Here is a 72089-nt window from a genome sequence, read left to right on the forward strand (position 1 = left end):
GATAATATAAAATTACCAATTAATAAAATTTAAATATAACCAAATTTTGGTATATTTACCAAAATACAAAATTACCAATAATATAAAATTTATATAAATATATAAAACAATATAAAATTTCCATTTCATTATATAAAATTTCCAAATCATATAAATACTAACATATAAATTCAACCTATTTAAATAAACTTAACATCAAAACTTCACCACAATTAAAAAGCGAAGAACCTGCCCTATTTCAAGCTTTCTTTTTTTGGAAAATATTCGACTAGACAAAAAAAAAAAAAAATTAAATTCAACTGCAAAATAATATTGCCGTTTGGTAACTGTTAAATTAGTGTTTACCTCGCTTAATATTTTGATATTCTTTTCTTCCGAAGATTTCTATTTGTTTTATTTTTTTATCTTTTTTTTTGAGGTTTTTTTTTTGTGGTTAGCGTTTTTTTTTTTGTGGTTATTAAGGTGCTCCATGAAGTCTTTACGTTCTTATCCCAGAGCACCGCTAAAGAACATTTAACTAGAAAGTTTAGAACATTTAACTTCTTATTAACAATGTTGCTTATCAGGCCAGAGCCAGTATTGGTTCTCAGACGTTTTGGTTCTTAGCCATAACTCTTCCCACTGCGCCAAGGCTACTTAAACCATTCGTGCTTTATAAACTCTTATGCACAGGTATTTTTCCGTTTTAGATTTGGCATCTAAAAAATTGGAGTTAAAACTTAAAGAAAGTATGTTCATAGAATGACTAAAAAATTGGAGTTAAAACTTAAAGAAAGTATGTTCATAGAATGATTAAAACCTGGTTTTAATAAAAAGGTTAACCTTGCCCATGTGACTCTCTCTGTATAACTATCACTTTCTATATATACTTTTTTTTTAACCTATTTTTTTGTAACTTCCTATTTGTTTTATGTTGTTCTTTTTAAACAGATTTAATTTTACTTTTGTATTATTTCTAATTTAAAATTATATTATTTTTAATTTGCTGAAGGATAATTTCTTTTTGTTTTGGTTTTTCATGACCTCTATATATAAACAAATTTTAAATGTTAATTTTAACTGAGGATGATTAGTAAAATAATTTAGTCAAAAAATAATTTTTTTCATAAATTATAAAATTATTTGTTAATTAAAAAATTTGTCTTATTTATTAAAGTATTAAAATTTTCGTCCTCAAAAGAAATTTTGAACATTTACGTTTGCACTGTTTTCATGCTAAATTATGTTAGGTCAGTTTATGTCAACGTATCAACCATATCTAATTACATAATGTACCAACCATATATAAATTACATCACGTAACATCATTTGGTAATCAATTGTTTATATCTTTTAGAAAATGTCTGAGCACTTAGCTAGAATCTTTTAACATTATATTTCCCAAGATTTGTATCTTCACTGAACTTGTAATAAATATAAAAAAATAGCAAGACATTAAAAAAAAAAAAAAAGGCAAGTAAAGAATTATGTCTTATAATAAGTAATATATTAAAGTATAATATTTTAATATTATGATAAAGTCTCAAGATGCAAAATCTTATACCTTGCCAATCTTTTTAAAAACAGTAATAAATAATAAGTCATTACGAAAAATAATATTATATTATATATATATATATATATATATATATATATATATATATATATATATATATATATATATATATATATATATATATATATATATATATATGTGTGTGTGTGTGTGTGTGTGTGTGTGTGTATGTATATATATGGGTTAAAAAGCTTAGTGATCCAAACTTTGACATTACAATGGGAAGTTTTTTGTGGGCCGAGTTGTTCGAGCTTGTTTAGTAATTATATTCTGGATACTTTAAGCAGCATATATGGATTGCAATCCTATTGATTATATAGAGATGATGGTCTTTTCTGTTTTTGTAAAGTTAGTAGACCAGAACTCAAAAAAAAAAAAATTTTATTAAAAATTAACGGTTAAAACAAACTTTATTATTGTAAACATTTTAGATGTTACAATTAACTGTTTAAATTTTTTTGATGTTTACGTTTTTCTGTATGACTGAATAGTTTCTTCCAACCATACAAAAAATTAGGTGACATCCTCTGTATATTAACGTTAATTCTAACCGCACTCCTAATTTTATCAAATCCATATCAACAATGTTATCAAAACGCATAAGCAATATTTAATATTGCTTATACGTTTTGATAACATATACGTTTGCATAACCTTAGATGTGATTTTAAAACATTAAATGCTAATGCATTATTATAAAAAATAGCAGCTTTGTCAAAAACGTCAAAAGCTGCAATTTTTTATAATAATGTCTTGGTATCTTATGGGCATTAAGAAACAATCTATTTTAAGTCTATCTAAATTTATGAGGGAAAATAAGAAAAAAGGGTTTACAAACCCATAAGAGATAAAACCGTTAAAACCCTGAGCAAAATTAAGCAATCTTTGCTATACTAAAAAGTACCACATGGTAACATCAAAGTAAAAATTATTGAACAAAAGAAATGAGCTGGTATCAAAATGTCACCATGAAAACAAATTTTTTATACACTACCTTAACTTCATCAAAGCGGACACTGCATAGTAATTTTGTAATTACTTTTTTTTTTGTCGCTAAAATTGTTTGTAACTTCTGATAATTGGTGCAAAACTCGAAATCAGGTTTCTTTAATTACCAGGTGTTATTATCTAATTGCTGTTTTGGCCAAACTATTACAATAATTGATAAAAAACTTGTTTTTACACTCAACGCTGGTTTTTATTCTTCATGCTTAATATGTAGACCCAAATTTAGCAAACACACATGTACTGTGTAGAACTTACTCATTGTGTATATGTTTTCAGTATTTAGTTGCACCACCCTTGGCTTTTATAAGTGCTACAATTCTATTTGGTATATTTGCATAGTACTTGGTAATTTACTGTGCGATATCCGGATTGTGAATCCACACATTGTTAATATGTTCAAATAGATCTCATTTGTAAGTGGTGGTAACCTCGTTTATTCTCTCTTTCAGATTGTAAAATATCCCTTCGATAGGGTTTATATTAGAACTACTTCCCGGCCAGGGCAATACCTACATATCAATGTCAACAAAGCTATCCTTGATTATGTTTGCCGTATAGCTTTCTTTCTTGGTCGGTATGCCCTCAAACCAGCTTCAATTAATTTTCATTGCACAAATCTGAATACCTAAAATATTCATTTCAACAATAAATCTGCGTGACGTCATCTTGCGATTAGATTTAGAGAATCTCACCAAAGCTTGATTATCTTTTTGTGAAGATATCCACTTTCTTTCGCATTTTTCTTTACGTTTTGGATTATCGGTTGAGCAGAAGGCTCTTTATACATGACGCAATGCTCTAAGCCACCCCATTTACACTAAAAGGATGTATACACTTTGACGGAAAATAAATATATACGATATAAACTATTATAGTATAAACTTTTGTTTTATATTTTGTTAAAAAGCTGACTAATATATTTGAATATTTATTACCCGGAGGTAATCTACTGTTTTAGGGTTTTAGCACTTCTAGTAAAAAGTCTGTGCAAAGATTAATAAAAATAAAAAAAAGATATTTAGTTTATCAAAATAAATACAGGTTTTCAGAGAAAAAATGGTCAAAGCTAGACGGTAGAGCGAGTGAATCAAGTAAGCAGTTGCATGAGTGGTGTGAAATATGTATTTTAGGTTCTTCTGACTCTTTTGGATCAATATAGAAAATAAACTTGATGAATTTAAAGTATTAATAAACACTGTCAATAAATCATAGCTGTCGGCGAAATATGGTTCAAAAGTATCTCAGTTACGAATCTTAATGGATATCTATATAGAAGAGATAGAAATGATGGGCGCAGTGGTGGTGGTAGTGGTGGTGTGTCTCTCTACTTTAATGAAAATATTAAATTATTATAGCTTGAAAACTATCATTTTAACTTAAGTAAATTTGAGCAAATTTGGGCTACAGTTTAACTTAATAATTGTTACTTTCAAAATTATTTTGGAAGTGACAAGTACTTAGTTGGTTGGTATTTAGCATAGTTTTAATGTAACTTTTAGTGAAACATATCTGCATCAGCATGTAAATGTACCAACTTTTGAAATTTTAAATGATTCTGCCATCAACACCATTTTATGTAATTTTCACAACCCAATTGCTATAATCCAAGATTTTAAATTGCTAACATTCCAAAGGTCATTTGGTCTTTTTTTGATTTCAACATTAAAAGTGAGGTTAGTAATTTATCTAACAGCCGTTTAAAATTTAATTACAAAAAAGCTGACACAGTTAAGGTTTCTGACTTTATTACAAATGCTGATTGGATACTGCTGTTCAAAACTCTATCGGTTCAGCAAATAAATTAATTCACTTTTTGAATGTGGCATTTAATCAATTTATTTAAGTACTTGATAAATTTAGAATAAAAAAACTAATTGTTCTATGGATCAAAAACGATCTTAAAAATCTAATTAAAAAAAAAAAAATCTTAGATACATTAACTGTGCATGTAAATAGAAAGATATTAACCTGTGCAAAGAGTGAAAACTGACTCCAAAAAAGAAAAAGAAGACCAACTGGCTCGCAAGTCTGTTAAAAAAGTATTAAAGTAGTCAGCTTGTCTTGCATATGAAAACGATTTATATATGTTGAAAACTTATATTATACTCAACATATTTACATATGTTGAAAAATCCAAACAGAATACAAATTTTCTATATAAATAATTGAGCAGCTAATAGTTCATCAAAAAATCAATCTGAGTCTTTAAAACTGTCAATGGTGACTTAGCCCAAGAACCTAAAAAAATGGCTAATCTACTTAACAAATATTTCCAAAATGTTTTTGTTATTCAAGAAGAAGGTAAACTTCCGTATTTCACAGTTGAATTAAATAAGAATTGCTCAAAGTGTGTCTAATTAGAAATAAGTGACCTAAGTTACAAAATGGTAATTGACAAGCTAAATCTTAATCAAAACAAAGCATTTGGTCCTGATACATTTCATCAAAATTAGATGTCGGCATTTCATTTGATTTAATTTTGTTAGAATTTGCTAAAGCCTTTGACACTATTCAACACAAAAGATTGATAGTCAAACCGAAAGCATACAACTTTAATGGTCTTATTTTTAAATGCATTGAAGCTTTCCCAGGAAGCAGAAGATAAATAGTTGTTTAAGACAAAATCATTTTTGCCTTTTGGTTTAAAAATTTCAGTGGTGTACCACAAGGTACACCACTGAAAATTTTTTTTTCTCTTTTACATTAATGAACTTCTTAAAAATTTGCTGAATGTCATCAAACTTTGTACAGATCATACAAAAATGCTCTCAAAAGTATCCACAAAACTATATACTATTACACTTCAAACTAATCTAAAGAATGCCTACAAATGATCTTAAACTTGGCTTCTTCTATTTGACATTTTAAAATGTGTAGTTATGCATTATAGCCACAACACGAGAAACATTTCATATTATATAAACGGTATTCAATTGACTGAGTCTAACAAAGAAAGAGATTATGGATTAATTTTCAGTACAAATCTAAAGTGGAAAAATCAAGTCATTGCTTACCTGATAAAAATGTGTTAAATTCTGCATAATATTGACAAGCTTGAAAAATGTATTTGCTGAAAGGTCGCTTTGAAAGGTTTCAAATGGTTTTAGGAAATGACAAGACTTAAAGCACCAAAAAACTTCTTTAATAGACAGCAAACTTATGAAGTTCTCTGCCAAAAGAAGTAGTTCAATTACCTTCAGTCAACAGTTTTAAAACAGCAATTGATAGCTGGATAAGCAGCATCACAGCTGGATAAGCAGCACATAACACACTTATTAACTATATTAGCTACAGCTTTTACTACCACCTACTGCTACTTACTAAATTCTGTTTGTTAGTGCCTGTTTCTATATCTTAATGAAATTCATCAAAAAACCGTTTTGATACATGTTCGCTACCCAATTATCAAAATGTTCTCAGTGTTCTTGAACACTGAGAACTTTCTGATAATTAATGAAGTTAATGGGTTTAACTGTTCTCAGCGTAAAATATCAAACAAATAAATAAAAAATATTTAGAAAATCAACTTTTCAAGAATCTATGAAAATCATGATAAGGAATCAATATTTCTTCTTTTTTTTAAAAAACTTCCTTTTTTTTCAGTTTGATTACTTAAATAATTGCATTTAAATAACATTAACGTAAAAGATAATACTGATGAATAATTAATGTTACATTAACGTAAAAGATAATACTGATGAATAATTAAATGTATTAACAAAAAGTTAAAACCATAATAAGGTTTTAACTTTTTGTTAATACATTTCATACTTCTTGTTAATGGATGAAGCAAACTCCATAACTTTGTATTTTTGATTTTAAACTTTACCTGGTTATATAATTTAAACGCAAAAAAATTTTAATAAAAATTGGAAACTTGTTGATGAATTTGAACTTATCAATGGTGGCAAGTTTTTTTTCTTTTGTCTAAAATCTATATCTCGCTTTTATCAAAAACAAAAATTGAAAACTGAAATTGAAAATTGAAGTTGAAAAAAAAGGAGGGGGTTAATTAAAGGGTGGGGTGATTTTCAGATGACCCAACCACCGCACAGTGGAGCAGAATTGCTTGAAAAGTGGACATTTGAAAAAAAAAAAGGCTTTATAAAACATTTTTTGTTGGTAATGTATAAAAGAGTCCCTAGTCCATCTTATCCTCGTGTTTTTTTTTGGTTAGGACTGACCTTTAACCCTGTAGAACACATAATTTAGCTCAATTATTTTCTTTAAAAAATAGCTTGTTTGCGCGAGTTAAAAGTACTACTTTGTTTTTATAGTGTTAAAGCTGAAGTTAGCTAAAAGTTCCTATTTTTAAGGGCTTCTTTAATTTTTAGGTATGCAACTCTCTTTTACTAACAAAAAAATAATTTTTTGTGTGTATCAGTGGGAATGTGTTAACTACTCAAGTACAAACCAGGTAACGAAACCAGGTCATGAGCGCATCAAACTAATGACGTGAGCACGCTTCGCTGTTTTGAAAGAGATGTTTCGGTTAGATAATTCTATTTGTTTAAATAAGTATACACGGAGGGAAAGATGCAGCAACGGAAAGTAGTCTAAGATTTCATATTTTTGTGAACACACAATCCGAAGGACATCAAAAGCTTCAAGTGGAACCAATTCTCTATCTGTTTTGACTTGTGCCACCCAAATAAGTTTGAGAACTGAAGGACTGCTGCACGCATCAAAGCTGTTGAAAGAACTTACAAAAAGTAAAAAACGCGCTAATAAATATAGAGAAGCATTTAAGAAAACACTTGAACCACAACAACAAATGTCAAGTGAAGATGCTTTAAATGTTTTGGTGAAAGCAAAACTATCCAGATATTAATATGATTTTTTGAGAAAAAGTGTCCCTGAAAATTTTCCCTCATACAAAAAAGTTCAAGCAGCTAAGAAATAATGTTATCCTACTGATATTCATTTAGCAGAAATCTATGCTTTGGTTTCTTTGCAAGCTGTATTGAACCACGCAATACAGAGCTTGCATCTAGCTGTGGAGCCTGTTATTAGAACTCTTCAGAATGAATAATTAGACGATCTTCAACTAATTTCAAATTGGGGGTTTGATGGTTCTTTAGGTTATAGCTCATATAAACAGGCGTTTTATGATTTCAAAGCCAGCAATTCGCTGTTTTTCTAACATGCATTGTCCCTCTTCAACTTGTTTCTGGTGGAAAAATCATTTGGTCAAATCCACGTCCTTGCATCAACAAGGTATTGTAGACTTCAAAAAATTGAATTTCTAAAAGATTCTAAGATGGAATTAATTGCAGCGAAGAATAGAGTAGATAAGACGTCCATTTTAATCATAATGTTGATGATGATAGTGATGATGATGATGATGATGATGATGATGATGATGATGATGATGATGATGATGATGATGATGATGATGATGATGATGATGATGATGATGATGATGATGATGATGATGATGATGATGATGATGATGATGATGATGATGACGATGACGGCAAAAAAGATCACGCATAAGATGACAATGATGATGATGATGAATTTTTTTGTTAACTTTTATTCATTGATTTTTTTATTTATGGAAGTTTACATTGTAAAAATGGTTATTTCTTCAAGAAATAGCAAATTTAAATGAATAAAATTAAAAAAAGTTTTTCGAAATTTCGAGTAATTTTTTTCGAATGACTTTTACATTAAATTTAAATTACTGCAATTTATTTTAGTGAAACGATTAGAATACGTTTTAATATTATTTGTTCGTGCTTTTCTTCTTTTTACTATTATTATTTATTGGTTTTTAAAAAAACTTTACTTGAAATTAAAAAATAAAATTTGAAATAAAAAAACTGTTTAATAAAGGGTCGTCCATAAAGTACGTACGCTTTTTTTCGTCGACCCCCTCCCCCTCCTGCCCCGTATTTTGCAAAACGCTTTTTTGAGTACCATCCACCTCTTTGTAGTACCTACGCTTTTAACCAATTTATCTAACATTTTATGATATTTTTTTTTATTTAGAGTTTCTTTTCATATCTAATCAAACCACTGCCCTCCCATCTCATAAACGCCATCTGCAGACCACCTCTTCCCCTCCGAACGTACGTACTTTATAGACGATCCCTAAACAAAAGCATGCAATCAGAATCATTTCCAATGTGGGCCGTTATACACACTCCCAAGCATTATTTGTTAATTCAAATGAATGTTTATTAATTAAATGTCTATTAAATTCTTATACTTATCTTCAAAATTAATAAAAATATATCTCCAAAAATATTTTACCCACTATTCAAAATAAATTAAAATAGATATCTAACCAGATTTTCAAATAACAGGTATATTCACCCTAAAAGTTATTTTTGCGGCGACTGAATATTAAATTTCTACTAGAGATTTCCTTTAAAAGTGAAAGTAATAAACTCAAAGTCGGTTGTATCCCCATGGATGACCAAAGGCCTCCTAAAATCATCAAGGAAAAAACAAAAATTGTATGATAAATATTTAAAAAATAAAACTTATAAAAATGAAACTAATTACAAAAATTATAAAAGTTTATTTGAAAAAACTAAAAAACGATCAAAAGTAAATTACTATGCTAAACTGCTTGAAAAAAACAAAGGAAACCCTCAAAAAACATGGAGTGTTATTAAAGACTTAATTGGGAAAAATAAAATTGAAAAAAATAACTTACCGCAAAAACTTATTATTGAGGGAAAAATGATTTATCATAAAGAAGTTATTATTGAGAAATTAAACAATTTTTTTCTTGATGTTGGCCCAAAACTAGCAGCGAAAATTCCACTTGGTCAAAAAAAATTTGATTCATATCTTGCAACAACTGATTTAATTATGGAAGAACCGATTTTAACCAAAAGTGAACTACATACTGCTTTTAATAGTCTGAAAAAAAATAAAAGTGCAGGTATAGATCAAATTAATGTTAATGTAATTAAATCTGTTTTTGATATTATCGAACCATCATTATTCCATATTTTTAATCTCTCCCTTAAATCAGGTCATATTCCAGATAAACTAAAAATTGAAAAAATAACACCTATTTTCAAATCTGGCGATGAGACCAATATTTCAAACTACAGACTTATCTCAGTCTTACCCTGCTTTTCTAAACTAATTGAACGCATTATGTACAACAGACTTTATAAATATCTATCTGAAAATAAGATTTTATATAAAAATCAATACGGTTTTAAAAAAAATCATTCTACTAACCATGCAATAATTGAATTGGTTAAGCATATATCAAATGGATTTAATAGTGATTGCTATACAATAGGGGTTTTTATTGATTTATCCAAAGCTTTCGACACAGTAAATCATGAAATTCTTTTGAAAAAATTAGAAAACTATGGTGTTAAAAATCAAAGTTTACTTTGGTTTAAATCATACTTAACTAACAGAAAGCAATTTGTACTTAAAGAAACAAAAGACTCAAAAAACAACTTAATAACTTGTGGAGTACCCCAAGGTTCTATTTTGAGACCATTATTGTTCTTACTTTACATAAATGACTTATATTTATGATCAAAAGTATTAAATACTATCTTATTTGCAGATGACACTAATTTGTTTTATTCTCACAAAGATATTACTGTTCTTTTTAAAATATTTAACGAAGAATTAGATAAGATCAACGAGTGGTTATAAGTAACCGACTATCATTAAATGTAGAAAAAACAAAATTTATCCTATTCCATAAACCTAGTAAAGCCGAAAATATTCCTCTTAAACTACTCAATCTTTTAATCAATAATAAAATAATTAAAAGGGAATTGACTACAAACTTTCTGGGAGTGCTCTTAAATGAAAAATTGTCATGGAAATTTCATATTAAATATATTGAAGGTAAGATCTCATAAAATATTGACATTTTATACCGAACAAAACCTTTTCTTAATAACGAGTCTTTAAAAAATTTACATTTTTCGTTTATACACAGTTATCTTTCATACTGTAACATTTCCTGGGGTAGCACTATTCACACTAAACTCAAAAAAATTTATAGTAAACAAAAACATGCTTGCAGGATAGTATTTGGGGCAAATAGAAAAACACAATGCGAACCTCTCTTACGTCAGCTTGGAGCTTTAAATATTTATAAGCTTAATATTCATCAAGTAATGTTATTTATGTTTAAAGCAAAACTTGGGTTTTCTCCAGTAACATTTCAATCCTACTTTAATGAAATCTCCCATAAATATTCAACCAAATTTTCAGTGAATAACTTTGTGGTTCCCATAAACCTTCTTAAATTAAGTTCGTACCAAATTCAATATCGGGGACCTTTAGTTCGGAAAAAATTTCTTTCAATCTTTAGTAAAAAACAAAACTTCGTTTTAAACTGCACTTTGCAAAGTTTTAAGGATGATTCAAAACGGTATTTACTGAACATGGAATTCGATATATTAGATTTCAAATACCTTATTTGAAAACAATTTAAAGGTTTGGACTAAATCGCTTGAAAATAAATTAAATCTTTATCACTTTCTTTAGCTTTTATTAAAATGGTTTCTAACCATTAATATAAAAGATAACGAAAATAAAATTGTCTTTTTCGTTCATATTTTTGATGATATTAAATAATCAGCTTTTACTTTTTTATTTTTAAAATTATTCTGCTGGAAGATTGTTAGCAACAAATTATTTTATTGCTGAAGTATTTGATTTGTTTTTGTTTTTGTATTTATACTGTCCTTTTGTCTTTTATCATTTATTGTGCATGTAAATTTTTGTGTGACGGAGCTCGGTGATAAGACAACCTGTCTTCTTCTTGCTCCGGCCAGGATTTTCTTTTATTGTAATTTCTTTTTTAAAATATTTATCAACGGCAAAATAAATAAATAATAAAAAAAAATAAAAAATTATGATTTTTAAGAATTATTCAGATATATTGAATAATCATGCAAGCAAATACGCATAATCTTCAGGATTATGCGTATTTGCTATATGCATGCTTTTTAGTAATATAGTTTTTTTGTACTTGTTTTTTTTTTTTTTTTTTTTTAATTTTTCTTAACCAATACAAAAACAAAAAGTTAAAGTAGGACTTTAGGACCTATAATTTTTATTTTATAAAGTCTTTAAAAAAACGTTTTATATTATATAGTGTTACGTTTTTTAAGTTATGTTGTTTTATATTTACGGTATAGACTAAGAGGCTTGGTGATAAAACAATTTATTTATATTATGTTTTACGACTTGAATAAATTTATATGGCAAAAAAAAAAAAAAAGTTTTAAAGTCTAACTCGAGTTATAATGTCTAACAATTACCCTTAAAATAATTATTTCACTTAAAAATCTAAAACAAAAAAAATTACTTTTATCCTGTTTTGAAGCTATTCTGCCCCACATTTTGCATCCACATTTGAAAAAAATATTAAAATAAAACTTTACAAAAAAGTGGTATTAGGGTATCAGAATAGAAAATTTATTAAATTAAGGATAAATTAAAGCTTTTTTGATTGGGAGAATGTAAAAACTAAAATTCCGTGAGTTTTGCGACATTTTTATCTACATTTCAAAATGCTGTTAAGGATATCAAAACTGTTTTCAATGAAACTATTGCTGTTTGAGCATCTTTTAATATCTAATATAAGAAAAAATTTATTAAAAAAAATGAAAACTAATTTTTTTATTTGTAAAAATAAAAGCACAATAAAAGCACAATTAGCGACAGGTAAAATTTGATTTTTTATTTCATGATCTCGGTCTTTTGAACGTTAAATTTTTTATTTCATGATCTCGGTCTTTTGAACGTTAAATTTTTTATTTCATGATTTCAGGCTTTTATACTTCAGTTTTTTATTTCTTGATCTCTGCTTTTTAAAGTTAATTTTTTTTTTTTATGATTTCGGTCTTTTAAAGTTAAATCAATTTAGAGTTGAAGACCCACAATACTTTACAGTGTTTCCAACTTAATTTTACTCTCTACACTAATCAAAAGAAATAAATATATAAAAAAAACACCTACACAAAATTGCAGGATTTTGTTTAACTCACGTGTTAATTTGAAAAATTTAGGTATGTTCATATATCAAATAAAAATGCTTTGCAAAAAACAACACTATTCTATAATGTTTGCTGTTCCTACCCTTAATGTGAGGACAATGAGTTAATCGAATATTTTTACTATATTTTTCTTTCTGTTGTTGAAGTTTAACTTCAACAACAGGTTATAAGCTATTTTATTGGTTGCTATTTATTAATGTGTTATAACACTAAATGGTTATAAAAGAAATAAGCAACTTTGTTTTTTCACTATTTCTGTTCCCTCCTATTTGCGATTTTTTTCAAAACATTCTCATTTGTCATATGTATGATCACATTTTAAAGTTTGAGTTTGCACAATGAAAGTACCGTGTCATGAAAAATCTCCTTTTATTTTCGAGCTGCTGGTAATTTTGATCAATAACTCAGTGACATAGTTGTGAGGAAACTTTTTATAGCAATAATAAAAATCAATATCACTTGTGCTTTAGCTAATAGGTTTTGTAAACTAGCATATTTGTTCTTTAAACTTAATATTATTACTTTTTTTTTCAAAAGAAGAATCTTTTTTTTGTCTTTTTTTAAAAACAATTTTCAAAAAAACTCATGTCTGCAAAAACTTATTTAACATTTTTTTTTTTTTTAAATATATACTTAAAGCCGAGTGTTAAAAAAGCTAAAAAGTAAATTAAATCTTTTACAAAAACATATTTTAATGTTTATGTTTGCTTTGTTACGAAAAATTGTTCTGCCAACTTTCTCCTATCTGTCTGTAAACGAGCACTATAGAATGCTGCCGATTCTGGAGATTTCATAAGAAGAGTTTTTTCAGCTTTTTCAAAACATGCTCCTCGGTCATCATCGACAGAGAAACAGGATGTTTGTTTTTTATCTTTGGAATTTTGCTCTGCAATTCCAAAACTTTCTTTATACCAAAACTCAAACTCGTTTAAAAGTTTTTGACGGCATCTTTTTATAACGTTTTCCAAATTAATTTTATCTACTCGAAGATTTTGAAGGTGCTTGTAATTTGAGCGGTATTCTTTTTTTAAAGAATGAAGTTTGTTAAGTGTGTCGAATTGCACTTCACTTAAAACAACAATGCCGTTTTGAAAGATTTCTTCGTTGACATCTTTTAAAACTTTAAGACTACTGTTTAGCAGCTCTATTTCTTGTAAACTTTTATTCATTACTGTAGAAATATCCCTTTCTTTGTAAACTATTTTCGATAAGCAATCTAGAAAATAATTTATATATATATATATATATATATATATATATATATATATATATATATATATATATATATATATATATATATATATATATATATATATATATATTCTTCTTATCCACATTTAAGACTGTTTTTTTTTTTTACCTTTGTTTTCAATAAGTGCTTTGTAAAGCGCATCACCAGCTTTACGTTTAAATGTCTCATAAGCTTCGTTTTTAGAAGGAGGAATATCTTGTATAAAGTTATGGATACTAGGTTCCATCTTTACAGAAATAGATGATAATAAAGGATTCGGGGTTAAGTGATGCTCTCCTTCAGCATTTTCTTTTGTCTTTTTATTTTTCTATTTAAAAGGTGAAATATTTTACATAACATAACATTACATAACAATTAAATAAACTGGCTACAAATTATTTTAACTAGTATAATAAATGGTGTTTTTAAATTTTTTTAACAAATTCAGAATAAATGTCTAACTGCTTATCTAAGTTTTTGTTATACGTTATATATTATATATATTATGATATATATTATAGTATATTTATTATATATTGTTTGCTATAATCTATTGATCAAAAGTCAGTTTTTCTAAAAAACATTCCCACAGTCAACACCAAACTTAAGCTTTGAAACTAAATTTGTTTTATTGTCTTTAAACTTTAAATTATGGGTACCTTTTTGAGATTTACAATAGCTGGCGACATTGCAGGCTTTACAAAAGTACCTGGACGACCTATGCTAAAGCTGTTTGCTTCTTTTTCTCCAACCAAACTTCCTTTTTCTGGTGTATTTATTGGTTCGATATCTAAATAGTTATTTACTTAAATGTGGATGAAGTGAAGAAAAAATGGTTGTATATTTGATGTAAAGATGATTGTCATTTTGCCAAGTTTATCTTTAATGTTAAAATTAAAAATTAATTAAAAAGTGCGTTTCTTACTCTTTTCACAATTCTCTTTCTTTTCCTTAGGAGCATACTTTTCTTGTAAACGCTTTTCAACTCGTGCTTCAGTTTGATTTACAATATCTCTGAATTGAACTAATATTTCATTGATTTGTTTTAAATTTAAAAAATTGATTTTTTCTACGTCAAAACTGATGTATTTTAAAACTTGCTGATGGATGTCATTGATTTCACTATCAGTAAACGACAAATAATTGATATCACTTTTATCAGCTAGTGTGTCATACGCAGCTAATTCTTTCTTTAACAAAGAAATATCTTTCTTATACTGGTTACAAAGATAAGTGGGATCAAGAGAAAAATTAATTACAGGTTGTGTTGGAACTTTCATAACGCGACAAGCAAACCGTAATGTTGACAGCTAAAAGAAAATTGAGCATAACCTTTCATCCATTGAAATAAAAATAGTTATAACTTTTTTTTAACAAACTATAAAGGATTTGTTATAAGGTTGCTCACCGATTCTTCAATATTCTCACGCTCTCCCTTAATATTTCCGATCATTACAATTTCACATTTTCCTCCCAAAGAATCTTGTAATAAGTGTGTTAACTTTGTTTGACGAAACGGAATGTGTAATCTTGACTTTTCGGACAAAGCTCTCACTGTCTGCTCAAAGAATGAAAGCGATTTATTAACTTTTATTGTTTGGTTTTGTGTTTCAAAAGGATATTTTTTAATGCGTTCAGATCCTGCCAAATCAACAAAATTAAATTTCGATATTAGAAACTTAGAATTCGTTTGAATTTGCCTCGTTTTGATTAAAATTGTAAAAATATAATGCGACTTATTTTCATTTTTGTCAATCTGGCAAGTCCTTCGATTCAGCTCTCCCTAAATAATAATAAAAAGTTATATAAATTTATATAAATTTAAAATGTATTATCAATTAGACAATAATTTATGCTGTTTAGCTCAATTAAACGATTGTTGAACTCTTTAAAATTCTCAATTGAAAAGAATTATATAAAATTTAATCAAGTAACATTATTAACTATAGCGCCATTTTAAACAGCTATTTCAGTTTCAACTAAAGTTTGGAAAACATATTTATAAAGGTAACCTTCCGAATATAATTGAATAAAAAAAGATATACATCTCTAATACTTCCAAAAATAACATTTTGTGTAATTGTGTTTTAATGAAAATAAAACAATTCAGTTAGAGCTAAGAATTGCTTTTAAAGTTTCAGATAATTATTTAAATAAAGTAGTTTATGTCCCATATTAATGATTAAAAATAAAACTTGTTTAGAATATAAAAGTATGAAAGTATGAAAGTATATAAAAGTATGAAAGTATTGGTTTGATTAAAAATAAAACTTGTTTAGTATATAAAAGTATGAAAGTATTGGTTTGATTAAAAATAAAACTTGATTAGTAGTATATAAAAGTATGAAAGTATTGGTTTGATTAAAAATAAAACTTGTTTAGTATATAAAAGTATGAAAGTATAGAAGTTTGAAAGTATTGGTTTGATTAAAAAAAAAACTTGTTTAGTATATAAAAGTATGAAAGTATTGGTTTGATTAAAAAAAAACTTGTTTAGTATATAAAAGTATGAAAGTATTGGTTTGATTAAAAAAAAAACTTGTTTAGTATATAAAAGTATGAAAGTATTGGTTTGATTAAAAATAAAACTTGTTTAGTATATAAAAGTATGAAAGTATGAAAGTATGAAAGTATTGGTTTGAATTTAAAAAATTATTTTACTTTAAAATGTTGCTCAAAATAAACACTGAACAAATACTTTTATATAAGGGAGAGTGGGAAGAAGTGGGACACCCCTATAATTTTGTTTAAGTGCGGCGCCAAATTACTGTTATTTAATGTAGACGTATAGATAAACGTATATTTTGTTATATTAATTTAAACGTATATTTTATCTGCCTTACATAGGGGTGAAGCGGGACTGAGAAAAAAGCCGCTGTTCCACTTTTCCTTAACAGAGTTGCGTTATTTTATTGTGGAAAGTTCTAGAATATTTTGGGTACGATTTTTTATAGTTTTTAAAATGAAAATATTGATGAATTTAAGCGGTTTTTAACTTTAGTTTCAGTTCTTCTACAGTGGATTTGGAAACAAAATTTGGAAAGAGAGACCTTTATTGAAGATAAATTTGATTCGATTCTTTTTACATCAATAGTTCGAAAGCATTAGGAAAGCAAAAGTCATGCATAGAAGTTTTTTTAACTTTGAATAAAATCATAATTTCATTAATAGTCTGAAATAAGATATAGTAATAACAGTAACTTTAATACCATTACGAATAAATATTTTTTTATCAAATCCAATTTCCTTTATAATTCATGTAATGCCTAGAGCTTATAAAAGAAAAAGTGAAACTCTACATGTTTTAAAAAACATTTTGGAAGTTGCTGCAGCCAAAGTGAAAAATGGAATTAACCTTAGAGAAGCAGCATACTTAGCTGGTATTTTTAAATTTGCGCTTCATCGGTGTAAACAAAAATTGTCAATACCCAGATACTAATCTTCAACCAAATTATCAGCATTCTATGATTTTCTCTGTTGCGCAATAGAAAACACTAAGCACTTATGTAAAATTCTGTTCCGATATGTTATATTACCTTACAACAGTTCAAGTAAGAGCTCTAGCTTTTGAATTGGCTCAAGCAAACAAAATAAAATGTCTTTTGCGTTGGATAGATAAACCTGATGGATGGATAGATTGGATAAGAGTTAAATAATAGTTACTTCTAAAAAGAAACCCAGAACTTTAACTGAAACTATTAGAAAACCAAACTTCAGAAACTTCACTTGCCAGAGCATCTGTATTCAATCGCTATACTATTGGTATTTTCTTTAACAAATTAGAAGAAGGTATCTCAGAGTCTAAAGCAACATTATTTAAAATTTTTAATACTGATGAGACAGGTTTTACTACTCTGCAAAAAACTCCTCGAGTCATTGTATCAAAGGGAAAAAGTCAGGCAAATAACATCTAGAGAAAGAGGTGAACTAGTAACAGTGTGTTGCATTGTTGCAGCAGCTGGTATAGCAATACCCGCTAATGAGAGGAAACCCGCTAATGAGAGGAGTACCAGACGGTTCTATCTGATAAGCCAATCAATCTGGATGGGTGAATGCTGAAATATTTATAGATGTGTTAAGGCATTTTGTTAAGTTTTCCCGCATAACAGCCGATCACAAAGTTTTATTGATTATTAATAACCATGAAAGCCACCTTTTGCTACAGCCACTTAAATATGCAACAGAGAACCATGTTTGTATGTTGACTTTGCGACTATATACTTCACATAAGAAACAACCTTTATATAGGTCTATTTTTGGTCCAATAAAAAGCATACCTTAATTCACCTGCCAATAGCTGGATGCTTAGCAATCTAGGTCAAGCCATTACAATTTATAAGATAACTAGTCTCATTCGACAAGCATAGGAAAAATTTTCTTCACCAACAAATATTACGTCAGAATTTTGCGCGACAAAAATTTGACCTTATATTAGACATAATGTTGATATTTTTTTACCATCAGGTTTACAGATGCCTTAAAAACCATGCAATGAAGACTCATGCAAGAAGTGTTATTCTTTCAGATATCTCATATTTAGGTGTGCAACATGAAGCAGTAAAAGAAAACTCCTCCGTATTTTCTTCTGATATTGTATGAGGTTATCCAAAGGTAATTTAAACAAAATATCCTTATTTCAGGTTTTTTTTAAATTCTATAACTAATCCATAAACTTTATTAAATAATGCATGTGATGAAAATATGTTTCTTGTGCAACAGTTCAAAAAGATTATTATATATTTTGCCGGCTCCTTTTTGTAAGATTGTAAGACGTGGACGTAAATAGGGAGAGTGAAAAACCTAGTAAACCTAGAATTAATGACAATTGTAGTGTGAATATTTATTACATAAAAACATTTCTGCCTCAACCGCATGCAAACATCAAGAACAAAAGATAAAATCATTTTTCAAGTGAACTTTAAAATTTCATTCTTAATATGTAATCTTAATTTGATGGAAAAATACATTGATGCATTGGCTATTTTGTTTAATTTAAATCAAACTTGGCTTTAAAATCAAAATTTTCTCAAACTAATATTTAACTCGTTAAAGTCGTCCCGATGTCCCGCTTCTCCGGCTCACATGTCCCACTTTACCACACTAGTCACACTTTATCCCAGTAGTAGGTTTTCTCTTAAACTATAAAAATACATGCTTTATTAAAACATGAAAATAAAAATCGTTTTTTTATGTTCTCGTTATTTTTTATAACAGCTTTACAAGAGGTAAAAAGCTTTTCCATAAACTAGATACTCATAAGTTGATAGGTATAGTATAACCAGTCAGGGATTCAAAAAGATGATATAATCGGGGGGTTATAAAGATAACTTGACTAGCCAAAGAGTCACAGTTGGTAAGGATGAAAGTAACCTCAGACTCTTTTTTATTATTAACAGATGCAAATTTTTATGGATGGTAAGGCACTAAAAAATTACTAAAGGCACTAATAAATTATTAAACTGAAACACTGCAACTATGCTGGGATTTAATAAAAAAAAAGGTACACTCAGTCTATGTAAAACTAAAAATCATTTTAATATACATTGAAAAACATTAATTAGCTAAAGCAAAATCATTTGATGAGATAAGGTAAGATTCTGATCCGGAAAACTTCATTCTCATTTGGAGTTACTTTATATAGAACTGGATCTAAATAGTCTGGTCCTAGTTGATCTTCAAAATCTAATAGACTGTTTAAGAAAAAACTTCAAAAACCTCTTGATGGTTCTAACAAAATAGAACCTGCTAAGCTTCTTGTTAACTAATTATAATAGTAACCATAATAGTTTTATGGTCAGTTGAAACCAGTTAATAAACAGATTGATCCTTTTTTTATTCTAAAAAATTGTAAAAATGATTATTTACCTGGAATCATAAAGACGAAATGTAGCAACGTAAGTGTCATGGTAAAATCTTTGAATACTTTTAAATGCCTTCTGATATAAAAAGAAAAAATTTCTTACAAGTGGCATAAAACAGTTAAAGGAATAAATTCCCCTAAAATAATGAGCAAAAAAGGAATCTTCTTAGTATAAAGGGATCTGTTCAGTATTCTCAGAATTGTAAATGGTGCGGAATACGCGCAAACAATGATATACAACATTGAAGTTTGTTTATTAATAACATGAAAATTTGTTTGAATTTTTTATTTTGTTTTTAATGTTTGTTTATTTAAAATAAAAAACTTTATTTATTTAAAGTTTTGAAATTTCTGAACTATACTTTATACTTAGATCAAACTTCGGCTTTTTTTCTTTTGTTTTAATTTTGCATATTTTTAGCTACATAAAATATTATATTTACTAAAAGTAATATTTTGCGAAAATCCTAAACTAAACTTTATAATGAAAAAAACTTTTAAGCAAGATATTTTTTGTTTTTAACTTTAAAAACATATTTTTATGATGTGGTCCAAAGTAATCTTTTTATAGGGGATACTCTGCACCAATTTTAAAGCTTCAATTGAATCATATCAAATCTTTTTTCTTTCATAAAGCAGTCATAACAACGAGGGACGGATCCAGCACTTTTTTGTCTTTGAGATAGCTAACTTTCGGACATAGAGCAAAGTCCAAACATTTGTATGTTTATACTTATGTAAAATAGGATGCTTTGCAAAAAATTGCGAGGATTAGAACCTGGGAACAAAAAAGCCCCAACATTTTTGAGCCCTCCCTCGCCCCAAACGTGAGTACAACAAGTTGATAAAAAATTTTTTGTACTATTCTTAACTAGACTCCTATTCATCAATAAACTTTAGGTTTTGTAGTATAATCTCTTAAAGTTCAAAAATAATGGCCATATAAAATTCATAACCCCCTTAAATTAAAGGGGGTTTAAACTTTAAATGATCATAATTTTTGAACACTTAGATATTATACTATAAAATTTTAAATTTATTGATGAGTATAAATCTAGTTGAGAATAGTAAAAAAAATATTTTATCAACTTGTTGCTCTTACATTTGGGGCAGGGAGGGCAAAAATTTTGGGTTTTTTGTACCCAGGCTTCTGTATCGCAATATTTTGCAGTCAGGAACTCAAAGTAAATAAATATGAATATACAACCTTTTCATAAAAGATCTTTCTACATATATGGGTATCTTTCCAAATTTTTCTAGAGACCAGTTTTTTGTGTCTAATTAAGATCATTATTTCTACTACAAAAAATTTTTATTTTTGATTTTATGTTAAACTGACTTTTATTTTTTAAATTTCTAAAAATGCGTTTGTTTTATAGGATTATTTGTTTATTAAAAAAAAATTTATTTATTTATTTTTTGTTTCATTTATTTTTATTTATTTTTGTATATGGTTTTGTTTAGCAACTTTATTTATTAAGTTTTTCAAATTTTATCCATACAAGCATGTTATGTTTTCACTATGGGTATAGTATTTTTTAATATAATCAACCATATATTACAAAAGGCATCATGGTTAGATCTTTATGATCTTCATGACGTTGCTTCTTTCCAATGTGAAAATGTAAAATATATTCAATATTGTTTTTGTGGTCTTCTTTTACAAATGACAGGACCAAGTAAAGCTTTTTTCTGTTCAGTGTTTGATGTAGTAAAAAACAGAATGGAATTTTGGGGTGGTGCTGCAGTTTGGCAATGCCAAATAGAAGTTTTTGAATGCAAAATCTTTTCTGCGATGTCTTCCTTCAGTGTCATGCCAAAGGAAGAAATAATAACAGCATGAAACTTGTTCAAAAATACATGCTAGCAGGAGACTAAAGTCCCAATAAAATGTTGACCGATTTTATGTCACAAGAAGCGACAAAGTTCAAAGCATCAACTTGAAATCAAAAACATGCAATGAGAATAATATCTAATGTAGGCCGTTTTACTCACTCCAAAGAACTATTTATAAAGCTGAATATACTCAATGTCTACCAAATAAATATTTTTCATCTTTTAATTTTCATGTATAAAGTTAATAAAAGAACAACACTAAACATTTTAATTCGTTATTCAAAATAAATAAACATAGATACTTAACCAGATACTCAAACAACACCTATATTCAGCCAAAAAAGTTTTTATACCACAACTGAGTTTTCATTATCCATTAGAGGACCAAAATTATGGAATAAAATCCTATCAAATAAACTTAAAACTCTTGAAACTCTTGACGAATTTAAAGTAAAATTGAAGCAAATGCTCCTAGTTAGTGATGGAGTGCTTGACCTTTTCGGTTGACTCAAGTTTTTTCGATTTAGTTTAAAGTTTATCTTTATCAACACTTTTATGGATTTGGTTGAAGCATGCTTAAATACAAATAACTATATATATATATTTTAATTGGAAAGGTTCAATTTCTTCTCAATTCTGTGTTTTATTAATAATTTTAGTTTTTAATCTTAAATAATTTACAAAAAAAAAAAAAAAATGTTGTTAAAAAAACCTTTTTTTTATTTTTTTATTTTATTGCAAGTTTTACTTTGTTCAAATTTTTATAAATCTTTATATACTTATTTATTTAATCATTATTTCTAAGAATTCGTTATTTTACTTTTTATTGATTATTTTATTACTTTAAAAGTAATAGAATAATCAATAAAAATTTTAAAATTTTAAAAATTTAAAAAAAAAAAAAATTCTTTATGACCCTGTAACTTTTTGTTTTTGTTTTATCTTTTTAAAAATAAAGTCTTATTTATATATATTGGTAACATTTATATACTCTATACGAAATTATTTATTTTTTACGGAATCAATCTCGGGGCTTGGCGATAAGACAAATTGTGTCTTCTCCTTGCCCCGGCGATCTGTATATTGGAAATATTGGTTGTATTTATATTTTTATACGGCAAAAAATGGAGAGAAAAAAAAATAATAATAAAAAAAATCAAAGATCAAATTTCCTTAATTCTTTGTGTTAGCAGTTTCTTGCTTGGAGGTGTTTTAAGCTCATTAACAGTGGTCATATCAATAGTTTTAACAATAATTTTAATCATTAACAGTGGTCATGTCAATAGTTTTAACAATAATTTTAATCATTAACAGTGGTCATATCAATAATTTTAAGACAAATTTTTATAAAACCATCACCTCCTTTAACATCTTGTTTGACTAGGTGGTCAAAACACATTTTCTTTTAAAAGAGGATTACTTCAGTCAGATTTGAGTAATGGTGTAAAGGTTACATGAGTATGAGCTATAAAAGCAAGTAATGATATAAAAATAAGTTCAAAAACTCATCAACCCTTCAATTTATTCAACCCTTCAATGGGCGACTTCAATTTTCCAACGATTTTATAATAACATTGAAAGAAAAAAACGGTCAAAATTCAATAGATATTGCGGATATCGTAAATAAAATTTTGAACCATCAACTTCTTTCACAAGCTACATTTGTGAAAGAGGATGATGTTCTTTTACCTTCTTTGGATTTAAGTACTACTGGAACATTCATTATGACAAATAACAATTTTACGTATGTAAATGTTCTTCTTAAAATAACAAATTTTGAATAAAATGCTTTCCTGTGCATCAACTATTTCTTTGTTATCAGATCTCGATTTAGCTTTTAAGTGGGCCCAAGACTGGCTTGAGAAATTTAATATTTTTAAATGTATGGTCATGCACTTTAGTTAGAATAACAAAAAATTACACTTTCATATTAATAAACAAAAATTAAATGTAACAGAATCTGACAGTGATCTGGAAGTAATCTTCTCAAGTAATCTGTAATGAAAAAATCAAGTAAGAAATGCGTAGTCTAAGTTTACCATATGCTGGGTTGGATAAGAAAATGGCTTGTTCGTTTAAATATTAGACTTCTGAGAATACTTTGCTTCTTTTGTGCAACTACTTTTAGAGTTTGTGGTACTAGTTTGGTTACCAATACAAAAGAGTAAAATTGATTTATTAGAAAGAGTTTAACATTGTACAACTCAATTAATAAAATTTCACTAGAAAATCAACTATGAGAAATTTTAAAATGCTTTCGACTTGACTAACTTGACAAAAAGGAGACTAAAAGAAAACATGATTCAACTTTTTAGTTTATCAACGGTTTCAATAATTTAGAAGCAATCAAAAATTAGTTTTCAACAAACTCAAACGAGAGGCCACTGCTTTAAATATGTGAATCACTTAGCAAGTGTCATGAAAACTTCTTATTTAATATACGCACGTTGATTAACGCACAATCAGTAAACAGTTTTAAACCAGGTATAGATTTTTGGATGAGCAGCAATCAAGCAAATTGGCTGCAAGAGCGTTTTAATACCACACTCTTTAATACTGGTTCACACCATACACAGCGACTATTAATACTATTGACACTAATAATTATGAAATAAACAACAAAGTAGAAAGTTTTGCTTCTACTCTTCTCATTGATTTGACAAGCATCATCAATTGAGATACATGTAAAGAAATCTGACAATTTTATTGAATTTTAAGACAAGGTTTAGCTCAACAACTCGGGATTTGGCTACTTGGTCGATAGTTGAAGCCAACTTGGTGATCCCAGAATTAGATAAGGATGTGTTGAGCTAGGTTTAAACCAGATCTTTAGTTGACATTTTTGTTTCATTAAAATGTTTTAGGGCACTCGATTTTCTTGAAAATAAATATTGTCAAAAAAAAAATTTTAATGATTTTTTCAGCTAAACATTACTAAAATCATTATGCTTTAAAATGATTTATATATACTTGGTATAACATTTAGAGGTCTTCTACCCTTTGATGATGAAAATTTGATGGTTGCTCCTAGTTTTGCATCTTTTTTACGACAAAACCTGCTCTTATTTACTCAGCTGTGGCAGCGCCTTGAACGGTGCATAGCTAAAGATATCCTCCTAAAGTTGATGGTGTGAAAATTCTTTGCCTAGAAGGGTTTGGCTGCCATCACAACTCTTTTGTGTCCTTTGTCTTGAATTTATAATTGTCTCAATGGACTCTTTTCAGTTAACTTCAACAATTTGAAAAATCAAGCAGTTTCAGCTTTGATTACGTGCCTTAGACCATATTTTGATAGTAGAGAAGTCAAAAAACAGTTTGAAATTGTTTATTCATTCCCTTAGTTTGGCATGCCACACAAAGTGCCTTGAGGAATTCTTGTATTACAAACAACAATGTTAAGGTATAGATTTTAACAACCTTTTCAGCTTGAATTAGTGTAACATGCCGTGTGAATTTTTTCATAGCATTAAGTTTCCTGTTATCTTAATGGGACTTTGCTTGATTTAACATTTAGAAATCTTTTTTGTTCACCTAATGCTGCATCTGAAAAACTGTGCTGATGCAGAGAAAATTAAAAAAAAAATGTTGGTGCGGAGGAAATATTATCAAGAAAGCATTCTCAACAATGTTTTTTATTTTGGTTCCATAAAAAATGCACTGAAAGGCAATAACTGAATTAGGGTGCAATTCTTCTGAGTTAGCAATTAGGAACTTATATATATTTCTGGATTTATTATGTAGAAAAGGAATGTTAAAATGTGAAAAATACAAAAATGAGTGGAAGACAAAAACTGGATTAGGGTGCAATTCTTTTGAGTTAGCAATTAGGAACTTATATATATTTCTGGATTTAATATGTAAAAAAGAATGTTAAAATGTGAAAAATACAAAGATAAAATAGTGTTTAAAAAGTTATATTAAAGCTACGTGAATTGTATTAAATAAATTTTATTAAATAAAAAAGTCTTTAAAAGTCTTGTGGCTCATACTCGGCACCAAATGTTTATGGTTTTTCACAAAAAAAAAAAAAACTTTTACAACAAAACCGTTAATGCAATAAATGCTTCTTTTCTTTCGTTTAGATTATTTTAGTTCAGCTTTGTTAAAAAAGATCTAAGGAAAAAATCACCCGCAAAAAAATCACATACAAAAAAAATTTTTTATTTTAAATCCTTTTTTGAAATTGATAAACAAAACCCTCAGTCGATGTGGTGGCACTTCTTGCATGTTCTTGAAAAATGAAGGATTAAGGTTTTGCTTGTAACATAATATGTATGTATAAAATATTTATATTATAAACAACTATTACATTGATATATTGTTTATTTTTATGCAGCGTAAAAAAAAACTCGGGGGATTTTATTCCGGGGGGATTTTAACTTGGGGGATTATTTCAGGGGGATTTTTTGCGAGGGGATTTTTTCCCAGGGGTATTTTTCCCGCTACCGATAAAAAAACGTTTCTTTTTATAAAAAATTTTGTAATGTTGTTTTATAAAAACTTCAACTTTCCATAAATTATAAATAGTTTATTTCATTAACTTTAAATTTTATTAACAAAATAAATATTTAATAATTGGTGATGACGTTTGTATATGAATAAAGCAAAATATTTTTTTGAGTACTGTAAAAATGCGAAAGATTTCGAATGCTGTCATTTCATTGTAATATGCAATAAATACAAAAATAAGAAGCTTTTTTATTTTTCTTGGACCTAATAAATTAGATGTAAAAGCTAAATTTCAAATTTTATCATTTTTGGTAAGTGGAACAAGTTTAAATAAATGTCGTGTTCCACAAGGTTCTATTTTTAGACCGTTCCCATTTCTAATCTATGTTAACGATTTAAACAAAGCCTCTAACTTGATGAATATTATTTATGCAGATGATACCAATCTATTCTAATCCCAAACTGATGTTTACAAACTTTTTTCTCAACAACTAATAATGAACTTAAATACATTTCTAAATGGGTTTAAATGTAATAAATTAACAGTTGTTTTTTTTTGTAGTTATTTTAGGTGCTCCCACGCCTCCTTCTGGACCTATGTCGCTTGTTGGGCTAGAGCTGGCGTTAAATACTAACAAAACTAAATGAATTCTTTTTCGTTCCTTCTCAAAAAAACGTTCTCCGCCAAATATTATGCTTAAAATTTCTATTGATGAAATTGTAATAAAAAGAGATTCTGTTATAAGATTTCTAGGTTTTTATCTCAATGCAAATATTACTTGGAAAAACTATATTAATCATGTAAGCACCTTATATTGACATTTTGTATAAAGCCCGACCTTACGTAAACAAAAAAGCTTTAAACAGCTCTATTACTCGTTTGTACACATAAAATAGTTCTGCCTAATTTTGATCCTTATATTCGTTTTTCTATTTTTAAAAGTAAATTAAAAGATTTTATTATTGCTATGGATGACATTTTAAGTTACTATTAATTTGAAATAAATCATGATTAATGAGATTTATAATAATAATTATATCAATAGATTTATTTTCTTTGGTTTATAAAAGATTTAAAAAATTTATGATTATGGATTTTTTTACAGATTTATTTATATGGATTTTATATAGACTTATTAATAAAGCTTTCTGATTATTATTATTACAGATACATGATTATTATTATGGATTTATTATTACAGATTCATTGCTTTGGTCATTTTTTAGATTTTGATTTTAAGTTTTTATAGTATGATTTATTGTTTTAAAGTATGATTTAGTGTTCTATTTTTATTTTTAAAACTGTAAAGGTTCTGATCATATAGTCGTTATGATCTTATTTCAGAAGCCTTGTTTGTTTGTTTTTGTAAAATATAGCATTTATTTTACGACAAATTAGGAAGCGTTTAGAAATTTTAAAAACTGAATTACGATAAAAAGTTAAAATAAAGTATAGCAAAAACATTTGCTAAAAAAAATAATCTTTTTTGTACTAAAAAGCGGAAAGTAAACTTTTAGTTTAAATTTAATAGTTCAGTAAACTAAAGATTAACAGGTCTGCACAAGATTCATTTCAAAACAGACCTGTCAGTCTTTAGTTTACTTAACTGTTAAATTTAAATTGAAAAGTTTATTTTAGTACAAAAAAGATTATATTTTTTAGCAAATGTTTTTGATAAATCATATTTTCTACTTTTTAGTCTTTACAAAGAGTTACGGTATTTAACAATGCGAATCATTGTTATGTGGCGTTGTTATTATTATGTTGCAATATTATTATTAAACAGTGTTTAGACAAGAAATAAGAGGAAGAGTTGCGATTTAGTTCTCTAGTATTTATCACAATGTTGGCTAAATGTTGTTAACAATATTGCATCAATATAAAATGTTCGCATTTTGAAATATATATATTTCAAAATGCAAATGCAGTTTATATATTGCCAATATTTTCAATCAATATTTGCTATATATATATATATATATATATATATATATATATATATATATATATATATATATATATATATATATATATATATATATATATATATATATATATATATATTGATAAATTCTTATATTGCTGTAAATACAACTCTTGTCTGTTTAAGAGTGATCAATATCTTTTTGAAAAAAATAGATCAAATAATATTATTAAAATATTCTAAATGAGAAAATACAATTTTATAATGGAACTTGAAGTATCATGCCATTCGGCAATCATCAGCCATATTATTCAAATATAAAATTAAAACCGTTATAAAAAATACAAATTTAGCGTTGCAACGGCATCTGACGTCAAGTGTACGTGATCCGATGTTTGCTAATCGCCAGAATCGAAGTTAAAAAGTAAAAATTTTTTCCAATGCCTACAAGCAGAAACCAATTCACTTTCTTTATTAAGTAGTAAACCACTATCAAAATTCATAATAAATTTTTTTCAATGATGAAAAGGTTACACTTTTTTGTAGATGGATTATAAGATAGGCATCTTTTAATTATGTTTCACTTAAATATAGGCATGTTACCTGCGTCTTTGTGTTTCCAGATTTCTTTGGAAAGTTCTGTATCATTTCTATACTTGGTTGCATTAAATGATTTAAGGTGGTTTGCAAATCTGAGCTTGAATGCATTTTCACTGATACCGATGTAAGATTTTTCTGTAAGACTGGGATTAGGTGATGATAAAGTGACTTTATATACAACGTTTTTTGACAGACATTCGTTATTTAACGGGCATGCAGTTTTCTTAATGCAGTTGCTATTTATATCATTAGTGATGAGTTTGTTGCGCAAAATTTGTTGGCTGTGTGAATTAATAATATATTAAATATTTGGCATGCAGCTGTAACTAACTTTTATTGTGTTTCTGTTGAAAATTTTGTGGAGCTTATGATGTAATGGAAAATGTAAGTCAATTAAGTTTAAGAAAAGGTATCCAATTTTTGTTACCGCATTTTTACTGAAAGGAGGATTAAACCATATTATATTTCTTTTTCGTTTATTAGTATTAGAAGGATTTAGATTTGAATGATATTGGAGATTGGTGTGAAATCCAGACTTTTCTAATGCGTCTTTATAAATAGGAGCAGACTTTTGGAAAATTATTTCGTTTGAAGAATTGGAAGACAATCTATGTTCAATTGAGGTTGGTAATTGTTTTAAAATGCTTGGTGGATGGTTGGAACTAGCATGGATATAATTTAGCGTACTATCAAGTTTATGGTAAGGCTGAAAAGTGCAGTTATTAAGATCAAATGTAACATCAAGGTAGTTAACAACTTTCATATTAGATTGAATGGAAATACAGAGGTTGTATTGTTTAAATATTTGAGTAAAATGCTTCTTAATTTTTTCTATTTTTGGACCGCTTGCGTTTTTAAGCACGGCTAGGCCATCGTCTCTACATAATCCAAAATCAGATTTTTTATAAAATTGCGAAATCCGGAAGAGAAGAAAAATATCGACTAACTCGCACACTTCCGCTCCATCAAATGCACCCATGGTAACATCAAATGAACCACTCGATTTCTTAATCCAAACTTTATCATTGGTAAATAATAAAGACTTACGCGCGTGGAGAATTAACGATTTATGATCAGCATCAATGGAAACGTATTGTTCTGCAAAGTTTATGGAGTCGATAAGTAGCTTTTCATTAATAGAAGGGTTAAAGTCAACGATGTCGAAAATAAGGAATTTATAAAAATGTTTGTCATTTATGTTTTGAACCAATTTATTACATTTTGTGAACTATTCCACTGATTTAATTGCAAAATATTTTTTAGGTTGCTGATAATATCTGATAAAATATGCTTACTTATTCTACCAACTTCATTCTCAGCTGGGTTAATTAGACGAACAGTAGGATTATTTAAAAAATTAGGTTTATGGTCTTTTAGAAACAATTGGAAGAACTGTTTATATGGATTTTTTTAAAAACGTCATGATTCTTTAGAATAGTTTTTCCTTCTTTATTAATGTGATCTTTTATAATAGGGTTGGTTTTTTTATAGTTAGAAAATATATATAGCAAATATTGATTGAAAATATTGGCAATATATAAACTGCAATAAAATGCCAACATATTTTTTTATCATAATCAATGAAAAAACATAAAAATTAAAAAAAAGAGCATCCTGAGGAAAATTGAAACCGCAACCCAGATTGCCGCGCCTCAAAAATTGCACACTAAACTCATCTCTCGACTACACTGCACATATCAATGAGTAAAGAATTTAATCATTTTTTTGCGTACAAATAAGGTTTTTATTATGTAAATATTATTTGTACGAATGTACAAATAATAACTTCCCAGATATAGAGCATTAAAATTTACAAAAAATATGCTGCCTGAAGAGGACTTGAATCCCCAACTTTATCACCCGCGCCTCAAAGAAGAGCGTTATTACATACACAACACTACACGAATATATTGATGATGTGACAAATAAAAATCAAATTTGTGGACAAGTTGCTTAATGAAAAGTTCTGGCAAAGTGAAAGATAAGATTACGAAAAATAACTTAAAAAGGAATAAAAAATTGAAAAAAGAAAAAAGAAATAACTATAAAAGAGTTTTCTTTACTTGCTTACTATTTTTAATATATTTTTATAAATAAATATGAAAATGTATAAAATACCTCAAAAAGAATACTTAATGCTATTTCTTCAGTCGCTGCATCATGAAGCGAAAGCCCTCTTACATAGGTCTCTCCATGTTCATTTACAGTGAGTATTAGCTCATCAACTTGGGATTCACTTTTTATAGGAACAAGTAAATCAAAAATTGTTTCTTTGTAAATTTTTAGGTAAGAAATTTTAACACTTATTTCTTGTTCATGACGTTCGTTGATTTCTTTGTACAATTGAGTGATAGCTCTCGGCACCAATCCTCTTTGCTGAAAATTATGACACGATCCTAAAATATAAATAATAATTAAAAAGTTATATCTAAAAAGTACATATAAATATTGGTAAAAAAATTTAGTATAAATTAAAATATATACTAATCTGTTTCTCTGTACTTACCTAATATTTATAACCAGCTTCCGTTAATCAGTTATTTAAACTAGTTAATCAGTTATTCATTCCTGTTAGTCAGTTATTCCCACCAGTTAATCATTTATTCACAACAGTTATAACTGCTTCAAATGGTTAGCTTTCTAATTATTGTATTAACTTACCAGTTATTGTGTATGTCTTTCCTGATCCAGTTTGTCCGTACGCAAATAATGTACAACTATAACCATCGAGAAATTTTGAAACTAGTGGAGCCGCACATTTTTCATATACTATGCTTTGAGATGCGTTATGAAGTATTCCACAAGTTCTAAAGAAGTATTATTAAAATAGACTGTTATTCTATCAAAAATACCTTGTTAGTTACTTAAGTGTTTTTTAAATTTTTAAATTATTTTTCAAAGTTTGCAATTGTGCTCTGGAAAATGTGTTTATTATTTTTCATATCGAAACCTTTAGAGGACTGTTTTTGATGTGATTACCTACGTCATTTTTTGATGTGATTATCTACGTCATTATTGATGTGATTACCTACGTAATTAACAAACATGAAAATGAAAGAAAATATATAATTGTGACTTTTAGTCATTCCTAAAATATATATGCAACGAAAGTTTGAAATAAACAAACATGCAACAACCTTTCTAAATATTTAACTAACTTTTTTACGTTAAATAAGTTTTATTTTTTTGATCAATAGTATTAGTTCTACTTTTACAAGAAAAAATTTAAACGCTTAATCAATTCAATTTTATTTGATTTCATTGCAGTTTCAAAAAAACTGCCAATATTTCCTTAACTAACTGTCAAGTTAGTCTTCCTTTACACTTAAACATGAGTGATCATTTACAGACTGCTACAAATGGTAATAAAATAAAAGACTAACACCTGTAATAAAATACTAGAAAAATTATTAAACAATCCAAGTATGCATAATAAGTTCACAATCCAAGTATGCATAATAAGTTCACAATCCAAGTATGCATAATAAGTTCACAACTTTATTAAAACATTTTATCAGAATCTATCGAAATTTTTCAACAAAAAGATTTTTCATTTAATCTAAACCAAAGTGGACACAAAAACTTAGATTGTGCAAATTTTCTCTTTACACTTTAAAGAATGGAAAAACCTAACTATAAGCGATCACAGGAATGCATTATACAACACATAGATACAAGCTAGCTTGTAAAAGTACAACACATAAATACAAGCTAGCTTGTAAAAATACAACACATAGATACAAGCTAGCCTATAAAAGTACAATAAATAGATACTAGCTCTTCAATGCGGGTCTCAAACTTCTACAAATACTAACATTGTATTTGTGGGATTGAAACTTCCACAAATACTAACATTGCATTTGTGGGATTGAAAAAAAAAGCGCATTGCAAAAATCTTTGTCTTCATGTTGTTCTCTTAACAACAGCCTGTTGATATAAATAAATAACTTCCAAAATTGTTTCAATAGTCAAATGCTTTGAATAAATCTCTTGAATATTCAAGTAAATATTGTGAATATTTACTATTTGTGATATACTTATTTTACACTTATTTTAAACAGAACTCTTTGAATTTATGATCTTGCAATTATGTCCGGAAATCAGATAGTCACTTTCTCAAACTTGGTTTCAAAAGAATAAGCTACATCCTTCATGCAAAGATTTATTTTCCAAAATCTTTTTTACTACAAAAAATTACCGCTATTGATAGTTCACGCAACAAATATATTGCTTCGGTACTGCTAATACATAATAGTAATACATTTTATCCTTTTTGATTAGTTCAAATTTATTCAATTTTTTTTAATTTATTTTATTCAAAATAAGTTTTACTATACTTTATAAACAAACTATAATCAGCAGCGTAGGTAAGATTTTTTAATTTTATTGATGACTTTTTTAGTCATTATGTAAACTGCAAACTTAAGTATGTTCATATTTATGTCAAATGAGAATGTTTTGCAAAAAAAATTGCAGTGATTATATGATATTATATGAACTCAAAAACTGTCTCTGTTGAAAGAAAGATATCAAAAGAAAGATTTCGAAAGAAAAATATCGAAAGAAAGATATCGAATAAAAGATATTAAAAGAAAAATATCGAAAGAAAGACATTGAAAGAATTCATAAAAGGTAGTTGGTATCAAAATATAAAGACAGGAAAGTTTTATACCAATTCTTTCCTAATTCTATATCATGGAGTTTAATCAAAAATAATTTTAACCAAGGAGGTAAGAACTGCATTCTTTTTTTTTTGTGTGTTTTAAGCAAATACTCTCAATAAATCTGCAAGCAGGCACTAATTAAGTTAAGAGTTAACAGAAAACAAAATGGAGGACTAAAGAGCATAAAGCAGTTAACAGAAGAAAAACTGTAGGTTCTATGTATTAGGAATGAATAAAAATGGGAGAGATTTCTAAATTACCAAGGTTCTTGAAAAACCTTTTAGAGCATGGTGGAACAGCTGCAGTGATTATTTTCATTCTAAAAAATGAAACTTAATTGAATGACGTCACATGTCATTAATTTTAGGTTTATGGAAAAAAATGGTGATAGCTTGTTTGATCAGCAGCCAATGACGTTATTTGTAGAAAAGATAAAGATATATAACCTTACGACAATGTAACAGAGGCTCAAGCTTAAAAGGTAGAGCAGATCCAACAACTATAACAATGCGTTCTTAGACCTTGACTAAAAAAGAGGGCTTTGTTAGGGGGTTTATTTTGAACTTTTTCATTTTTTAAGGAGGTTTTTACCAGTAATTTGATCTAAGAACGTTAAATACTAAAAATTAGAAACTTAGTACGGTTTTTAAATTCTCTACAAAACATTTGAAGTTTTAGTAACGGATTGTGCAAGCGTTTTGAACTTTTTTACACATTAAATGTTATTGTTGTTTAGCTCACAATAATGCCTATTAATCACTAAATCATAATTATACAAAACTTAATTAATTAACAACTTTTACTTATTCCACAGACAATTTTTTTTAAAACACAATAGATGTTACGAGACATAAATTAGTTTAGTTACTCTAATTTTAATATCTTTCAAACATTTTATCTGGTTACTTTTATTCGAATACATTTAATATACTTTAAATACAAACTTTACTGTTAACCCTGTTTGCAGTATAGACCTCAGTCTTGTATTAAACAATAACAGAGGCTCCCATAACAAAAAAGATTGGTAGACCTAATAAAAGTCTGAATAAAAATGTACCTATCAAAACAAAATTGACAGTACTTATATCAGGAAAAAACGTTTACTGGATCCAATTCATATTTCAGTTATTGCTATAAAAAAGAATATTCTCGTCTAAGGAAGTAGACATTTTTCTTGTTCAAATCATTGGATTATTAGTTCTTTCCATAGACTCTTTCCATAAATATCTTTTAGGGATAAAAAAGGATTGATGTGTAGAAACAAGAATGATTGCAGATCATTTATTTGACGGCATCATTAAAAACTTTTTCTTACCAATTAAGTCTAGCAGGAAGTGTTGATCAGATTGTTCATTTGGTAGCCGAATATGAGTGAATAAAAAAAACTCTCAAAACAAGAAAAAATTATAATAAAAAACTATGCTTTAAAATTAAAAAATGCAAAAAAAATTTTTTATTTATTTAGCATTAAGACCATAATGGCGGATAAACAATCAAATATTGGGTTTTTGGACTAAATTTTAAAAATATATATCTTAAGTTAGCCATCATATTATATTCTGAATATATAAACGTCATAGACATAAAACCTGCTACTTTTGTGATTTCGAACGTTCACTTTTTAATCATAAAATGTAGCTAGGCGTGCAAACTTATTTAAATGAAGACAAACTTATTTAAATGAAGACAGTAAAAGTGAAACTGAGTAGAGCTGGGAGAGTTTTAAAAAAGTAATCTCATCCTTAGAGTTCAAAAATATTTAAGAAAGATATAATCTATGCCTTAGAATTTCAAAATATCTGATACTGCTGTTTTTTTCATGAATAGTGATTTTTATTTAAAACACTTTTGCCATTGCGTATATATTACATATTATGTTTATGGTATCAAAAGTATGCCCGATATGTTGTAGAACTATGACAAACTTTATTTTTTGGATTTTCTTACAAAACCAAAAGTAGTAACAGCTACTAAAAAGGTAAAACTTAATTTATTTACAAAATATATAAGCATATTAAGGTGAATATAAAACTTAAAGATGGAATCCATAACCTGTTAGCAGACAAGCGTGTGCTGACGGACTTTATTTGAATATTAATTTAAAAAAAAATTGTCAAATGCTAAATCAATCTCTAAAAGAATGGGTCAACAGAGGCTTTTTTAGTTAGATAGTTACATTTACCAAACAATCGCCCTGTTATTTTATTTATGGATTTGCTTGGAATCTACAACCGTTTTTTAAAACGCCTTTAAATGCTTTTCGCGTATTTCGAGAAAAACGCAATTATAAAAAATTATCTAGAAAAACTCTTTGTAAAATCTTTTTTGAAACTAATAATTTTTATGAATTTTATCATTATTTTAAAAATATATATATTCTATAAAAATTGTAAATTTACGTCTTTAAGTTTAATTTATAGATGTAAATTTAACATAAAGACGTCTTCAATTTTAACTATTTAAACCTTATTTTAAAATAGAGAAAATAATCGTTTAAAATATAATGTCATTGCATTAGTAACATTAAAATAATTTAAACTAAAAAACAAAAAAGTACAAACATACATTAAGTCTAACATCAATCAATCCACCTTCGAAATATAGCAGGCGCTTTATCTTAATTTATCCACTCACTACCACAAAATTTATTATCATTTTACTAATTTAGAAAACCTGTAATGATTTTAATTATAAGTTTGCTTGAGACATACATACTTGAAACTCCATTCTCTAACTTGATTGTCAATGTAACCATTCGCCTTCTCTTTCCGAACATTAACATTCAAGGATTTTTCATCTGGTAACAAATTAAAGGTTTCGCTTGAAAATCTATCTGAAGGTTTAATGCGTATATAAACTTTTGCGTATTTATCCATTCTTAAACTTAATCAACATTTAATCAATAATTGCGTATATTAATGATTTTTTATGCTACTAAAATGTGACGTCAAATTATTAGTATATTTAAAAACATAAATAAATACATCAGTATATATATATATATATATATATATATATATATATATATATATATATATATATATATATATATATATATATATATATATATATATATATATATATATATATGTATATATATATATATATATATATACATATGTATATAGTCCGCGCCAAACAAATGGCACACACTATAAATATAATATATTTTATTCATTTTAAACATTAAAATATCTAAAAACTCCTTTAAACATTAAAATATCCAAAAATAGTCATAATCAGAGAAGTAATAAAAAACATATTGTTTTTGGCGCCAAATATTTTCCCGCGTCAAAATATGGTAGATCATACAATATTTTCTGGTGACAAACGGATAGCACACTTCGGTCATTAGGCATTTGACTTCAACAGACGAATTGCTAACGCTAGGTAAGTGACACATATATTAACGTAGACCAAATGGCCATCATACGTGAACTAATCATATGTGTTACAGAGTACTAATATGGGACCTGGAACTAAGTTTAATGCTGAAGAAGCTGCTATGATCAACGCATTCAAGGCTGCCACAACGCATTCAAGGCTGATACATATTTAAAAACAAAGTCAAACTAAAATGCTTCAAAATTAACAAAGAGTGACAAACATAACATACTACAAGCGGCTTCAAACACCGGCTGTAGTGCCCAATTGATACACCCCCAGCTGGATATTGATTTGTCATTACTTACAATACAAAGAACGTTACATAAAGCCAAATATCTGAGGTATTAGAAGCATATGTCAACGCCGATAATGTAGAAATTTATCATTGAGAAACGTATGGCAAAATCGTCCTTTATTTTCATTTTGTTTCTTGTGTTAAATATGTGTTAATTATTGTGTTAAATTTAATATGTTCATACACCCATTTTTGTTACTAAATTATTGCATGTGCTATTCGTTTGGCGCGGACTGCATTTACCCAGGAAAAAAGTTTTATAGAATATCAATAAACTTTTGAAACACTTGGCTTACAGAAATTCTAAAGAATCTCTGTTAATTTCCTAAATAACTTTTTTCTTAAAATATTTATATAGAAAAAAATGTTTTAAAGCAATTTCTATAGAAATTAATAGACATTCTATAGAAATTCTATAGCATTTCTATAGAATTTCTATAGACCGTATGTTTCAAAAGTTTATATTAATTCTATAGAACTTTTTTTTCTAGGCAGTGACTGGATTTAAATTCGCATTGCACAACAGTTCCGATTTTAACAACTTGTTTAACGCTCTAATCAACTGAACTATCCAGTCACTAAATCTAAACTAAATTCTCTATATATGCATCCGAAACATGCATTAAGATTGATTTATAAAAATATATCATACTATCATCATATTATATATTAATTAGAGCAACTTAATAGTAATGCTTGATCTTAAGAAATCGACACGAAACTCACGGCAGCCATTGCACCCAAGTTAATGGCGAGAAAGAGTCGTAGCAGTTTAGATATAATTTCTGATTTATTTGCATTTAAAAATAAGAAATATAAAAAGGTGATACAGGTAATAATAAAATTACTCTGATATAACACCGAAAAAAAAAAAAATCTTGTTAAAGTAGTGTGCAATGGTGATGAACATTATACTTTTTTAAATTTGAATTGAACAAAGACGAAGTGGACGAGTAAAAAATATAATCTGGTAGAGATTTCCATATCTTGATAACACAGTAGAAAAACCTTCGTGTATCATTTTTAAATTTTATACGTGAATTTAGTTTTTGGGCATGACATCTTGTATGATAGTAAGAAGGAGCAAATGTAAAAAACTCAGAAAGAGGTCGATTGACAAGGTTGTGTATAACTTTACAGGTCATTTCAAGATCAAGATCAAAAAAAATGTTATTTTTTACTGAGACTCAACGTTTTTTTTTTCATTACTTTCAAGATCAAGTTTTCTTTTCCTTGTCATGAAGATCTTATTTTGCGTTTCATATTTTTTTTTTTTGACTGAGACTTTTTTTTCATTTCCTGAAGCCTATTTAGTTCATTTGGAACAGGGGTGTCTGTGAGAATTCGGGTACGCTGACGCTTACGTCCTTTAATGAACTTCCTTGATCCAGCTTTCGGAAATGGCCTAATTTTTTCTAGACTTTCTTGATGAGAGATATTAATAGAAACACTGGATAGTTGACTTACAGGTTCAGATATAGGCTGAATTGGCAATACACTACAAGCTGGTCCTAATGACAGACTTGACATCAATGATTAATTAAAAGCTGGGGCATGAACAATAGCAGAAACTGGATCAATAACACCTGGAAATGGGTTAGCAGTAATAGGTTCTGGACGATCTGTTACATATGAAGCCAAAAACTCATTATCAGAAAATACGTTAGGATTAAAGGGTTCAATTCCTGCCACAGCAAATCCTGCAGAAATGTTAGACAAAGTAAAAGCTTGTGCATAAGCTTTCCTTACAACTGCAGCTATATCATATGTGGTCATTGGTCTTGGATTAGATACAACCCAATTATCATAGGCTGTATTTTAATAACGTTTCAAAGGCCCATAAACTGACCGATCTAATGGCTGCAGCTGGTGACTACAATGTGGTGGAAAGGACAGCATAGTTATGCCATTTTTTTTAGCTAAATCTAAACACACAATTGAAACATGGCTCTCATGGTTGTCAAGAAGTAAAAGCACTGGATTAGCTGGTGAACATATTACATTTTGAATTAAATGTTTCATCCACTCAAAAAACATTGCACAATTCATCCAGCCAGATGGATTTGCAACCCCAACACATCCAGGTGGACCACCATTTAACATACTTCCTTTGAAATGAACTCTTGGAAAAATAAAAAATGGAGGGATTGAGTTTCCTATTGCATTAACTGCACAACAAACTGTTACCAATGTCCCTCTTTTTGCTGAAGTTATCCTTCCAACTTGTTTATCTCCTTTTTCAGCAATTACTTTAACTGGTTTTTGAACGGTTGTAAGACCTGTCTCATCAACATTATATATGTTTTGTGGCTGAAATTTGTGTCGCAGACCAACATCTTTTAGATTGGTGAAAAATTCTCCGACTGTATAACTATTAAAAGCAGATGCTCGTGCCATACTAGTAGCTTCTGGATTTCGTAAAGATAACTCATTCCTACGTAACATAAAACCACGAAGCCACTGTTCAGTTATATTATATAAAAGTATTAGGAGGACAAAAAAAACACAAAATATAAAATTAAAGTATAAAATCTACTTTTATATATATATATATATATATATATATATATATATATATATATATATATATATATATATATATATATATATATATATGAATACAGTTATATTATATAAAAGTATTAGGAGGACAAAAAAAACACAAAATATAAAATTAAAGTATAAAATCTACTTTTATATATATATATATAAATATATATATATAAATATATATCTATATATATATATATATAAATATATATATATATATATATATATATATATACATATATATATATATATATATATATATATATATATATATATATATATATATATATATATATATATATATATATATATATATGAATACAATTATATTATAGAAAAGTATTAGAGGACAAAAAAAACACAAAATAGTATAAAATCTACTTTTAAGGCTACATTTTGGAAGAAAAAAATTTATTTAAAAACAATATGACATATTGTACATGTTACTTTATTGGTTAAACATTTTGTTTGTATGTGTGTATGCACCTTTGATCATAGGATCAAAGGTGCATAAACGCATTAGGATCAAGGGTGTTAACCCGCTCAATTTTTGCAAAAATTCTTTTTTTGTCATATTAGATGCTTCCATAGCTTACCAAAAGCAACTATACAAGAGGTGAATAGTTAAGTTACAAAATGACATAAGCAAAATTATTCAACTCAAAATAATATTAAAGATGTGGGGTTCCTTGTAAAAGTAAAAAAATTACTTTTTATCGTCAAAATCAAACTCTTTAGAAATAAATTTAATAGTGGTCTACTCTCTAACCAAAATACAATTAATTTTGAAGATATTTATAACACGCTGGTTATCAGCTCTCTTTAATAAGTCATGTAAGTAAGGAGATAAGGCTATAGGATCAAAGGTGCTTACGGATCAAGGGTGCAAGTTCTCCCCTACCAATGTTTATTGAGTATGAATTTAATGGTAAAGAACTGTTTCCATAACGACGATGAAAATATTTTTGGTTGCTATATTAAGTTGCCAAACTTTTAACCATTCTGAAAAATTTCATAAAGTACTGATGAGGTGGATGTTGTTTCCATCATTTCTTGCTTGATATAACTTCCTGTCATATGCAAATAATTTAGTGCAGCAATCAAATCAATACATGAAGTTACATCGTTTATAAAAACTTAAAAACTAGATGGGTCCTAAAACAGTTTCTTTAGGTATTCTACTCTTTACAGGAATTTTTGAAATCGAGTTACCAAACGCAGACGCATTGAGAGCGATTTGTTAAAAATTGGTAATCCAGCTTAGCAATTAAGACTGGATACCATAACAATGCAGTTTGAACAGTAACTTAGATTGAGTCACAAAATCAAAGTTTTTCTCAAAGTCTAAATATACAATATCAACTATCTTTTTGTTATTAGCAGCAGTGATTCACTCATTTAAGATCGGCAATATCTGTGTACAGATCGACCTACGCTTTAAAAAGACAAATGAGCGGTAATAGGGTTATTGATTAGTAAATTTATAATGCATTCTGCAATGATTGACTTCATAACTTTAAAAACAATGCATGTCATAGAAATAGGTCTATAATTTGTAGTTAATGATGGAATTCTTCTTCAGGTAATAAATCAAGTGATGAAATCAATATTACCAACTCTGTAACAAATGAAACAAAAGAGAGAGAGAAAAGGGAGAAAACTATTATTATTTTTAGGCTAACTGCATCCCCAAAAGCAGATCCTAACTTGGAAAAAGAATAAAATAAAGTTACAATAAGTTACACTTTAGATATAAGAAAGAGTGAACGAAAGTGTATCCAAATATCTAACTTATGTAAACTTCAAACTATGTAATATTAAAAATTATATCAAGTTTCACAGTTTTTCTTATACTGGAAAATTGCTGAAGCGACATCTCTCTTAATTTATTTGTATCATTCATTTGCGGTTTTATTAAGTTTATATCTTTTATTTATTAAATAGTGTTAAAATTTGCATAATTTGTATGCCCTAGTAGCCGAAGTGGTTAGCTCGCTGCGCTTTCGAAGCTCAAGACGTGTTGAACACACGTTCAAATCCTGTCGCTTGCATGATAATTTTTTTATTATTTTTTTTATATTTTCCGATTTTCTAAAATACAAAATAAAACATTTTTAAAGTTCGATTAGTATTATATAAATAACATATATAAAGATATTATATACTATATTAAACGAAAGCGAGAGAATTTTTTAAAATAGCTCCAAATTTCTATAAACATCAAAACAGTGCGATAAATTTTTTTCGCATTCGTCACGATAGAAACACTTTTGCTATTAATGTGCTTCGGTAATTAGTTAAGTCTGCGTGTTTGATACACATTTCTTAAAGGAAATTCATTTCTTATAGGAAAAAAATTTTTTACATTCAAACCATTATTTTCTTCAAAATTATTTAACGGGGTGTAGGTCCTAATACGCAGTAAATGGTCCGAAAAAATTTATGAAAAACTTAGTAGAAATAATAAATTCACTCGTGCCAATCCTTTTTTTAAAAACTTGAATGCATAAAGTATCTTTAAAGTTAACATCACACGATGTAAATTTTATAGATATTTGACAATATACAGATTTATCACACGATGAACAGGAAACTTAACATTATCCATAAAAAAAATTCTCGAGATTTTGAATTGTACCGTGGACCTTACTTATATAATATAATAATACCTCAAAAACATAAAACTTACTTTGACCGAACTTAAGATATAGAGCTTATCATGTGATAATAGTAACACTTTAACTTATAAACCACAGATGTTTTAATGTTAAGTTTAAAAACGTTAATATCAGCTATAACATATTAAGGTACTTATTAAGTTAGGGTAATACCTCACCTTTACTTAATAAGTACCTTAATATGCTATAACCAGCACTTAATTTTATAAAACACGAATTTTTAAAATAATTATTTTAACCCATTGTTAAGCGCATTTATACGTATGCGCATAATAATATTTTTAACTTTCGTTAGGTGTTGTGAATAACATTTTTGTGTGCTTTTTAACATATATTTAAAATGGAGACATGTAAATATTGTTTTTTTGAAGTATATATTATTTGCTGTATAAAAATACTTAATTTAAAAAAAATAAGTTTTAAGATCCATCCTGTTGTTTGAAAAAATAAGTATACTGGCCCCAAATTGGGGCTACGGATCCCAAAAAATTATCAAAATTTAATTTTTATTTTGGCTCAAACTTGTTTTTATATAAATGGTCAACTTTTAAATCAAGTTGAAAGTTGTATAAGTTTTATTCACAGAAAAGAAACATGTTGCAAAAATTAAGACTCAAATCTACAGGATCCTTTAGTAATTACTAACAAAAACAAAAAACAAAAAAAAAACAACGCTTTTTTCTTAAAAATAGATGAGATATTCCGCAATAACGTTTAAAAAACTTTTTAAATATCCTAATAAGTTGTTTCCAGACACGGAACTATTTTTTTTCATTATTATTAATACATATATTTTTAATTAGTTATTTAGGTGCTCCAATAATTCCTACAGTCTTATCGCAGAGTGTCGCGGAATACCATTTAATTAGGAAGTTCGTGCCTTGTTCTTTACCAATGATGCATATATGAAGCCAGAACGTTATCTACTACACTATGATAATGAACTCCTATTCCTGCCTCGGATGATCTCTCTGGTTCTACTCATGATTCTTAGTTTGTGTCAGATTGAAAATAAAGTTACTATACTACCCTTTTTGTTGTTTCATAATTAGAGTAAAACTCTTAATACTAGTTTAATATTTTTAAGGTATGTTGGGAACAACTTGTCTGGCTGGTAACAACTTGTCGCCAACTCTATGAAAAACTCTATTGATCTTAAAATCACAATTAAAATCTCTGACTATTTTTAGATGTACTTTCAATTAACGTTTTTTTCACCAAATAAAATTTTTCTTTATTCTTTATTGTTTTCTTACATACTAAAACTGCAATGCCTACAAAATTGTCCTGTAACTAATAAAACCATTCTACAGAACTTTCTTCAACACCCTCTAAAATTTAACTAGAGCGTAAATATTCTTACTTTCCTTCCTGCTCGAAGATAGCATCTGAAGTTTCCATTTTAAAAAACTCTGTGACCATTCTAACAATCTAACAACCTATTTTTTCTCTTTTATATATATATATATATATATATATATATATATATATATATATATATATATATATATATATATATATATATATATATATATATATATATATATATATATATATATATATATATATATATATATATTGTACTTTAACCGTGTAAAAATATTTACAGAAGGTGATTAAGATAATAATAATAATACCAATAATAATAATAGAAACAATAACAATAATAATAACAATAACATTAATAATAATATTAGTAATAACAATAACAATAATAATAACATTAATAATAAAAGGCGGTAGTAATTGTGTACTTATTATTTTTATTATTACAATTTTTTATTATTATTAATATTTATTTGATGCAGACAACAAGTACAATAAAAGGTACATATTTAAGATAAACATAATCAATTATTAATTCTGATTACAGCATACACAGGTGCATTTTACTGACGCTGGTGACGCGCTGATTTTTAAGACAGTTGTCTACAGTTAAGCAATAAAGTAGTTGTTAATCCTTCCATAAGTATATTTGTAACACTTGAATATTTGTTGTAGCCAAAAAAACATTTTGGTACAATTCTTGTAAGATTGTAGATTTAACAAAATATATACACTAAAACCATAGCATACAAAATAAGGCTTAATACGTCTTAAATAATTGTTTTCTTTACCTTAAATTAAACATCTTAATCTGCCTATTAAGATTATTTGTACACGTACTAATTTATGTCAGCATTATCATTTAAATTAAGTGACGTTGAATTTGTAAACGAAAACTAATTCAGAACCAGCGAAGCGGAAAGTTGTTTTAGACAATTTTAGGTTTCTGCTTTGAATATATGTGCACTATATTATATATAATTACGTATAACAAAGTGCTTAAAAGTGATGTTAAAGTGTAAATAAGTAAATAATAATAACCACTGGTGACAAAAATTTGCCACAATCTTTGATAAGCTAAAACTTATTGAATTTTTAGTTATCTTGTCTTAGTTTTTTAGTTATTTTGTTTATAAAGTGTTACTTATCTTTTACTGAAAGTTTTGTTTACTTAGATTAATTAATAAAAAAGTTATCCAAAAATGAAGTCAACTACTTTAATTGAACAACTATTGTAATTAGTTGTGTACAACTATTTTAATTTGCATCCTAACGCTAAAGCGAAGAGCACCGTAGAGTATTTTGTTGCCTCTAATCACCCCGAAAGAACCATTAAACGTTATATGGCAAAGTGGAAGAACAATGAGCCAAAGTCTCGCAAGCCTTGATCAGGCAGAAAACCAAAAATTATGACTGCTGGGAACATCAATCGCTTGAAAGGTCTTTTGAACAACCGGTCTGGAACTTCAACAAGAAAAATTGCAAATAAATTCAAGTGTGATCATTCCTACATTGTAAAAACAATAAAAAACAAAACAAACATTTGTTATTTTAAGAAAAAACAAATCCCTGATCGCACTGAGAAACAGTTAAAGCAGTTGCAACTGAAGTGTGGAAGAATTTGTCGCAAATTCAGAAACCGCGACTTTGTCATTGACGATGAGTCTTATTTTACATTTAAACATACAAATAAAAATTTGAATGTTGGATTTTACTCAGATGACGCAAAAAATGCACCAAAAAATGTAAAATATAAGCCCAAAAGCAAATTTGAAAAAAAAATTCTTGTGTGGATTACCATATCCCCTCGTGGAATCTCGAAACCATTTATTGTTCCTGCAAGACTGGCAATTAACCAAACAGTGTACAAAAATGATTTCATTATCAAACGATTGATTCCTTTTATCAACAAACATCACAGTGATGGTAATTATGTATTCTGGCCTGGCTTGGCCTCTTCACATTATGCTGAAGAGAATTTCTTTTTCAAATTTGCTTTTACGCTTATATTTTACATTTTTTGGTGCATTTTTTGCGTCATCTGAGTACGAATGATAAGTGTGACCAATTACCCCGATGAGAAAAATATCCGTTATGTGACAAAATTTGATAATCCAGCATGTGTCCCAGAATTACAACCAATTGAAGATTTCTGGTCAATCCTTAAAGGCTACGCGTATGAAAACAATTGGGAAGCTGAAAGTGAAGATCAGCTGCAAAAAAAAATCCATTCTTGTTTAAAAAAAATTCATAAAAATCTTGTACAACGCATGTGCGAACATGTATACAAAAAAGTTGATGCCGTACGTCGTAATGGCGAGAAATCATTATTGCAGTCCCGAAAATAAAAAACTAATATATTGTTTAATATTCTGTAAAATATTTTTTAATCATTAAACTTTTAGTTGTACTATTACTGTCTGTGTTTATTTTGTGCCAAATTTTTGTCACCAGGGGTTATTACCATTTTTGTCACCAGGGGTTATTACCATTTTTTTAAAAAGCAATAGTAATATTAAGAAATGTAACTGTATAAATAAAAAGCGATTAAAATAATTGTAATATTTTTATTAAGTGATTGACACCAAAGAAGGGACACCAAACTTTCATTAATAATAAATAAATATAGAAACAAACAAACAAAAAACAAAAAATAAATGTCGCTTTATTAAATGATCTATAATATTATTTCGCTTTATTAAATAATCTATAATGTAATGTTTGTTGTTTCCTCTTGTAAAATCCGGTTATTACGTTTAGTGCTACGACTTTCGCGTGCGTTCTCACGTGAATTCCTTCGTGCGGATATAATAACCAAGCGGAATTATTTGTGTACCAATCATTAACAACGTCTAGAAAAAGTTATAAAAATTGCTAATAATGTCCCAAGAAAATTACTTATGTGGGAATCTTTACTTTAAAAAGAGTTTAAAATGAATTGTAAACTGAATTTTAGCGAAAGGTGAGGTTTTTTTAGCGTAGTGTAGAACGAATATCAAATACATTTATTGCCCAACGTTTTATGAGGACCAAATATTTTAATAACCAAGTATAACGAGTATTCAGTATTCAACGTTTAAATTTAATTTGATGCAAAGTTAAACGAACTTTGACATGTTGATGGCGAAGTTCGTTTGATGTTCGACAATTTGTTTATCTTGAATCAAAGAAAAAGAAGATCTGTTAATTATACTGTCAAAAGTTTTCAAAAAACGTCGATGAACTGGCTTAACTAACATTTCATTGTCGGAAAAATAGATGATAAACCAACTACAAGGAGGTGTCAAAAACTGTTAAACTTAATGATGCTTCTAATAAAACTAATAAACGGCGTGTGTTTATCTTATTATCTAGTGTCTAGGTTGCTTAAATCTCATTTATTCATTAATGAATTACTTTTTCAGCTAGTAAAAAATTAAGAGATGAATCTAATGTTATTTCTGACAAGAAGGTTTCAAACAATTAAAATACAGATTAAGCAAGTAAATATTCAGCAGGTTAAGCACTGCCCTTAACATTAGATGCCTGTTTGACTAAATTTTCGATTAGAAGTGGAGCCTTGGAAAAAGAACATTAAATTTATACAGCTTACAATGATTTAAGGAATGCAGAGTTAAAACGGTATCCTGCAAATATAACAGCGGAAAATTATTCAGTTTTAGTACCTTAAAAAAGTTAATGATTCACACTTTACAAATATTCTGTGCAGTTCAAGATCTTGAACGGATAATATAAAGAATCATATCCATGACTTACCTCGTCCCATTATATTTGATTGGATTTCCCGAAACCAATGAAAAAGTGCTTATTTAGAGAAATCAAAAGTCATCATCCATAACCTACTGCAAACCCTTAAGGTTTGCATACAAAAAGAAGTCAAAAGAATATGTCTTTTGACTTCTTTTCGCATGTAAAAAAACTTGTAGAAAACAATTAAAAGTAAGTTAAAAGACTTGAATATGATTGTATTAGTTGTATGAGGAAGTAAAGTGCAAGTATAATTTAAGTGAAGTGGATTATGTAATTAAAATTAGCTGATAGAAAGATTTAAGTCATATTATCTGGAACAACTAACTTATTCCAATATTGTTAAACGTGTGGTGTTCCACCGAAACAAGATGAAGAGCCTTGATAATAGCCTAATAAAGAATATACTCACTGAAGATTCAAATATAGTCTCTTCAGTCTACATGTATGGATTCAATTTTTGAGATGATTTTGCATACTGCATATAAAAAAGAAAAAAAAAAGTAGCAAGCAAGGTCAAAACAATGAAGCCTTATAAATAAAATAAGATTTGTTTTTAATTTTTCTAAAAGTTGCGGTTCTAGAACAGATAATCATAGTGATACCTCAAAACGTGTTCCTGCAGAATATCAACTCACAACTGAAATTGCATCAATCAAAACCTTAAATTCATATTTTACAATATCTTAGAAACACCATTTTCAGAATATGAAATAGACTTCCTCAAATTTAAGGACTATTGTTTTAACACTGTTAAACTGTATGCTTCACTTTATCTATGGTATTACAATCTGTGCACAAAGTATTGGTGCATTAACATGACATAGTTATAGACATACACATGATGAGTAGACCTATGTATACACATAATGAGTAGACCTATTTCTGAATAAGCTTGTGATGCAAAAAGTAAAAATTTTAAAAGTTATTGGAAAAAATTTAGTTATTATTAAAGGTTTTAAAAAACCATCTCGAAGAAAAACAAATACAGGTTTGATAAATATTTGTATATAAATAATGAGTCTACAGACTCTTTATTTGTTACTTCATCGGTTGTTAAATTATACCAAACAATGTCTATGCATTGGATGTAATAGCAATTGAGGTTGTATTTTCGGTACTAAAACATCAGTTGTTAAAATAAAACAAGTCGGCCATAATTTTGGAAATAATATTAAGGTTCAAGTAAATTAATTATAAACTTTAATAATAAATATAGTCACATCAGTTATTTTAGTAACAGGAACAGTTTCTAACTTTCAGGAGCAGGTTCTTAGTTACAAAAGCAACATCTTATATCTACTTAATTTTAGAAGCAGCTTCTCAGTTTCAGGAGTTTTTGAGTATATTGTTTGGCATATCCTGTTGTCTGCTAAGTTTAACACAAAAATAGAAAATAAAGCATAAAAGTACTTTAATAGACTTTAAAAAAGGGGCATAAATTACTAGAAGTATTATCAAACAAAGCTTAAACTTTTTTTTAAATTTCAAATATAAAACAACAATATCGTTCTTAAAAAGATAAAACCATATTTAAATTTTGTTTATTTGAAATATTAATATGAAGGAGACTGTATTTGCCTTCAATATACTACTCACCATATCCACTTGACTTGGTTTTTGACGTAATAGCCTTGTAAATAAGTATAAATTTGTTTAAGTTTCTTGTCTTTTATTTTATTTTTTTTGTTGATGTTGTTTTTAATGCAATTATAATTTCAGACACTTCCAAGTAGAAGAAAATTAGAGTAACAATATAAAAATATCATTAACTTTATATATTTTCGAATTATTTCTTAATGTTCCTTTGTATCTTTTGAATTTCTTTTGTATCTTTTGATTGTCTTCTTAAAAAACCACAACTGATAAAAAATAAAATTCCATTAGAAAAACAGTTAAATTTAAATTTAAATTTTTCTATAAGTTAGTATTTAGACATGTGCATTCTTGCACGGGATTAAATTTTTGGGATTTGCATGAACTCTTATTTCATTTCTTTTTTGCAGATCATCTTTTATATTAAGGTTAGAACAATGAAAGTACTTATATGTTTCCTCTAGTTGTTTGAAACAATTTCCAGTATAAGCAACGTGTGCTTTTTTTCGTTCGTTCATTCCCAATCGATAACTAGTATTATCTTGAAATTCTTGGACGGAAAACATGTTATAAAAAGAATCGTTTTTGTATAAAGGCGTCAACTTGAGAGCTTTTTCTGATCTAAATTTAATGCAATCCAAACATGTGCAACTATACACTAGTTTTGTTCGCTCTTGTAAATCGTCCTTTGAAATCTGGCGGTCTCTCTGAAAAATATCTAAATAAAACATTCAAGTTATTCTAAATAAAAATATACTTTTTATATATATATATATATATATATATATATATATATATATTATATATATATATATATATATATATATATATATATATATATATATATATATATATATATATATATATATATATATATATATATATATATCTATATTAGTATATATATATATATATATATATATATATATATATATATATATATATATATATATATATATATATATATATATATATATATATATATATATATATAGTTAGAATAATTTGAAAGTATATATGTATACAATTTTATCTTGATCAAAATTGAATAAGTTTAGGTAACACATAAAGTTTATGGGCTTATGATTAATTTAATACTGGATAAAAATTGTTTCACTTTTTAAAGCTATAATTAGAGGCGATTCTAGGAATAAAATAAAGAGGAGGGGGGGGGGGGGGGGGGGGGGGGAGAGAATCCTTAAAAATTAGCAACTGCTTTCTAAAACCAAAAACCAATAAGGTCCTCAAAACAAAAACTCATCCGACTCAAATGTGTCAAATTAACGGCTAGCCAACTATATTACTCAACTATAACTTGTAAATCGTCTTCTTTGGGGAGGGGGTACTCCTTCCCCCTAAACGCCCCCAGTCCGCCCTTACCTTCTCCCGTAGAATCGCCTCTGGCATTAACGCTTTATTTACAGCGTCTTAAAACAAAAACCTGGATATATATATGATGGAACTTTTTAGCTATTAAGTTGTGACGATAGTGAAATTGAATGCTTTTAAAAAAAATAATTAGGATGTGCCTGACATCAAAAGTACTTTCTAATAGAGTTCAAATCTAAACTGAAATAAAAAAAAAGGTAATATATAGGATGTTTCAAAAAAAATGGTTATAAATAATTTATACCTCCAATTTTAGATTGTGCATTATTTACATCACCTCGAAGCTCTGATATTGGCAAAAGCGGAGGAGCACAAATTCCAGCATTCACGAAATTATAGTTCATGCAATTTATACAATTATTTTGATGAGGGTAATAACAATTGTGCATGTATTTTAAATTTTCATATATTTGAGGATATATTTTCGTTGTTTTATCTGAATATAAATGATTATTTACAGGAAATAAAGAGCTGAGTTCTTTTTTTAAGAAAAAATCTTTTGTATAATTAAGTTGTGAATGTGATAGATTCGGTTTACCTTTGTGAAAAGTATTGTCTGTTGCTGCGCGTTCAGCTGCGCGTTCAGCAGCTCTCTTACGAAGAATACGATTAATTGAACTTATACTTGGGCATTGCGATGGTGGACACAACTTAGAGTCAATTAATTTTTCTCTGATTTCCCAAGCAAACATATCGTGTTTTTCTCTTTTTAAAGCTTCAATTTTGTTAACAACTTCTGGAGTTGCAACTTTTGGTTTGCTACCACCAACTCGACTGACACAATGATTTTTTATTTTCTTCATTTGCTGAACAAACGAAACAAAATTAAAAAGTAGTAATTGTGAATAACTTAATTTGATGATAGTAACCTCTCAGAAGTTTCAAGCTAACAGTAGTGCTAATTTCAACAATAATAAATGCTAAGAAAAAAAAAGAAGAAAATATAGCCAATTTAAACAATAGTAGAAAAAAAATCCTAAAAAAAAAGAGTGAAATTAAAAAAATAGAAAAATTGAAAAAGTTTATTAAAAAATCAATTTCTTAAGCCTTAATATTGTGTTATGTAGAACTGTCGCACACGTCAATCAACGTTTGCTTTAAAATACACGTTACTCTAAATTCATTCAAATGAAAACTGACTAAAAACCTGTTTAGATATAACTGTTACCCTATTGTGCAAACAAATGCGCAATGCGTTATTTGCAAATATAAATTTAGAGTTGCTGTATAATCAAACTGTTTGGCTGTTTTGATATTCTAACCTATTCAATTGTGAGAGAGGTTTTAATGCACACAAGTGCTGTTTATAAAGATAAGTCAATTAGCAAGCCACATAACAAACATTTTGACTTTATTATAATTGGTAAAGGTGGAATTTTGTAAAGCTGATTAAATATCAGGATTCTTCATTATATTTGTGTGCAAAACATTGTGAAAAACAATGATGTCATAGCCAAACCAAATTTTATCAGCTATGAATAATTTATCGGTTAGTTTTGTCTTTGGATAATATTTTCCCTATCAGCGACATTAGTCCCCTTTTTTGGAAAAAAAATTCAAATTTAAAGACATCTTTATTTTTATAACAAATTCAAATTTTTAGTTTTAGAGAAAAAAAGCAAAATTTGGTTTAATTATTTAAATTTATTAATGATTTTATGTAGAATTATAAACTCAAATAATTTTCTCATATATTCATATGCGGTGCAGTGTCTACATAAATGGATTTTCTTCGCAGGGTGGAGACGTAGTGTGGTAGGTGCGTATGGTAAAGACATTATTTATGTTATTAATGTAGTATAATAACGCTTTTCGTTTTATAAGGAGAGTAAAGGCATATTTTTAAATAATGGAAAGTGCTATATATATATATATATATATATATATATATATATATATATATATATATATATATATATATATATATATATATATATATATATATATATATATATATATATATATATATATATATATCTATATATATATATCTATATATATATATATCTATATATATATATATATATATATATATATATATATATATATATATATATATATATAGATATATTATATATATATATATATATATATATATATATATATATGTATATTCAAGTTAATAAAACATAGTTTTAACGCGAAATAAATGTAATGCAACCTGTTATGTGTGTGTGTGTGTGTGTGTGTGTGTGTGTGTGTGTGTGTGTGTGTGTGTGTATGCTTTGCACCCTCATACACATACGAATACTTTGTGAAAATATTGTAATTGAATTAGAATATATAATAATTTCAAAACAAATGTTTATTGAAGTTTTTACCTTATACTGTATTAACTTCAATTACTTTCGTAAGAATTTTTTTATGATATTAGATATTTTGCAACAGATATGTCAACAATTTCCTAACATTTCAATCAGTTTATGATTTTGCAATACTTTTACAAGATTTTGCAATTTCAATTTGAACTATGCAACACTTAAATCAATTTATGGTTTAGCAATATTATTGTAAGGTTTTTAAACATTAACTTTAAATTTGCGATTATAACTAAAGCAAGCTGTAAAGTTTTTATTGTTTCCTTATAATCTATAATAAAAAATTTAAAAATTGGAACAAAAATTTTTGTTTTGAAATTTCTAATTACGCAAAAACACAAGCAACATCATTCGCAATATTGAAATGTTATTGGGTTGCTCATTTTTTTAGTCAGCGAAAAACGCAAAAAATTGATTAAAAGCCCGATCATTGACATCCTGATCATATTAATAATCGATGACTATAATAATAATTGATTATCTGTAGGCGCGTTTGAGAATATTCTAAGCATTTCTCAAACGCTTAGAATATTCCCTGGTGGCAGTCTGATTAATTTTTTTTTAAATAGCTTTCGTAATAATGAAGAACTAGTGTTATATTAAAAGAATTAGGTTTATAATTTTTTTAGAAAAATTGAAATCAGTTTTCTTAGATAAACCCGCTGCCGCAGGTGTTTTTAAAGCAAAAGATTATATTATATTAGGCTACTTAACAGCTTTACTTAAAATATTATACATAGTAGTAAAGTAAACAGACTGTTTAAATGCAGTAAAATAATTCAGCGTTACTCAAATAAATAACTATTTAACTATTAAATTAGTAATTATTTCAATAACTAACTTTAAAAATTATTTCAATAACAATTTTAAAACTATTACAAGCTAATACTTGTAGTTATTTAATTCAGATTTAAATAACTTAGAATTTTCGGTCACTATTGGTATTCGGCCATTCGGCTACTTTTTTTACTATTTGGCCGAACATCGCGAACATCGTGAACATCGCAAATCGGCCGAATACCAAATACCGGATTGAAATAAAAACGAAGCATTGCCACCAGTAAATTAAAAAAAAAAACTTAGCAAGTTCTATTATGATAACTTTTGTGTGTTTTCTCACCGCAATATGTGAGGGTTTGCTATCTAAATTTTGCGAACAACTTCATATAAAAACTAATTTCATTTGCTGTAAGACTTTTCTTTTCCGCATCTTCATATGTCGTGACGTTAGAATAATAGGGTTCTATCTCCATTTTTTAACGTTGAGAGAATTAAACTTTTAATTTTTATTTATTTAATTATTTTACAGCTATTGTCGTTTATATTTATGAAATATATATTTTTTCATGTTTTGTAATTAATCTTAAATTATTAATTTTATAATTTTTAAAATTGCTTGTTTACAAATAAAATTGTAAATTTCAGCTTTATTAATAAGGTTGAAAATAACAATGAAAAAACAAAAAACATACTTTTTTAAATTTTATTTAAATAATGATAATATTAATATACTAGAATTATATATTTTTGAACACAAAAATGCTTTTTATTATAAAAATTTGGAGATAGAACATTATAATTCTCATCTACCAATACGCTATTTTTTTTTTATACTAATTTATATTATTTACTAAATAATAAATAATGTGTGTTCTAAGCAATCAATTTAACATTTGATATTTTGATCTATTACTTTAACGAATTTAACAATTTTTTTACTTTTAATTTTAAAAATTTAAGAGAGTAGAGCAAATTTTGTTCTTTCAACGTTACAAACCGGAGTTAGTACCCTATTATTCTAACGTCACGATGTGTGCTTATTTTCTTTAGAGACTGGTTTGATTGTTTTTACTTACATTTCTTTTTCTTACAAAGTCGAGATCGCTGAAAAAATTTGATGTATAACACCTAAGTATAAAAACAAAAAAGCTGTCATCGAATATTCAGCAGCCAAATATTTGGTGCTTCGACCGAGCACCTGATCGAATATTTGGTATTCGGCAAAGCCACTATTCGTGAAATAAAAAAAAACATACTGTTTTTATTTATAGAAAAATTATTTTGTATGGGGAATTTATTTATATGAAGTGATCAACAATTAAACAAAATTTTACTCTCAAACAAAATTTTACTCTCAAATTTTTGTTCTTCTTTGAATTACCCTTTGCTTTTTTGGGGGCGGTTTTATGTTAAAAACACACTAACATTTATAAAAATAATACAACTAAGTTTAGTTCTAAAATTTATTTCATTTAAACTGTATCATAAAAGATAAGAGTAATAATAAGTAGATAATGAAAATAACTAGTACACACTGTAGTTAACAATATAATTAATAATATTTTGTTAATACACTTTAATTAATAGTATTATTAATATTATAACAAACACGTATGGTGAAAAATCATTTGAAGAGATCCCACGCAAAACCAGACTAACCCATATTAAAAAATTTTAACATATCTTGAAATTTTTAATTCCTTGATTTATGTTGGCAACATTGTAATGTAACTAACATAGCATACATCAACAAGGTTAACAGAACATAAAAAATGTCCTTTGGAAATTATGTTATAAAATTTTGGATAAGTCTGTATTTGCACCAAAATAGGAAATTGTGCGGTTTTGCAACATTTTCTCAGCATAGTTAATAACGATGCTAATATTATAAAATGCACTATTATAATGACTTATAATACACAGCTTTTTTTACTTTTGATATCACTGTCTTTAAATTTATTTCACTGCAGTGTACTCTTGATTATTATAACTGCTTACTGCAGTTGCACAAAGTCCACACCACTATATTTAACTTTTGTTAAACACATGCCACGTCATCTTCGGTACAGCAGTTGCAGTCATTTTCAGGATTATCTGTATCAAAAATAGAATCACTGTCCTTCTGTGTCTTGTAGAAAGCTAATTTTGGAACACTTTCCAAGCTTTCACCACACGTTACTTTAAGGAGGTTGTTAATTTCCGCAAGTTTCTCAGTAAGCAAAGGTCGGGAACCTGTAACTTGTTTTGGCTTAACCTTTGAATGAAATGCTTTTGCTTTCAACAGTGGTTGATAATTGTTTGTACTTGAATTATAATCTTTTTCTCCATTTACAGTAATAACGCACTTTCCTTTTGACTCACACAAATGAACGAGTATTCTCTTTGGTTCTTGCAGTCCAACAAGCGGATGCTTGTTGGACTGCAAGTATGCTGCTGCAGCTGCTTTGAAATTATACAATACCCAGTCCTTAACATAAATAAACACTTTATCAGCATGCATCTTGAATATTTCATAATTCTTTTTAAGTGTCAAGATATTTGACATGCTTGCTGAGTCTTGTGATATTCTTCCAAATAGGCGGTCACATGGTAAAAAGTACTAGAAATATCAACGACACATCTTTAATCTGGCTACCACCACCAACAGTTATTTCGTGCAGCCAATGCTGGACCATGCCTAAAAGAACGTTTTTTTTATCCCCAAAACTGTTGCTGAACAATTTGACATAAATTTGGCTTTCCTAGAACTGCTAAAAATTAACAAAGACCTTACTAAGTAAGTGGCACCCCGCACTTGCTATCTCATTTGAACCACACGCTGCTTCACTCTCAATCCATGTATAACAGTATTTTTTTCTAGATGACATGTTACAGATTTCAAAATTGTATAAAGCTAGATGTCTGTATTAAAAAGTTTCATGAACAGACACTTTAGGCAGAACTTGTACCTGCTGCAGATTGTATACAATCTTGTATGTGTGTTTATAAGAGTTCTTTAGTAAGCGGTAAAATGCAACATACTTCTACAAGTGAAATTTCTTTTGCAATTTAAGTTCAGCTAGAACCTAGACTTTTGACTCGTGCATATTCAAACATTACAATTATTTGCATGCCGTACATGCTATTACATGCGGACCACTAAAACCAATGTTAAACTTGAAAAAAAAATTTAGTAAAACATCTGATACAAAACTTTTTTGTTCCTCCTTATAGTTATTATACATCTTCCACAAGTTTTTAAAACTTTTTAATTCAGACGACAGATATATATCTACGCTTTTGCCTTTACCGCAGTTTTTACACTTTCATTTTTTTCAACAAATTTGTAAGATATTCTGTCGCCACCTAGACCCTTATTTGGCAGACCACTACTACCATGTGAAAATTTAAGTACTCCCACTAGCCGGTTCTTTTAGGTAGGTGCTACTGCATGAAAGAAAGCTACTCAATATACTTTTCTCTTCTTACCAGTAGACATTTCTTTAATTTAATAACCGCAAGCAATTGGAAAACAGAACTTTCATGTAGAAGCATTACGTAGTCACTTGCCTTTGTAATGTGCGCATGCTTAACTAGTACAATGTCTTGATCAATCTTGACAGCTGTCTTAAAATGGAAACTTCAAAACTGATACACATTTTCTACTTTAAGTTTATAACACTTGTATGGTGAACCTTGTTTGTGTACGCAGGCAGCCCTTCACTTTACTTTTTTAGACAAATCCACTGTGTTTTTGAAACAGACAGATAAATATTGTTGGGAGATGTTATTGGAGGAAGGACGGAAGGCAAGAGAGTAAAGGTAGTGAGAGAAAGAATATGTTGGAAGAGTTAATGAAGCAATGAGTAAGAGAATACGAAAAAAAGCGCTCAGAACAAATAAGTGTGGAAGGAGTGGATACCGTAGACCTACTGACACGTAGAGTCGCATTTTTTGTATCACATTCAAAGGTCACAGTTAGAATTAGAACTAAAATCAACAGCGTTAAAATTTTTTCTTTTGCTGCAAAATCTTATGTTTTAATAATGTTCCACTTTCTAGAACCAACTATGAATTATAGAATGCCGTTACATTCTTCGACAAACTCTAAATTGTATATATCTTCGTACATAATTTGCATTATAACAGGTCTAAACTGTTAGTTAACTTGTTTCCAACAATTTAAAAGTTAAAACAATGCAGCTAGTAACCATTACCGTTTTCATAAAAATTTTAGTTTAAAAAGTTTTTAACATCACGAGGTTGGTTTTATCTATTTGATTGGTTGTTGGAATTATTTGACATGGCACGAAAAGCTAAGCAGGATTTGTCTGCTCTTGCACGATATTAATAACTTGTCTATGTAGTTACAGTAGGATAGAGCCTTCTTTTGCTCAAAAACCATTCAGTACACATCAATACTTTAACGTTTATTATTATTAAAATTATCAGTATATTATTGCAGTTCATGTTGTGTCATCTTGCAGTTGGTTTATTTATCAAATAAAATTTAATAAATAAAAAAAATAGATTTCAAATTATTTGAATGTTTTATACATTTGAATAAGTTTTAATCTTTTTCTTTTCTTTTTTCTGGTTTTAGAATGTTTTGAGATGGGAGCGGCGATGTATCGTTTAACATCGTTAAATACGTAGATGCATCGTGCTCAATACATCGTGTTCGATGCATCGAAACACGCATCGTTTTACAATGCATCGGAAGAATGGATCGTTAAACAATGCATCGAAAGAATATAAATAAAATATAAAACAGCTAAATTCAAAACTTAAATTTTATTTGGTTATTGTCATTTGCTATTCTGCTACAATAGTAGCAAAGAAAACTTACAGGGAAAAAAAGGTTGTTTTTTTTTTATAAATTGAATCAAACTGTAAAGTTGTTTAAATCATTCATTTTCTTCATTTGTATTAAGTTTTCTTTCATATAAACAAGTTTTTCAACTTGTTTGCTGACAGGTTTGTATTCCTGTCACGATAAAATATTTACAGCTGTGGAAAACACTCGTTCAGAGCTGAAGAAAGCTGCTGGATTTGCCAATGTTCTCCTGGCAAAGCGGGAAAGTCTGGGGTACTTAAATGATTGGTACTTCCTGTAACGAAGTGTATTCCCATTATTGTCAATTGGTGTAACCTCCACCTTGATCTCCATTATCCAAAAGTTGGTACCTTCAAACTTTTGAAAGACCTTCTTACGTATCCAGTTGTTGTGTTTCTTTGAGGCTATGTGTCTGTGTCATTGCGTCTTGTGTGTCATCAATGCGGGGTTGTAATGTGTTGGATGAGGGGGTGTTCCTAAGTTCGGTCTTGCATATTTTAAGCACAGCTTTCTTCAAGAATATCTTGATTATGTTGTACCTTTGCCCAATATCATGCAATGTTTATCCTTTGTAACTTGGACCAACATGTTTGCATTTGCGTAATCTAAAACTGTAGCTCCAAATTCGAGAAACCTGTCATTCATTTTCAACAAGTAATGATCAGCAACCTCTTCCATCATGGGATTGGGTGGATCATATGATATTGACTGCAATTTATCTTCCAGATCAAAGAGCTTTGGAATGACATGGACTGTTGAAACTTCGTTCTCTAAACTTATAAGGTTAGAGAGTTCTTTAAATTTTTTCAATAGTTCAATCATTATCCTCAATTGTTCTCCTTTTCATCTAGTATTTTGTTGGCTAGCTTTTGTGAAACATCTTTTTCTGCTACAATTTTGATTGCAGGCAGTAGTTTATTGATTGACTGTAATTGATGGAGCTCACTGTTCCACCGGGTTGAGCAACTTTGAACTAGTTTTGTAATTATGGTATCCGGAATTTTTGATGCTTTGGCAATAAGTAAATTACGCAATTTTAGTAATTCTTTAAAGTAAATTAAAGTAAATTCTGCAAATTCGGCAATAAGTAAACTTCTAAGAATGATTGAAAAAGCTAACCAGTCCGTTTGTCTTTTCACTCAAATCTCTCCACGTTGGTGGTCTTGTTGGTCCACATATCAGATGTGAATGATATTTATTTATTTATTTTTTTCTTATTTTTTTTGTTCTTTATTACAATATTTAATACAATATTTACAAGTATATCAATAAAAAAAATTACATGCAAAGAAATCTTTAAAAAAAAAAAATAAAGAATAAAGATAAAGAACGCGGATACTGAAAGAAGTCCATACAGGTCTTGTCACCGAGAACCGCCTTCGAAGAACTTTGAACTTAATTTAGATTTTAGAAAAAAAATAAATAAATAAATACAAATTTTAAATTTTTCTTTAGTTATTGTCTTTATGGCTTGAATTAAAATACCAATTCTTCTGAACCGCATGACTCAAGCAAAAACAATAATATCATCATATTCTTGATAAACAAATACGTCTCGCATCTTACTCGCATCTATACGTTCACTGATTCTTATTACTCAAATGTATCTTACAATTACACTAATCTTAATTGTTAATTAATTAATAAATAAACGAAAATAATAAGAATATGATTGCACTAGGTACATCCAAATGCACTTTAAGGTTGTCCAAAAGATTGTGTAGAAGAATTTATCAAATGTTGGTGCGTTTGCGTTTACGCTTCCACCGACAAAAATGCTAAACCACTGTCAAAGGATGGTTAACTTCCAAAAGTATCATACATACAATATTTGTAGATACATCCATTCACATACATCAATTTTTATTTTTTTTTTTTTTTTTGTTTTTATCTTTTTATATACTTTTTTATTACAAAATTAAATTCAATATTAAAAGTAAATACCCTTCGTAATACAAATTATTTACAAATATTACGAACTAAAATAAAAATTAAAGTAAACAAGTAAATAATAAATGACTACTGTACAAATAATGTCAGTGCAACTTTTAACAAAATTCAAATAATGGTGTTTAAATATAGTTTCTCACATAAACTTTAAATCAATATTGTATAAAAGTAAAATATAAATGAGTGATGACAAAACTGGGTATAATTAAAAGTATATAAATATATTTTCAATTGAGAAAATTACTTTTTTTAGGTTTCTTTTGAACATATAATAATTCCATTCATGAGAAAAATCAAAAAATTTTTAAATTATTTGGTTCCATAAAAAAGCTCCACGAAAAGAAATGCAAAATTTACCAAAGTTTGTTTGAAATTTTGGTTGTTTAATAAAATTATCATTTCTTAAAGAATATTTATTTTTTTCTTTTAAAGAATATAAATCAAAAAAGGAAGCTGGAGATGAGTTGGTTTTACATTTAAACATAAAACAAAGAACATTATAAACATTTACTTAATATATATTAAAAACATTCATGTTAAATAAGAGTGGCCTTGAGTGAGTATTTTTTAAATTTATAACGATTTTTGAAATTTATAAGACGTGCAATATGCTTCTGCTGACAATAAAGTGGCTTTAATTTACTTTTATGAGTACTACCCCATGCAATATTACCAGAATTAATATGACAGTGTATAAAAAAGTAATATTGTTAAGTTAATGAATATTTGTTTAAAACGCTTCTTGCTTTATATAAAACTCAAATGCTTTTTGCAATTTTGTTGCATAAATGTTCGATGTGATTCTTCCATGATAGATTTTCATCAATAATGATACCTAGAAAATTTGTGAAAATTACTCTTTATTTGAATATTATCAATATGAAGAAAAGGCATATTACTTGGAAGTAAATGTTTTTTAAATTGTGGATGAAAGAAAATCCATTTAGTTTTATCAATGTTGAGTGAAAGTTTATTTGACTTAAACCAGTGAAATATTTTTGTTAGTTCAATTTTCATATCATAAAAAAGTTTATTGATGTTATTATTAGATAGGAATAGGTTTGTATCATCAGCAAACATTATAGTTGTTAATTTTGAGACTTCATGGAGATCGTTAACATAAATTAGAAATAATAAGGGTCCTAGTATAGATCCCTGTGGAAATCCACAGGTTATATTTAGATAATTTATATTTAGATAATCTTATGAAGAAGATCCGTCGACAAACTGTTTGCCATGTTTTAAATAGCTTTTTAGTAGTTTTAAAGCATTACCGGTGATACCATCATGTTCAAGTTTTTTAAACAGTATTTCATGGTCAATTTGCTCCAGATGAGGTTTGTCTTTATTAAATATTTTATCAACTGCTGCCTTCATTGCATTGTATAAATCCAGAATTTTGGTACGTGAAACTGTCCTTGAAGAAATTGGCTTATACTGTCTTTTTGTACATATTTTCACAAAGTGTTTAAAGTCATCGTTGTCAACTACATCAAAAGGCAACATGACACTTGCTATCCACTGCATTATTGCAGCGACAACTTTCATCTGTCTATTGTTACTCCTAGACCATTGACTTTTGGTAAATACTCTTTGTTGGTGGACTTTTGGTGAATACTCTTTGTTTGGGGAATACGCTTTGTTGGTGTTTCGTCGCCAGACATTTGCTCTTTTCTTGACCTTTTTCTGGCTGGGATTCTGACAGTGGCTGCTCTTAATGGCCCAGCATTAGAAGAGGACTCAAGTATAAAATTATTATCAGAGTAAAAGCATGCATGGACAACAAAAGTTGTAGCTTTTGATATTGCTTTCACACTGGTCTCTCTTGCTACTAGTGTTTCAAAGCTGGTCTTGTGTTTTGTCTTAAGATGGCCTCCCATCTTAAGACAAACCACAAGACTCACTAGGCACCTTGTAATCCTTGCCACATTCAATGCAGCTAGCTCTGTTTTGATTGATCTTTGTAAAGTAATCCCAAATAAAAGAAACTTTTGGCATCTGCAAGGGAAATAAAAAAATTAAATTTAGCTACATAGTACATCGTCTATCGACATCTAACAATCTATCTATATATCTATTAATCATTTAATCAATAAATCTGACTGTCAATCATTAAATCAATAAATCTATGTATGTATGTATGTATGTATGTATGTATGTATGTATGTATGTATGTATGTATGTATGTATGTATGTATGTATGTATGTATGTATGTATGTATGTATGTATGCATGTATATACACGCACACACAATATTAATAACAATAATAATTATAAAATAATAAATGATTATAATAATAACTTATACAGACATTATGTAGAAATAGTAATAATAATAACTTATACAGAGATTATGTAGAAATAATAACAAAAATAAATATATAAAAAATAATAATATAAAATAAATGTGTATAATAATAATATATACATATATATATATATATATATATATATATATATATATATATATATATATATAAATTAATATATATATATAAATTAATATATATATATAAATTAATATATATATATGTAATAAACACTTATCTAACTTTTTTTTTCAACTTGAAGTTTCACCATTGCTGGATCATCAGGAAGAGTTGATGATCCAGCAATGATGAAACTTCAAGTTGAAGAAAAAAGTTAGATAAGTGCTTTTTACTAATTTATTATTGCTCTGTTCTTTAAGAACATTGAGCACTCTATTTGTAAAATACACTAACATAATTTACATATATATATATATATATATATATATATATATATATATATATATATATAATATATATATATATATATATATATATATATATATATATATATATATATATATATATAGATAGATAGATAGATAGATAGATAGATAAAATACTTGAAGTCCTTGGGGCCTGGGGCAGAACTCATATCTATCTATTTGCTTATGTTTATTTGCAAGCGCTCTAACCACTACGGCCGTGGCGCAGTGGTTAGAGCGCTTGCTTTCAAAGCAGGAGATTCAGGTTCGAAACGAGCTCTGGACAAATTTTCGCGTCACGGTAAGGAGGGAGGCGTGAACTTCCTGGTTAAATGCACTTCCGCGGTGCTCTGTGATAAGACCGTTAGGACTTCTTGGGGCACCTAAAGAAACAAAATAAAAAAAAAATAAAAAAAAATATGTAATCAATATGAATATGTAATCGAAAGTCTATCTATCCATCCAAATAAAGACGTATATATTTATTTATATATATATTTTAGTAAGTAAGTAAATTTGTTGGTATCTAATAGTACATCATGCATGCTACATCTAATAGAAATATTTTAAATAAAAAGCCTACCTTGCTGTGTTCACTGATATGTATATTTTGAATGACTTAAATATTTATATGTGTCTTTTTAATAAGTATATTGTTAATGTGGCTTTTATTAATGTGTAATTTCATATAAATGTGACTTATTATCAAGTTAACGATTTACGATTAACGATATATTAAACGATCTATTTAATTTAACGATTTACGATTAATTTACATTGTACATAGGATTTGTATCTATTTACTTTTTCTCATGTGACATGTAAAGGCATCTTAAGGAACAGTAAAACAAAAAACTACTAATATAAGTAATTTTATACCATTTTATATACTATTTTTTATATAACACATCGTAAATTGTTAAAGTACATTTTTATTCGATTAACTGTGTTCGATGCGTTGAACACGATTGATCGACTCATTATTAAACGATACATCGTCGCTTCCTAGTTTTGATACATAAAACAGTTGTCTAAATACGTTCAGAAATGTACGCACAATAAACGAACTCGCTTGTTTGTCGATTACATTTTTAGCTTCGCTATATCCTTAAGTCCAATTTATCGATGATGTTAAAATCACCACATATCATAACGCTTGTGCGTTTATTTTTCCTTACTTTTATTAATACAATCAATAAGATAGTTTATAGATTCAATGAGACAAATTTTTATGATCAGTGATTTAATACACCGTCTGAGCCATAATATACCATCTGAAGATATACAGTGTCTCAAAAAACTATTCAACCAAACAATTAAAAAAAAAAAACTTAGTACTAAATAGGGTTGTAAAAATAATATTCGACTAAGCGATATTTAGGTAAGTTTAAATAAGTCACTGGACTGTTACTCAGAGAAATTAAGCTGTCAATCTAGTCAATCAGGGTAAAACTCATTGTTAGGAGCAGGAAGAGACTGGAATTCCTCATAATACAGTATCCGACATAATGAAGAAGTATAATTTGATTTGGACAACAGTCGCAGTAGACGGGCAGGGTCACAAAAAGGAGACTTCAAAGAGTTTTGATACAAACTTAGCTATACAAATCAGGAAAAAATCGCTTTATTTCTGATTGAAAACTGGGTGAACAAGTTGAAGAGGATTATAGAGTCAAATTATCCCATCAGAAAATCAGAAATCGTATTCTAGACCAACATCAACTAGACCAACATTGAACTTTAAATCATCTGATGGAGCCCAAAAAGTTTGGAGAAAACCCGGAGAAACTTACAAATTAAGCAACATGAGAAAAAGTATCAAGCATGGTGGTGGTAATGTGATGGTATGGGGTTCAATGGCTAAGAAAGGTGTCGAAAAACTCTAATTTATTGATACGACAATGGATCAGATGCATTACCGAAGCATATTAAAACAAAATTTGAAGTCATCTGCTCGAAAACTTCAGCAAAGATCTGATTTTAGATTTCAGCAAGATAATGATCCTTAGCATACTGCCACTAAAACTAAGAAACAATTTGATTAAATTAACATTGAGGTCTTGAAATGGCCAGCACAATCACCAAACCTTAATCTTATTGAAAATTTGTGGGAAATTTTGGACGAAAAAATTGGAGATCAGTCAATTTCCAAATGAGAACCTTTAAAGTCAAAAGAAGACTGGGAAAAATTCAATCACAAGAAACAAAATCTTTAGTCGAATCAATGCTTAGACGTCTCACTACGTACCCAAACAATAATCAACCCTAAACTCATGTCCCCAGAAAACTCTTTTGGGGGATGATAGCCCATATATAGTAGAAAATTTAGATATAAATTTAGAAATCAATTTATTACGTCCAAGAAAGATATTTTGATTTTGAATTTTAAAGCTAATAGGCCTAAAAAATTGCGAAATGACAGGGGATTTTGCATTTTTACAAAACTTATTACTCAACTTGGATATGGAGAAAACATCTAGAAACGATTTTAAGTGAAAACATTAGTGTTTTTGAAAATTATTTTGGTTGTTTTTATCATTCCCAAAACAAATACCTTAAAATAATAATGTCTTATTTTTGTAGCGTTTTTTTCAAAAAAATTCTGGGAAAAAGCAATCATTTCAAAAACTAAACAATTTTCAAAACACACTAGAACAAATAAGTTGCAAAAATGCCTAACAAAGCCAAAGATCAAGAAGAGAATAGAAAAGCTGTTTATCTTTTGTGTCTTCATAAGGGAAATTGTGAGCGAACAACTTTTCTGATTGAGAACGCACAAAAAGTTCTCAAAGTTGGATTTTTCTGATAACAGGATTCCTTCAGGTATTTGTGAAAGATGTTGTGTTGCCATCAGAAGAAAAGATGAGGGTGAAAATCCTCCCTTTCCTAGCCATTACAATTTTAAGAGCATTTCAGTTTGACCAGCTACCAGAGAATCTCCTTGTGATTGTTTGATCTGTCAAATTGCCAGAAATAAGCTGAACATTCCTCTTTCACTATCAGCAAGTAAACCTAAGAACAAAGAAAGCATTGAAAAAAGATGTTCAGACTGTTTTTCTGTGATTTGGCGATGGCTGCCCCACAATTGTACAAAAGGAACAATGCGACAAAATTTGATTACAGTTGCCTCAAAAAATGCAGTGGCTGCAGAGATGGTTGCAACTACAGTCATCTTAAACAAACCTCCTTCTCCTCATGGCACTGTCCGTCTCTGTCAGACAAAGGAAGACAATAATTTTGAATGATACAGTTTTAAACTATCGTCAGCATTCATCCCCTAATAGAATAGTCTAATAGAATAGTCTTTTCTTTGGGCCATCCAGGGCAAGAGAACTCTTTCCTGAAGAGAAAAAGCTAACAGCTATAGTCCTGAAGAGAAAAAGCTAACAGCTATAGCAAAGTTCAAAATGAAACTGGACCTTCTAATCGTTGCATGAAAAAACTTGCCTCATTACTAAATGAAGCCACTCCTCATCAGATTGTTGAAAAAAAATTTCGTGACAAGTTTGAGTCACTTGGAAGGACTCTGGCATAACAGTTCACTTCAAACCACGTTCAAGACTCAACAAAGAAAGATTCAACCAGAGTTGTTGTTCACTGCAAAAATGTGTCTGATATAGTCAACCATGTTTTAAAAGCCAGAAATATTCCTGGAGAACCATTAATCAAAGCGGGAATTAATGGTGGAGGTGGCTTTTTGAAAGTATTCTTGGAATTTATTGAAGCAAACAGAAAAGATTTTTCTCCTCCCTTAATACGTGTTGTAAAAGAGACAGGTGTGAAGCGCCAGTTATTAATTGCTGCTCCTGAAAACGTACCAGAGAGTTATAAAACTTGAAAAACGTTTTGAATTTGCTCCAGTTGCAGAAAGTTTCTTTTTTGTTTTGTTTCATGTGACATGGAAGTAGCGAATCTCATAACTGGACTTCAGTCTCATGCCAGTGCTACCAGAAACCCAGAACATTTGATTCCTTTCAAGCTGACTTTGATGCATTTGAAAGGAGTTGGTCAATTTTGAGAAGAGCAAAAGAGTTCAGCAATGTTGTTCACAAACCAATTATTTTCTTGGACAATCAAACACGCTTATTGGACTTTATCCTTCCAATGGAGCTACATCTTCTTCTTGGAGTAGTAAATCATCTCTACAAAAACTTGTGTCAAACATGACCTGATGCAAATCAATGGCCTGCTGCTCTTCTTATTCGGACTATATAAAGACTATATAAAATATATAAAGACTGTTCTCTTTTCATGGGGGCTAATTTGCTGGAAATGATTTTCAAAAGCTATTGAAGCATGCAGATGTTCTACAAAATCTGGCTGAACAAAGCTCTTCATTTAATGTCATACCTTTAATTGAAACTTTTAGATATTTTAAAAAGGTTGTGAATTCTTGCTTCGGAAATAATCTTTCTCTCAACTTTGCAGACAAGATTAAGGAGTTCCAGAGTTCCTTCTTGAAGTTGCCAAACACCTCCATCACTCTGTTGTGTTAATGCGATTTATGCATACAAATAAATTTTGTATTACACTATATATCTACTTTATGTATTTTGTTATTTTGTTATAGGCTAGTATTATTATAGCTCTTTTGAGCCAACATAATTAATTTGGTTATTCTTTACAATCAAATGAGCTAATATTATTATGAAATAAAAGAAAGATGGAGCGATTCATAAAACCTGATAGACTTGGTATAGATCCAAACTCAACAGATGCAGAAAAAACGTACAACCACTGGTTAAGAACATTTTACAATTTTGTAAGTACAGTTGATGATAACTCCATTAAGCTTAATCTTCTAATAAACCATATTGAACCTAATGTCTATGAATTCATATCAGAGTGTGATGATTTTGAACAAGCAACAAGTATTCTCGAGTCTATCTACTTAAAACCAAAGAATGAAATATTTGCCAGACACATTTTATCAACACGGAAGCAAAAACCGAGTGAATCAATAGATCAATTCCTAAATGAACTTAAAAATTTGTCTAAGGACTGTTAGTTCACTGCTGTAAGTGCTGAGCAATATAAATCTGAAATGATTCGCGATGCGTTTATAAATGGCTTACTCTCCAATGTTATACGCCAACGCTTACTAGAAAGCAAAACATTAGACCTTTCATCAGCCTTTGACCAAGCTAGATCTTTAGACGTCGCCCAACAAAATTCAAACTTATACTCACAACCAACTATACCTATCTCTGCCTCTATTCAGGAAATCAAATCATCTTTGCAAAATCAATCCATGACTGATAATCACTTAGCTGCTATAGTAAAATCAAAACAACTGTGCTGGTTTTGTGGAAATATCAGACATCCACGTACTAAATGTCCTGCTCGTGAAGCTATCTGTCACAAATGTAAAAAAGTTGGTCATTTTGAGAAACTTTGCAGATCATCTAGTGTTTCTGCTACTGTTCCTAAAATTGATGATGATTACTTCTGTGCCACCATATCAGCTTCGGCAAACTCTCCCATTAGAGTCTGTCATAACATTATTATTAATGATAAATATAAAGCAGAAGCTTTAATTGATAGTGGGAAAACAAATAAAAGTTTCATTAATAATAAACTAGTGGCGCTACTCAATCTAGATGTTATTTATGAACAGAGTGTAATCGGAATGGCATCAGCTTCTTTATCAGCAAAATCAGATGGATATTGCTATATTTCAATAACTCTTCAAAACAAAATCTATAACAAAGTCAAGTTGCATGTGCTAGATAACTTATGTATAGATATTATTTTTGGCACAGATTTTCAAGAGTTGCATGAAAGTATTACCATTAAGTATGGTGGAAAAAGACCACCCATAACATTCGCAGCTTTAACAACAATGAAAACTGAACCTGCTGAATTGTTTGCTAATCTCACTAAAGATTATCGACCGATTGCCACTAGATCTAGAAATTATTCTCATAGAGATAAAGAATTTATTAAATCTGAAATCCATTGCATGGTCCAAGCAGAAATAATAAAGCCTAGTAATTCACCCTGGCGTTCCCAGGTCTTAGTAGTAAATGAAAAGACTAAACGTCGTATGGTTGTTGATTGTTCTGAAACTATTAATAAGTATACTCAATTGAACGCATATCCTCTACCTAAGATTGAAACGATTGTAAGCATAATATCCAAATACAAAATTTATAGTACTCTCGATCTTCGCTCAGCATACTACCAAATACCTTTATCAAAAAAAGATCGACCTTATACTGCCTTTGAAGCTGACAATAAGTTGTGGCAATATACTAGAATGCTTTTTGGAGTTACCAATGGATCTGCATGTTTTCAACGCAAAATAGATAACTTTGTTAAAACATATAAACTAACTGACTGCTTTCCTTTCATTGATAACATTACAATATGTGGTAATAGTCAGAAAGAACATGATGAAAATCTACTTAAATTCAGATTAGCTGCTATTGATGCCGGGATTACATTTAATGAAGAGAAGTGTGTATTTTCAACTGAGACCTTAGATTTTTTAGGTTACCGTATATCTTATGGGTCCTTGAAACCAGATCCTCAGAGACTTGCTCCTCTCATTAAATTACCTCCACCTGATAATGCAAAGTCTTTACAGCGTATTATTGGAATGTTCTCATACTATGCAAAATGGATTAGAAAGTTTTCAGATAAAATTAGACCTTTGAACTCTGTTACCCAATTCCCACTCAATCTGCAGCAAATATCAGCTTTTGAAACATTAAAAAATGAGCTTGTTCAATCTTCCATGCAAACCATTAATGAGAATATACCTTTTACTGTAGAGACTGATGCTTCTGATTTTGCCATATCCGCCACGCTTAACCAAGATGGAAGGCCTGTTGCCTTCCATTCACGAACCCTTCAAGGGAGTGAACAATACTATTCATCAGTGGAGAAAGAAGCTCAAGCGATAGTCGAAGCCATAAATCATTGGCGCCATTTTCTTTTGGGTCGACATTTTATTCTCACCACTGACCAACGATTTGTAACATTTATGTATGATTATAAATCAAGCAGTAAAATAAACAATGATAAAATAATGCGTTGGAGAATAGCCTTGTCTCCATATTCTTATGATATCCACTATCGCCCTGGCCGATGTAATAGTGGTCCAGATACATTTACTCGTATTAGATGTGCAGCAATAAGTTCAGAATCATTATATGATTTGCATGTTGCACTTTGCCATCCTGGTGTTACTCGCCTCTATCATTTTACTCGATCAAGAAACCTCCCTTATTCAGTAGAAGACGTAAAACAAATATGTAAAGATTGTAGAATATGCAAAGAAATAAAACCCAAGTACTATCGCCCAAATGATGTGCACCTAGTTAATGCAACTCAGCCATTCGAACGTATATCTATTGACTTCAAAGGTCCATTACCTTCTTCTACCCCTGAACAATATATGCTAACAATTGTAGACGAATACTCACGTTTTCCTTTTGCTTATCCTGTCAAAGATATGACAACTCAGACAATAATAAACTGTTTAGCTGATCTTTTTTCTATGTTTGGTATGCCTAGTTATGTTCATTCCGATCGTGGATCCTCATTAATATCTTCTGAATTAAAGCACTAGTTCTTATCAAAAGGGATTGCAGCTAGCAGAACAACCCCTTACAACCCGACTGGAAATGGGAAAGTTGAAAGATACAATGGAATTATTTGGAAATCAATATTACTCACTCTTAAATCTCGAAATCTGCCTAAATCATCATGGAAAAGAGTTCTACCTGATGCACTTCATGCTACAAGATTCCTATTATGTACTTCTACTAACTGTATTCCACATGAACGTCTTTTCAATTTTCAACGATGATCATCGTCTGGGTCCTCAATTCCTTCATGGCTTGTCAACCCGGGACCTGTACTTATAAGAAGAAATGCAATGCAAAGTAAATATGAAGATTCAGTGAATGAGGTTCAACTCATCGAAGCAAATCCTCATTATGCTCATGTGAGATTTCCTAATGGTCATGAGACAACAGTGTCTACTAAACAGCTCCCATTGGAACAACTCCTATAATACAGACATCAAACAACAATTTAGAAGTAACAACCATCGATAACTATCACCCAACCTCTAATGATAGTAATGAAACTTCTTTAATCTCCGAAAAGAGACTAGAAAACAAAGTGAATCCTATAGAACAAATTAACTCTATGCCGCGAAGATCTTCACGAATTTCAAAACCACCAGAAAAACTTAACTTATAAATACCCCTGAACACTTTTAAGAGGAGGGTGAATGTTGTGTTAATGCGATTTATGCATACATATATATTTTGTATTACACTTTATATATACTTTATGTATTTTATTATTTTGTTATAGGCTAGTATTATTATAGCTCTTTTGAGCCAACATAATTAACTTGGTTATTCTTTACACACTCCAAAGGTGCATGCAGTCTTTTTTCATGTGAAGCATTTTATTGACCTCCACAAGTCAATCCTTGGAGTATTTTCTGAACAGACCACAGAATCTTTGCATCATAACTTCAATATACATTGACAACAATACAAACGTGATCTCAATCATTCAGAATATCAAAAGAAGCTTCCGAAATGTGTTGTAGACCGCAACAGCAAGCATTCATTTTAGTTGAAAGGGTCTTTTTTAAACCAAAATTAAGAATACTATATACTATAATCTTATAGAATTATTTCTTAAAGAATTATGTGATTTTTTCATTCAGAAATGTTGTTTTATATACATAAGAATGTTTCTTTTGTTGTCACAACTATGAAATGACTTTAAAAAAAGAATAGCAAATCCTTTAAAAATGCAAAAACCCCTGTCATTTTGCAACTTTTTAGGCCTATTAGCTTTAAAATTTAAAATCAAAATATCTTTCTCGGACGTAATAGTTTGATTTCCAAATTTGTATTTAAATGTTCTATTATATATGAGCTATCATCCCCAAAAGGGTTTTCTGGGGGCATGAGTTTAAGGTTGATCATGGTTTGGGTACACAGTGGTCTAGAAGCTGTAATTCAAGCAAAAGGGAGGCTATATTCAATCAAAAGGGAGTCCTAAAAAGTAATAAAGTAATTATTTTGTTATTTAATAATTTATTATATAATAAAAATTTTGACAATAAAAAAACGGCCTAAATTCCTTTATTCTAATACTGAAAACTTCGCAATTTATACTTTACAGACAAAAAAAAGTCTATTGAAAAACATGTTTTTGTGTTAAAGTTTACTAAAAAAAGTCTAAAGTTACAAAGTTATTGCACTTATTTCAGAAAAAATATTTTAAAAAAATGGTCGGACGATTTTTTGAGACACAGTATGGTGTACAAACTGTACACTATGTCTTCAGTCGGTGGTTCATTAGGACATTTTTTTATTTCATGGGTTTAATTTGTTCATTAGCGTAAATGCATAC

The 72089-nt window shown here is 28.4% G+C and overlaps 3 protein-coding genes across 4 annotated transcripts; all 3 read right to left on the reverse strand.

Annotated features, from left to right (window-relative positions):
* Positions 1 to 13157: 13157 nt before the first annotated feature.
* LOC100199738 (kinesin-like protein KIF9) lies at positions 13158 to 36070 on the reverse strand. The gene is made up of 8 exons (XM_065812228.1): positions 35848 to 36070; positions 31130 to 31275; positions 30587 to 30864; positions 15207 to 15581; positions 14724 to 15108; positions 14458 to 14588; positions 13928 to 14126; positions 13158 to 13783 (listed from the first exon to the last, which is right to left on the reverse strand). The coding sequence occupies exons 1-8, from the start codon at positions 36006 to 36008 to the stop codon at positions 13266 to 13268; spliced, it is 2193 nt and encodes a 730-aa protein (XP_065668300.1). The 5' UTR covers positions 36009 to 36070; the 3' UTR covers positions 13158 to 13265.
* Positions 36071 to 38632: 2562 nt separating this feature from the next.
* On the reverse strand, positions 38633 to 39211 carry LOC136087966 (uncharacterized). The gene has a single exon (XM_065811598.1). The coding sequence runs from the start codon at positions 39209 to 39211 to the stop codon at positions 38633 to 38635; it is 579 nt and encodes a 192-aa protein (XP_065667670.1).
* Positions 39212 to 48569: 9358 nt separating this feature from the next.
* On the reverse strand, positions 48570 to 51035 carry LOC100203334 (uncharacterized). Of its 2 annotated transcripts, XM_065812231.1 has the most exons (3): positions 50639 to 51035; positions 50345 to 50536; positions 48570 to 49429 (listed from the first exon to the last, which is right to left on the reverse strand). In XM_065812231.1, the coding sequence occupies exons 1-3, from the start codon at positions 50901 to 50903 to the stop codon at positions 49047 to 49049; spliced, it is 840 nt and encodes a 279-aa protein (XP_065668303.1). In that variant the 5' UTR covers positions 50904 to 51035; the 3' UTR covers positions 48570 to 49046. The 2 variants fall into 2 exon arrangements, with proteins under 2 accessions (XP_065668303.1, XP_065668302.1); XM_065812230.1 differs by having other exon boundaries at positions 50345 to 51035.
* Between the last annotated feature and the right edge of the window lie 21054 nt (positions 51036 to 72089).

Source organism: Hydra vulgaris, chromosome 12 (assembly GCF_038396675.1).
Source record: "Hydra vulgaris chromosome 12, alternate assembly HydraT2T_AEP".
Taxonomy (NCBI): domain Eukaryota; kingdom Metazoa; phylum Cnidaria; class Hydrozoa; order Anthoathecata; family Hydridae; genus Hydra; species Hydra vulgaris.

Coding starts and splice junctions, on each gene's coding strand:
- LOC100199738 (XM_065812228.1), bottom strand. CDS start 36,008: ATGGATAAATACGCAAAAGTTTATATACGCATTAAACCTTCAGATAGA. Junction 31,276..35,847: donor GTTAGAGAATGGAGTTTCAA/GTATGTATGTCT, acceptor ATACTTCTTTAG/AACTTGTGGAATACTTCATA. Junction 14,589..14,723: donor GAAAGAGAATTGTGAAAAGA/GTAAGAAACGCA, acceptor ATAACTATTTAG/ATATCGAACCAATAAATACA.
- LOC100203334 (XM_065812230.1), bottom strand. CDS start 50,903: ATGAAGAAAATAAAAAATCATTGTGTCAGTCGAGTTGGTGGTAGCAAA. Junction 49,430..50,344: donor TGCACAATCTAAAATTGGAG/GTATAAATTATT, acceptor TGTTTTATTTAG/ATATTTTTCAGAGAGACCGC.
- LOC136087966 (XM_065811598.1), bottom strand. CDS start 39,211: ATGGCACGAGCATCTGCTTTTAATAGTTATACAGTCGGAGAATTTTTC.